The sequence below is a fragment of the Phasianus colchicus genome, chromosome 1 (genome assembly GCF_987193195.1).
Source record: "Phasianus colchicus chromosome 1, bPhaCol1.hap1.1, whole genome shotgun sequence".
Taxonomy (NCBI): domain Eukaryota; kingdom Metazoa; phylum Chordata; class Aves; order Galliformes; family Phasianidae; genus Phasianus; species Phasianus colchicus.
This window is the reverse complement of record NC_143436.1, coordinates 190373100-190443635: the sequence shown is the minus strand read 5'-3', so window position 1 is coordinate 190443635 and position 70536 is coordinate 190373100. Positions and strand designations below refer to the sequence as shown.

Sequence of the window (70536 nt, the reverse complement as noted above, 5' to 3'; positions counted from 1 at the left end):
CGGGATTCTAAACTAATGTGGAAATGAGGTTTCTAGTGAAATCTGAATAGATCAGACTCAGTCACCTGGAAGAAAACAGTCACAGCTTTTTCAGAAAAAGAAAAATCATGAAGATATCTATGTACAAAATCTCCACCACAACTCTGCTAGACAAAGCAGAAAAGACAAAACTAGACAAAGCTCCACATGCAGTTACAGATATGGCATTGGAAGTGTAACAGAGACTTTGTGAGATGCTCACACACCTGGAATGCTGCTACAGGTTATGAGATCTTCAGAAAGGATGTGTAGGTGCAGCGAGGATGGAGGTTGCCTACTAAGTGAAGGAGCAGCTCAGGGAGCTCCTTTACAGGATGGACAGCAGTTAGGTTGAAAGCCTATGAGTCAAATTCTTAAAAGAGGCCAGGACAAGCAGTGTTATAATGGATGGCAGGGAAATGGCAAATTCTGCACCTCTCTACAAAAAATAGGCCAGAAGAGTGATTCAGGGATCAACAGACCAGGTCAGCTCTCTGATCCCTGAGTAACTGATGTAGCAAATTTACTGGATCAACTCAGCTCAAACTCTTGAGGATAGAGCTACCATCCAGAAAGACATAGATAGGCTGGAGGAAGGGCCCTACAGGAACTTTATGAAATTAAAAATAAAAAAAAAAGAAAAAGCCACATATAAAAATACAAGATAATAAAAATACGTGATGGTCTGGTAACAAAGAGATCAACAGCTTTAGCCTCTTGGACCAAATGAACAGAACCAGAGTCAGAAGATCCAGGGAAGTGATCAGTGCCCTTCTGGATGGCACTTGTTGATCATATCTTGATCATAAAGTCCAGTTTTACAAAAATGCAGTAAATGAAAGACATTGATAAAGGAAAAGAAATGAAAGACACTGATAAAAGGAAAGGAAACGTCCCATGAGGACAACTGAGCCCTGGGGTAGGCTGCAAAGGGAAGTAATGTAGTCACTGCCCTTGGAGGTTTTCATGATCCAAATGAAGTCCTGAGAAACCTGGTTGGACAGCTGGGTTACCATGCTTTGAGCAGGAGGTTGAACCTTCCAAAGTCCCTTCCAACTTGATTTTGTGATTTGAAAGAGAGATAATCTCAAATGATGTCCATCACAAAGACAAATCCACTTGACAACAATAAATTTGTGCATATTATAATTATTTGTCTCAGCCTTTCTCAACCTATTGCCTGGAATACTCCTCCAGTAGGGAGCTGAACATCCCCTGTACCCATCAGCCCTCCTCAGACAAGGAGGAGGAGAATCCCACACAACAGCACTGAGGATGTGCTCTATGCTTCCAACTACAGTTCTAAATTCACAAGTGTGTCTTTTGTGTTTTGTTCTTGCTGCTAGATTTATTATTATTATTCCATATCTTTATTCTCTCCCTCAGTTTCAAATTGATCTTTAAAACATTAACATTTAGCCAAGAAAATTTGTTCCACATCTACAGACTTTTCCCAGAGTTGAGGCGTAAGTTTAATATTAATACAATGGTTACAAATCAGCAAATACAGTATTTGCCATTATGCCTGGATTTATACATGTAATGAGAATTTCAGTAATGATCCATGCAGCAACTGGAACTTGAACATTTTCTGTGTGTATATCAGCACATCAATGTAATGGTCTTTAGCAGAGATGCTTAACTCTTATGAGCAGTACACACATTTGCAAGGGGACAGTTAGAGCCCCAATTGAAGTTACTGCTGCTAGATGAACCATGGCTACTCATGCACTGAATTTCTCAACACAAAGTCTATTAGCAATATATATGAGTGGAGGTTGCAGGGAATACAACTTTCTCTCTTTTACTGGCATTTAATCAGCATTCCTGAGGCATATTTAAATAAGTCACAGTTACAAGTCATTCAGTGTCATAACATGAGAAAGAATATCAACGTTTTATACTGGAAAATAGAATATTATTTTATATTTTTCCCTCCAAAGGAGGAAGAAATCTTCAAGTCAGTGGTTACAAAGGCTGCTGAGCTGCTCCTGCTGCAAACTGCTGGGTGAGAAGATGAGAATATCAACTGATTAGAGTTGATACACAAAAGACCCTGCAATCACTACATAGGCATAAACTGTGTTTTACTCCACATTATCTAGCAGTGATGGCCACAAGCTAGCCCTTATACTAAATAACAGAAGTATGGAGCATGTTTTTGCACTTTCTCTGCAAGCTCAAAGAAGGGAGACACAGCTTGCATACTCAACCTTTAGCTTTATCCAAAGAGCACACAATGAGTATTGTATAAATGTCACTTCTGTAATCCTGCATATATAGAGCAGATGTGCACTCAGCTCATTCACTGAAGTCTGAAGTCTCCTATAAATTGCAGCATCCAGTAGTTCCAAAGAAACTAAATCAGAGGGGTGTGGTGGGACATGGGGAAGACAACCCTGCAGCAGAAGCTGGGCTGTTGTGCCAGGAGGTGTGAGGATGGCCAAATACAAGGCTTGTGAGGTCAAGACTTTTGAACAGAACATTGCAAAATGATTATGCCACATCAAAAAGTATGGTTTACTGTGGCCAGATCTATTCAGAGAAAAAGTTCAGATGTTCAATACATCCAGGTATTCATAGAATACCTATAATAAATTCATAGAATCATAGAATCATTTGAGTTGGAAGGCATTCTCAAAAGCCAACCAGTGCAATTATTCTGCCATGAACAGGAACAGCTACAGCTCCATCAGGTGCTCAGAGCCCTGTCCAGTCTGGCCCTGGGTGTCTCCAGGCACTGGGCATCCAACACCTCTTTGGGCAACCTGTGCCAGTGACTTACCACCCTTGTCATAAAAAACTTCTTATAGGCAGTCTAAATCTCCCCTGTTCTAGTTTGAAACCATTTCCCTTGTCCTGTCAAAACAGACCCTACTAAAGAGTCTGTTCCCTTTTTTCTCACAGTTCCCCTTTAGATACTGAAAGGCCGCACTCAGGTCTCCCTGCAGCCTTCTCTTCTCAAGGCTGAACAGCCCCAGCTCCCTCAGCCTATCCTTGTAGGAGAGGTGTTCCATCCCTTGGATCATTTTTGTGGCCCTCCTCTGGATGCTCCGTGCAGCTCCATGTCTCCAAGTGTCTCCTGTACTGAAGACTCCACATCTGGATGCAGTGCTCCAGGTGAGGTCTCACAGCACAGAGCAGAGGTGCAGGATCACCTCCCTCACCCTGCTGGCCACACTTCTTTTGGTGCAGCCCAGGATACAGTTGGCTTTCTGGGCTGCGAGGGCACATTGCTGGCTCATGTCCAGCTGCCATCCACCAGTACCCCCAAGTCCTTTTCAGCAGGGCTGTGCTCCATCCTTAAATCCCCCAGCTTGTACTGACAGCAGGGGCTGCCACAAGCCAGATGCAAGAACTTGCACTTGGATTTATTGAACCTCATGAGGTTCACCCAGGGCCCACAAGTCCCTGAGCCTTCCTGTCTCTTTTTGCACTGTTCATGAATTTTTGCAATTGCATTTAACCTAATAGATAGGAATTGTTCTTCTGTTCAAGGAGCATGATATTTTCTCTTCCCATAAATAGTAAAATCTGATTTGGAACGATTCATGAACAGACTTTACTGATTCTTTAAGAAATGCATTTGGCCCAAAGTGATGACTCTGGGAAAAAGACTCAACACATGTTCCCTTCTACACACTTTGGAAGCTGAACACTGTTATGCCATAATTTATCTCATCAAGTGTGAGCACAACTGCTGCTGAACTCCTTCATTATGCATGGCACCCATTTCAGTGCCAACTCAGAGCAGCTACACCCAATGCTCAGAGACCCCAGGAAAGAGCTGATTAGGAGGCACAGGAATATCTTCAGGGAAAAGGAATGGCATACTTGTGTCAGGCTGTTAAATTTAGTCAGTCTTCAGGCTTTTGAAACCACAATTCATTGCCTTTAATTGGTTCACTGGTTTAATGGAGTACTGTATCAAGTGAGTGAGGAGCAATGATTGCATTGTTGCTGGGTGCTGCACGGCTCTGCTCACATTCTGACTGGAGAAAACTGACTTTGAACCAAACATCCATCATGTTAGATTACCTTTTTCTTCCAAAGAGGATTTCTTAATTTGGATATTTTAACAGAACTCTGGCATTGTTTTACTTTCAATTAAAGCCCTTTAAAATTTTACATCTTTCGTTTCCAGTGCTGTATGTTCAAAGCTGGCAAAAATCTCATCTTTCCAGGCCTTCCTTGCTTAGCTAGTGGATTTTTTAAACATAAGATTTATTGATGCTGAGCTGTTGTTGGAGTGGAGCTTACTGATTAGTTTTCTCCTGAATTACACTTTTTTAGTAAAAGCTTCTTGATTTTGTGCCCACGAGAAACTTCTTTGCAACTAAAAGAACAAAAGGGAGAGGAAGAAACACCAGCACCTATTTCTTCATCTGCCTTCCCTCTTCCCCACTCCAGATAAGATTTGCTAACACAATTGCTTTGGGTACACTTTAAAATGTAAACTCAACTAATAGCAATGCCCTGTATGATGGTTTTGAGTTCTTTACAGAGAAAGCCCTCTCCTAACGTCTCTTGAGCTAAATCAGTGAATTAATCTGCAGAAGAGGCAGGTGGTTCAGCTGTTAAGAAAGCACACCTCATTCAGTTGGTCCCATCTCCTTCTTTGCAGGCAGATAGGGAGACACTGACGCCAAACAGCAAAAAACACTGGAAAACCCTACCTCGAAATGTCAAGGGAGATTAAAGAGACAAGGCTGAAGAAAAGTGGTGTGAATACTGCACTAGGTATCTTAACTGTGTCTTCTCTCTGCCCCTATCCTGCACCAGTCCTGGTGAGTTCTTTAGAGGTCATACACTTCGGGAAGAGACCTGATAATGACTCTACTGTGACCTACAAATGTGATAAAGGAAACTCCATTTACATTAGGCTAATACACTGGCATCTCTTATTATTCATTAGAAGAAGTTTTGGAAGCATTTTATATGCTTGAAATGCCTTTATGACAGTGACTGTGTCCTTCTGGGATAGGCTCTTCAATGAAGGGCAAAGATGCTCAAGTGTGCTGACAAGTCGTTAAGGACAACCTCCTCCAGACAGAATAAAAGTCCATCCAAAGTCAGAAAAATAAGCAGATGTATTTCAGGACCTGTCAGACTAATCAGGAACTCATGACTGAGCTTCACTGTAGAAGAAACATGTACTAGAGATAAATGTACGGGATAGCCCACAGAGGAAGAATACCATCAGTCTTTGGATGATATCTATGTATTGCATCCAGTTTGGGGATGGTACGAGAGAAGACAGGAAAGACATTTATAAAGTCGAGCAAGTTGAGGGGAGATGGTTGGTATTGGAGCCCTTGTCTTAGGAGAACGTTTGTTCAGGCTGGAAAAGAGAAGGTTTCAAGGCAGCCCTCAATGCTGAGTGGGAGGTTAAAAAGTAGACAGAGTCAAACCCTTCACAGCAGTGCATGGCAGGAGGATGGCAGACAATCAACATAAATTGAAGGAAGAGAAGTTCAGTTTCTGCAGTCAAAGAGTGGGACCAGCTGCCCAGTGGGACTGTACAGTCTCTATTCTGCCATTTTCAAGACTCAGTGGGATAACTGCCTGAGCAACCTGGCCTCACAGCTGACCAGGCTGTGAGCAGAATCTTCAACTGGAGACCTTCTGGTCTTCCTTCCAGTTCCCATCAACCTTTGATCGTGTACTAACATGATCAAATACAGCAGCCCCAGCACTCCCTGTCTATACTTAGGGTACATGAGTTATTACAGGAGGCTCAAAGGAATATCGGGAAGTCTCTTCTTCACAGACAGCCCAGACAGTTTAAGATAATTAACAGCAAAAGAATGCTCCTGTGCTGCAGTGTTCACAGGAACAAGAATACAGGAATTCAGCAGAAGAGTGGCTTTGGGCAGTCTCGCCCAATACAGGTGAAGACACAACTGCAAGCACACTTACAATTTTTCCTTTATTTATAAACACATAGCAGTTTGCTTTAAACATGAAAGCAAAACCTGGCGGCCCTGGCACAGACATGCACTTCTGTCCTGCCTACCTCTGCCAAGTGCCACTGCTTGACAACATCACAAGAAAATCCCTTTGTACTGCTGCCAGTGCATACTCATCTTTCAGAGTCTCCATTCTGCTAGAGCTTTCACTTTCATGCACATCATTCTTTTTCATTTGTGGGATGGAAGAATTGTTTTAATGTGTCTGTTCCATTTTGCTGTTGTTTTTTTTTTTTTTTTCTTTTGTTACTTTCAATCAAATCCAAATAAATTAATTTTAGTGTTTTCCATTCAGGTCATGGGTACAAAAAAAAAAAAAAAAAAGCAGTTCACATACTTTTGTCCCTCAGGACAACGAGAATAGTTTCCTCCTATAGCAAGGATTGACCACTAAATTTTCACGCTCCAGTTAATTCCTCCCAAAGTTAAATGAAAATCGATTTTCTCTTCTCCATGCTACTCTCCTGGGTTTGCTTGGTGGCATAAGGAAGCTGCTCAAGTTTTGCTGCTATTGGTGACTCAGCAAATTATCTTCTGATGAAACACTTAAAAGTCTGCCTACAGAATTACTCTGATTTTAGCTCGTAACCTTCCTGGTCTTCACATCTGCAAAGCTAGAACAAACATATTTAGACTCTGATATAAATTCAAATGACATTTCAATTTATATTTGTCAAGCAGAATCTTGGAAAGTGGCTCTGCTGGTGTACGGGTCCCAGAGCTTTGTCTCTCAAGATTTCCCAGGCTAGGAAAGACCTCAGAAGGTCACAGCACGGCAGTTGGAGCAGGCAGGGCGAGCAGGCAGGGCAGGGCACACTGCCATATAGGATGGGTTTTAACAGGTCACTTAACAGGTCGTTGCTTTCTTGACACACCGAGGTGCAACCATGGACATCACACGGTGGTGAGCTGCTGCTAGAAGGGACGTGGAGGAAGTAGAAAAGTTAAGAGCATCCAGGATTGTGAGAGGGGATTGATTGGTAGAGTCACACTCTGCCATCCCTACAGGAAGGGTGCGGGGAGATGCTCCTCAGGAACTGGGGATTCACCTGCCCTCTCACAGCCAGGTGGGAAGAGGTGACCTCAGAGACAGCGAGGGATGGAAACATGTCCCTGTTCGAGGCAGCAAGCGGACTGCCCCTCAGCCTGTCCCACCTTGCCTGGTGCCCCTACATAACAGGCTCTGGAGCTGGAGGGACGGTGGATGTGGATGTCAGTGAAGGTCCATCCACGCAGAAGAGGTTGCCCAAGGCTAGTCAGTCTGCTCCCTGTATGGCTACAACATCAGTCAGAAAAAAAAGAAGGGCTGTCGTCATAGGGGACTCCCTTCTGAGGGGAACCGAGGGCCCGATATGGCACTCACACCCATCCCACAGGGAAGTGTGTTAATCAAAAGGGACATCAGGGCTCTGGGAAAAGTGCTGAAGGGATCAGGAGTACAAGTTGTGTTCTCCTCTGTCTTCTGAGTTGGTAACTGGGATCCACACAAAAGGAGGAGGGTAGACTTGCTGAATGAATGGCTTTATAAATGGTGTCACACTCAGGGCTTTGGGTACTGTGGCTTGGGACGCAGCCTTGAGAAAGGTGGAGTCCTGACAGCAGATGGGAGCCGACTGACGAGAAGGGCCACAAATAGGGGAGTAAGTAGGGAGCAATCTGGCTGGGCTGGTTAGCAGGGCTTTAAACTAGATATGATGGGGGAAGGAGGTGGACTGGGTGACAGAGAAGAGTGTGGGAATGCTGTCAGCTTGGGAGGCGGTAGGGGAAAACCCCAGACTTGTCCTGGAGGTATTATGGAGGGCTCCTCGAAGAAGGCAATGAAGCCAGTAGCTAAGCTGAAGTGCCTCTATACCAATGTGCGCAGTATGGGAAATAAACAGGAGGAGCTAGAAACCGTGGAGCAATTGGGAAAGTATGACCTAATTGTTATCTCGGAAACATGTAGGATGAATCCCATGATTGGAATACTCTGATTGAGGGCTACAGGCTTTTCAGAAGGGATAGATAGGGTAGGAGGGGTTGACTTCTATGATAGGAAGTGGATCGATTGTGAAGAGCCGTGTCTGAGAAAGCTTGTGGGTAAAATCGAGTATCAGTCCAGTAAAGGGCATCTAGCAGCTGGAGTCTGCTACAGGCCACCTGATCAGGGGGAGCCTGCTGATGAGGCCTTCTTGCTTCAGCTGCAGGAGGTGTTGCACTCACAGACCCTGTTCTGATGGGGGATGCGACCACCTGGATATCTGCTGGGATAACGGCGTGGTGGGTGGCAGATGGAGCTGAACGTGCAAAGGGATGTGAAAGATAAGGGATTCTACAGGTACACAGGTAGGAGGAGACAGGCCAAGGAGAGTGTTCCCCCTCTGATGAAAAGTAGTAGAGAGCTGACTTCCTCAGACATAGAAGAAGCTGAGGTACTCAGTGAGTGCTTTGCCTCAGTCTTCACGGGTGGTCAGACTTCCCATGTCTGCCAGGACCCTGAACTCCTACAGGAGGGCATGAGGAACAGATTCTGTCCCACTGTAAAGGTGGAACAAGTCCAAGACCTCCTCACACAACTGAATGTGTATAAGTCCATGGGGCAGGATGATATCCATCCTAGGGTTTTGAGAAGGATGGCTAATGTGGTTGCTGAGCAGCTCTCCATCACATTTGAAAAACCATGACTGTCTGGTGAAGAACTGTTTATGAGGTAGACAGTGATAGAACAAGGGGGAATGGTTTTAAACCAAGTCAGGGGAGGTTTAGGTTAGATATTAGCAGGAAGTTTTTCACACAGAGGGTGATGATGCACTGGAACAGGTTGCCCAAGGAGGTTGTGGATGCCCCATCCCTGGAGGTGGTTGGTGACCCTGCTCATAGCAGGCATTTAAAACTGGATGATCACTGTGGTCCTTTTCAACCCAGGCCATTCTATGATACACATAAGCTGAACTTTCCAGTTTTCAATAGCTTGAAACTATGACTTTTTCCTTCCCTGGCATGGTATTGGCATAGTGATGGGAGGAAGCTTTGAGTATGGAGCTGATAAATTTACGTAGATCACTCTCCTGCCATACCACCAACACCCATCTCTGACATCATGGGCCAACATAATACAACAGGAGGCATTATTTTCAGAGCAGCCCTCATGGATCTACCACTGAATAATATGATGGGATAAAATCCCATTGACTCAAAGGAGAAAAGTGATCTTTGGTTAAAATATCAAGCCATAATTTATGGGATTTCAAATACAACCATCCTGGCTATGCCTAAGTGATAGCCTGAACGCATGCTCTCCTGGAATCCAAACACATCCAATGAAATACACTCACAGGTATCATTTTCTAGCACATTACAGAAATAAAGCATTTAGCCTGTTCTACTTGCTAATGAGAGCCCGTTCACATCCTCTCTCATCATGTGGATGCCCATCAGTGCCCCAGGAATGATGAGACCACAGCTGCCGAGTGCCGCTGTACAAAGCAGGCAGCACAGTGCATAGGCAAGGAGATACAGCAGTGTCTTCTCTTGCACTCCAGGTGTTTCTAAGGACAAAAAGAATTATTCAACTTTTCCATCTGTGTATGCTGTCTGTAAACCTCAGCTTAAATTCCTCCAGGGACAAAGCTGGCAGACAGGAGGGAAATATCCCATACGCTGCCAGCTGAGCACTAGTCTGATTTAGAACTTACATTTCTAGAGGTTCATTAACCTTTTCCTTGGTGTCTTGTCTAGATACTGAGTGAGATAATTTCATTTGGAACTTCTGTTATGCAAACAAGTAGCAACAAAATGCTATCTCTGTATCAGTAGCATAAGAATGGCCATTTAAAAGAGCTTTTCAGCTGAATCATCTGCATGCACATCTTTTTTCTCTTTTCCAAGGAAGCAATGTGTAAAAAAACTATATGTGTTTCAAAGGCATTTGAAATTAAAAAGATTGGCCTTGGTCAAAAACAGATTTATAGAACAGCGGCCAGAAATTCTTGGGAATTTAGGCCCTTTTTCTCTCCCTTGTAAATCTGAGTCACTCACATCAGCATTCAGGCTATGCTTCACTCCGGTCTCTCTTTCAAATCACTGTTCTATGACAGAAGAAGCCCACCTCCTCTCCAGAAGGATGATTTATGAGATTCAACTTACAACAGTGTTTGTTCTTCTTAACTGTTTTCTTCATCCTAAACTTCCCCAGTCTGCAAAAAGAGGAATCGTTTAAACTCCCAGACAGATATGAGGCACTCGATTATTTAATCCCTTCCTGTATCAAATTTCTGTGCAGTATATTTCCTAAGTGATTCAGTGTCAGGTTATGAGATATATTTGTCATGTTAGCTGAGTCTCTCCATCAAGAAATTTCTTTCCTATTGAAGTTTCATTTGGTATTCTTTAATTTAATCATATGACTCCCTAATCTAATCATATTGAAACTAGCTTGTTGCCGGTAGCCATGTCCACACATCAACACTGAAATGGAGAGTTACTCTGAAATATAAAAACACACATCATTTCATTACAACTCCCAGTGATGGTTCTTCTAATGCATGGAGGGGATGACACACTGATGCTCATTTACCTATTCCAGTTAATTGGTGTTCATTAAATAAGACTGTATGCAATTTTCCTGAGCACTGAGGAGAGAAGAGACCTAGCACAAAACATCTGCAACCACAACAAAATAAAGCAAAAATTCCTTTTTTGCACTCCTTCTGTATATTTCAGAAATTCCCCATGGGCCTGTCTTAGCTCTGAGGTATGCTCTTAGGTTAATAGTTTTGATTAAAGCAAAGGAGGAAAAGAAAATGAGAATGAGAATGAGAACAAAGTAATATCTCCAAACAAAACAATCCTTTCTTCAGCTTTATTTCAGTGTTCTGTGTAATTTGTTTCCACCTGCTAAAGTTGGCTGCTTCTCAACAGCAAAGCTTTAATACATACACTGTGTTTATAGAGAGACTCAGCACATGTATTTTATGCACACACTGTTAGAACTGTACACAAGTATCACAGTGCCAGATTTGAAGCTACCCATGCTCCTGTTGTGCATGTGTTATGACTCACTTGTAAATGACATGTTCACATACTATTCCCCCTAAGGCCTCTGTTCATTCAGCGCTGAAGTATGTACCCCTGTTGCTTATGGAAGAGCACTTGCAGACCTGCGATGAACATGCAGTACTTTCAAGTCCCTTCGGTATATAATACAGAGATAATGGAGACAACAAAGGCCTTAGCCCAGCCTGATCTCCTTGAGAGCAGCCCTGTGGAGAAGGACTCAGGGGTCCTGGTGGATGAGAAGCTGGACATGAGCCAGCAGTGTGTGCTTGCAGCTCAGAAGGCCAACTGTGTTCTGGGCTGCATTAAAAAAGGGGTGGCCAGCAGGGAGAGGGAGGTGATTGTCCCCCTCTACTCGGCTCTTGTGAGGCCCCATCTGCAGCACTGCATCCAGGCCTGGGGCCCCCAGTACAGCAAGGACGTGGAGCTCTTGGAACGGCTCCAGAGGAGGGCACTAAGATGATCAGAGGGCTGGAGCACCTCTCCTATGAGGAAAGGTTGAGGGAACTGGGTTTGTATAGCTTAGAGAAGAGAAGGCTCTGGGGAGACCTCATTGTAGCCTTCCAGTACTTGAAGGGAGCTTATGAACAGGAGGAAGAATGACTGTTTACAATGGTAGATTGTGATATTTTAAACCAAGTCAGGGGAGATTTAGGTTAGATGTTAGGAGGAAATTTTTCACACAGAGGGTGGTAATGCACTGGAACAGGTTGCCCAAGGAGGCTGTGGATGCCCCATCCCTGGAGGCATTCAAGGCCAGGCTGGATGTGGCTCTGGGCAGCCTGGTCTGCTGGTTGGCGACCCTGCACATAGCAGGGGGTTGAAACTAGATGATCGTTGTGGTCCTTTTCAACCCAGGCCATTCTATCATTCCATGATTCTCATGCCCTGCCAACATTCCCACGTTGCTTTGAGATGTGGGAGTACCAGCACTGCATGCTCAGAAAGACCTGAACCAACCTTCCTGAATTTTTTAAATTCAGCTTTTTTAGTACTCCAAATTTGGAACATTTCAGTCCAAATGACAGAACTGTAGAAAGGAAACAGATTTTACACCAGGAAGTGACTAGAGCCTGGGATCAGAGCCAGAGGGCTCTGTGCTACTCCTGCCTTTGCCACTGAGCAAGCACAGAGCTCTGAGCAGAGTCACAATGTGGTTTCCTCAGTTGCTCTCTCTGTACATGGCACCAGTAGGCAGTATTCACATTCTGCTCTGACACAACATTAAGGCAGAAAGAGGAGATAGATACATGAGTGCATAGCAGCTCCGAGCCTTCCTCCTTTCTGGTGCAGGTTATCTCCAGTGAAACTGGCTCCAATTCCAAAGCCAAAGGCTGTTGGTTGCCTGCAGCTTCTTGTCCACCTTCTGGCTCAACCTGCAGGCACACAATAGCGTGAGGCAGGGATGTTCATCTGCCCCAGAGAAAAGAGCTGGGAGACAGGACAGAGTGCTGAAACCCAGAGGAAATCGGGGGCTTTGCAGCCCAAGAGAAGAGTCAGGAAAACATCCTGCTTCCTGTTCTGTCCAAATGTCATGTCACGAGGGAGGTGGGATTTTCCGGTCCCCTCATTTTTGAACCTCATTTTTCCATTTGCCCCAAGTGTATCAAAATGACTTTCTGTGGACTCTGAAACACATCTGCAGTGCTTTGCACAGATAAAGCCATGCAGCCTCTGTGTCCCTGAGGTGAGTGGAAATGCTGAGCCGTATCCCTGCAGTCTGTTATCTCCAGAGCCTGCTGAGACTGTCAGTGCTGGCGCAGTTTTGGAGGTACATGCTGGGCTCTGCCTGCCCTCTCAGGGACGGCAGCATCTGCCATGTGTTGCTGGTGAAGCCGAGGCAGCAGCTGCCCAGGATGAGATGGGTTTTAGCCAATGGCTGCACTACTCTGTGTTGTTTCCTCCTGGGAGAGAGTGCCTGAGGTTTCCTTTCCTGAAGGCAGCAGCATTAGCTTACGGTGCTGGCCCCACTGCTCTCACACAGCCTCTGTCTTCATCCTCTGGGTGCTTTCGCATTGCTTCTTAGTGGCCTTCACCAATCTGAAAACTCTCAGATCCCGCTGGAAGCTACTGCTGAGCCCAGCAAGGCCAGCTTCAACATCTTCCTCTGAGTGCTGAGGAGCTGGGGGAGCCAGGAGCAAGCTGTTGGCCTTTGGGACTCATGGGTGACAGCGCCTGGATGGTAGAGAATGCAGGCAACGATAAAAGATCTCATCTGTTGAACAGAGCCATGCTCTGTCACAAGGTTCTAATTTTACTGTAAAGCAGTCTGAACTTCATGCCCTCCCCAAGCCAGCTTCCCCTTGGCATCCCCCTCATTTGATCTTTCTGCTCTTTTGATCTAGAGCACCATTTCTCTAACAGATTAAATTGGAGCTGATGAGCTACCATGGTTAGTTCAGAAGTGATTCTTCTACTGCATCAGATCTGGAAGGTTTATGTAAGTTTTAATTAGAATCATCTATTCTGGAAGGAGAGAGCTCAGTTTTGTATGTCGCCTATAGGTACTGAGAAGCATTTCATTTTTTGAGGAAGGGTAATAAAAAGAATTCAGGTATCTTAAGGGAGTCTGAAGCTCTGACTCAGCTCCAGCCTTGTGCTGGCAGCTGGGAAACCTGTTTCTGCATGACAGAGGAGTTCTTTCAGGTTGGATATTAGGATAAATTTCCTCTCAGAAAGAGTGGTCAAGCATTGGCACAGGTTGCCCCAGAAGGTGGTGGAGTCACCATCCCTGGAGGTGTTCAAGAAACATGCAGACCCAGGGACATGATTTAGTGGGAATAGTGGTGATGAGTCAGTGGTTAGATGAGATTATCTTAAAGGTCTTTCCCAACCTTAGTGATTCTGTGATTCTATGATTCTTCATGTCCTTGTGCATGCTTACGCGGTGTTGATACAGAATTTGTTATGTACCTCTTCCAAAGAAACAGCTTCATACAATTCAACAGTGTGCATATCTTCAAGCTCTTCTTCACAACTCTGAAAATCGTACTTTTTCATTTTAGAAGTTGATATGGTAAACACAAAACTCAGTTCCAAGAACTGGAAAGGGTAAATGACTGTACATCTGAATTTCCAGAACTATGATTTAATTTGTCCTGGAGAGGTATGCTGAAATAACTACAACCTGGTTATGAAAAAGACTTATCATTAGCTCCCATAAATCTTACACATTGTTGGAACAACCCTATTGGCCGTAACAAGCAAAACAGCAGAACAGCCTGGTCAGGCAGATGGCTTTCATTTTCTGCATCTGGGTTACCTAAAGTCTATAATGCCGTTGGAAAAGAACACTGTAATGTCAAATGGGATTGTTTGTTGGGGAGCCAGCATAACATTTGAGCAGTGAACTTCTGCTTCTTTAGTAGGATAACAAAAACTACGTCTGAACTATTTGCTTATTCATTCCCATTTACAATCACTGCAGCAAGCCAACCTGGAGGTCACCCACGCAAAATTCTTTGCTAGCTCTGCTTGAGTGCTCTTGGCCTTTAACAAAGACTATTCATGAATTTTAACAAAGCAGGGACTAAATTATGAGAACTTAAATGATACCAGCAAAGATTTTGTTTCATGAGCATCAGTAATGAATTTCAACTACCACAAAACACTTCTTAGATTGCCGCCAAATGAGTCTAATCATTCTGCAGTAAATCCACACTTGATTTATAGACATGCAACTGGGAACCAAATTGACCTCAATGTGTGCGTGTTTGCATCATAAAGTCCTGTAAGCCTGTAATTCGGTTACTAATTATTGCTACTAAGACTGGCTCCTGGGGACTGAACGTCTGGTATGGGATCTCTTAGTTTGGTGTTTTAGGTAGTTCATATATAATTAACGTTTGTGTAAGATGACAAAGCTCTGCTGTACCTGGAACAAGGGAGAAAAACTGCTTCGTTTAACTCTGTTATGCAAGTGTATATATGACTCTGCAGTCACTTCTGAAGGTCTGTGGCATTTTGCAATTGGTCGTGGAGTATCTCATCATCATGGCATTGCTGAGAAGATAAATGTCCTTAAAGGCAGATGTAGTTAACAGCACGATGGGCTGCGGGCAGACAGATGACATGAGCAACTAGAAATGAGTAGCTGCTGCAGTGACACATCCCCCCTGACACAGCCTTTCCAGCTCAGGATGAGTGTAGCCTCCCTGCACGTTCTAAATGGAGCTATCTCCACATCTCCACTTGTCTTGATGCAAGAAGTGTACGTTTTGGAAGCTAGTCTGCTAAATTTTTTAAGATCCCAGCTGGATTCACATTCACTTGCAAAGAAATATATTTGCCATGTTTCCAGGCTCATAAATAGTTGACCACTTTGTGAAAAGCTCTTAGTTTCACTATAATCTATTCAAGCAAAAAGATCTGCGAAAACAATGGTCTGCAAGCTGTTCCCATCACACAGAGCACTGTGGCTAAGTGGGTGCTGTTTGTGCTTACATGGAAATGTAGCAATCTCTGTGTGGTCTCAAAACAGTACAAGTGCATTGTGCAAGGCAAGGCAAAGTATTTCTGACTCCATTAGAATTTCTAGCAACTTTAGGAGCCATTAAAATCCATCTCCTTGGGAAATACTGGGAGCTGACATCTATTTCCATAATGGCTTGTAAATAAGAACACAACAACTTTTATGAACGTGTTTATAACTTCTGCCAGCAGCTCCAGTCCATCTGGGTTCTTTGGGATCTTGCTAGCCAGGTGTACTAGGCCTGGCTGGGAGGAACTTAACATTCTCCATAGCAGCCCATATGGTGCCATGCTTTAGATTTGTGGCTCAAAAATGCTGGTAACACATCAGAGTCTTGGCTGTTGCTGAGCAGGGATTACACAGCATCAAGGTTTCTTTCTTTCCTACTCTGCTCACCTCAGCCAGTGAGTCGGCTGTGGGCGGTGAGCAAGGGGCTGAGAGGGGACACAGCCAGGACAGCTGACTCCAGCTGTGTAGAGGGTATTCCATATAATACAGCATCATGTGCAGCAGGAAAAGGAAAAAGGGATGTTCATGATTATGACATTCGTCTTCCCAAGCAACTGTTCCCAAGCAACATGCTGAGGTCCTGCTTTCCAGGAAATGCCTGAACACCTTCCTAACAGTGGGAAGTAGTGAATAAACACATTTTATTTGCTTTGTCATTGCCTGTTGCTTTTCCTTTCTCTGTTAAGCTGTTGTTATCTTGATCCACAAGTCTCCTTACCTTCCTTGTGCTTTCTTCCACTCCCATGCCGAGGGGAGTGAGTGAGCAGATGGGTGGGAGCCAGCCCACATCAGTCCTTTTCCACACCCAGCATGGGGCTCAAGACAACAGTTTTAATTTGAGCATGCTATAGATGCTACAGTTGTTAACCAGCAGGCTCCTGTGCTGGAAACTTGCTGAAACTTGCTTGCTTTTCTCTGAATTAAAGGGCTTGTGAGTGTCTGCTTTGAGCTTTTGCTATTTACCGTGGTGCTAAACACTTTATTTTGTTGTGCCTGGGGACCTTTTGATAAAAGCAATGGCCATGTGCTGGGGCTGCCATATGGCCCTGGCACTGATGGTTTTCCTGTGCTGCGTAAGATACCTCATGGAGAAAATGAGAGATTACACCCCTCTTCTCCTTCAGGATGCTCTGTCGCATAGTCTCATGAGTTTCTTGTACACCTGACATACAGCTGTGGTTTAACAGGGCAGGTAGCTCGGCACCACACAGCTTTTCATTCACACCCTGCCCAACCCCAGTGGGAAAAATCAGGGAAACAAAAAAAATTAGAACTCCTAGGTTGAGATAAAGACTAAGACAGAAAAAGAATAAAGAAGTAATAGTAATGATAATTAAATATACATATATTTACAAAACAAGTGACGTAGAATGCAACTGCTCTCCACCTGCAGACCAATGCCCAACCAGTCCTCAAGCAGCAGCTGCCCACCAGCCAACTCCCCCTCAGTTGAATAGTTTTTTCATATGGTATGAAATACCCTTTTGACCAGTTCAGGCCCACCATTCTACTTTTGCTCCCTCCCAGCTCCTCATGCTCCCAGCTCCCTCACTGGCAGGATAGTATGAGAAGCTGAAAATCTGAAATGTTCTTGGCTCTGTACAGCTCTGCTCAGCAACAACTAAAACGCTGATGTGTTATCAACATTGTTTTTCCTCTAAAGCCGAAACATAGCATCAGATGAGACACTATGAAGAAAATCAACTCTGTCTCAGCTGAAACCAGGACAATGGTGCTTGATCAGAGCATCTAACACAGCTGGCTTGTTGCTGTGTGTGTGGAACTTGGCCTGGCCCTGGTGTAGGAATAAATAATTTGCTGGTGAGGTGACAAAGAATTGTGGACCAAGGCAGGCAGCATGTGATGTCAGGGTTGAGGTAAGTGCCTAGGGTAGTTATCACTTCTGATAGCATGCAATAACTGACACATGAACAAGCACATAATCCTGCTGAATTACCATACCACCTAAAAGAAAGATGGCTTGCCTAACCCAGTGAGACCCAGCAACTCCTATCAATGTTCTGGGGCTTGGTCTGTGCCTATCAAGCCTCTGTCCTGCACCATTAAAAGCAGGAGGGACAGAAGTCACTCAGGAGGGAAAAACCACTCAGGCCCTAAGTGTAAAGGAGCTGCAAGATATGTGGAAAGATTACAGTCACAAGCCAAGAGAGTGAACTGCTGCCTGGATGCTCCAGCGTTGGGATACTGGAGTCAACAGTCAAGAGTCAGACAGCAGGGAAGTTTGGGAGCTAGGATCCCTAAGTAGGGACACTGAGACTGACAAAGCAGTCGGGAAGTGGAACCCACATCCTTTGGATGTGTTTCCTGTTGACTGTGAAAGCTAGTTACCCTCTCAAGGAAGATATGGTACGCTGCTCAGGTAAGTAGACTGCCACTCGTGTGTCTCATGCTTGAGGGAATAAACTATGGCAGAAGTAGTCTGTAGTGCATTGGAAATAAGCAGGCTGCCAAAAACCTGGATGCTATCTGGTACACCCCATCCATATGTCAGAAAGTGATACATGATACAACAATTTAATATGCCAACATCTGGGGAATTATGCAGTAGCCAGACTGAGCCACTAACCATGCAACAACTGTCCTAATGGCAGTTCAAAGGGAGGGTGCAAAGAGGATGGAGCAAGGCTTCTTTCAGTAGCGCCCAGTGCCAGGACAGAAAGTACTGGGCACAAACTGGAACACAGGAGGTTCTGTCCGAACACCAGAAAACACTTATTTGCTATGCACTGGAACAGGCTGCAGAGAGAAGTTGTGGAGTTTCCTCCTTGGAGATCTAAACATGGTGCCAGGCACGCTGCTCTGTGTGTCCTTGCTGGAGCAGGGGTTGGACCAGATGGACCCAGAGGTTCTTTCCAGCCTCCATCATCCCAAGAAACTGTGAATCCAGCACTGAAGTTTTGTTCCCTAATTTCTATACCAGAATTGTACTGCCTTCAACCACAAGCAGAATCTACATATTGACTTTTCACAACAGAGAAATGTTAACACAGGATTTGGATTTCTGAGTACTACAGGAGTGCAAAGAAGCAGCAACAACAGCTCCTGTTGATACAGGTCAGCATGGCTATATAGACTGCAGCAACTCCACTGATCTAGGGTGATGCAGGGGAATGGGAAATGGGGGCTGTGGCCAGTCCATAACACTTCATCTCTTCTTGGTCTCTTTGCCCCTACTCCATGCAAGTCCTTGCCATGGGATGCCATCCATCCTTCCCCACCTGATCCTACATGGGCTTGCCACAGGCTGCAGCTGTCCAAGAACTGCTCCAACACAGGGCTCACCCTTCACGCACTGTTCTCCTTGGTGCCTGAGGGCTGTAAGGGGACAGCCTGTTCCACCATGGGCCTCTCCTGGGCCTCAGGGAACTGCTGCACTGCACCTGGAGTACCTCCTGCCCTCCTTCTGTGCTGACCTTGGGGGCTGCAGGGCTCTTTTTCTCCAGTTTCTAACCCCCCTCTCCCAGCTTAGTTGCTTGGCACTGTTTCTTTTCCTTCAGTGCTCTCCTAGAGGCACACCCAGCATCTTGGATCAGCTCTGCCCAGTGGTTGGTCCCTGTTGGAGCGACTGGAGCTGCTCTGCCCTGACATGAGGCAGTGCTGGGTTCTGCTCACAGAGTCCACTCCTGGAGCTCCCATGCTACCAAAACCTTGCCACATAAACCTAATGCAGTTTCCAACAACATTATTCCAGATACTGACAAGGAAGAAAGTCAAGAGAGTGTCTCTAATACCAACTAGAGCATTACAGGCTATCTGTCCATTGCCCACACTCCATCTACATAAATGAAATTTGGTAAGATTTATCTAAGTCCCATGTAACTAAATTAATCATGAAAAAGAGTAATTTATCGTACCACAGGCTCCTTTTGCTCCTCCTTGTGTATTTATTCCAGAGTAATCTCATTTGCTGGAAATTTGCTTGTCTAGCTGTAAAATAGACTGATCAGTACTCAAGAAGGAAGAAAGCTTTCCATACAGTATGGCTCTGTGAATTCCTTTATATGAGGAATATATACTCTATTTTGTTGTTAATGACAATTCTGCACTGCCATTATTCTGGCACTCTGCACTGAGATAAAATCTCAGTGTATTTCCAAATCATAATTTAGTTCATAAGCTCCAGTGAGTTCAAAACTGAGTGGAATGCACAAGCCCTTCCCTGTGGATTTTCAGAGGAGCTAAAGCTGCTCGGGAGAGCTGCTAGGTTTAAACAACTTGTCTGCAAAGTAACTTGGGCAGATGAGAATGAAATTCTGTCAGATGTTTGATAGCAAAATGCTGAAGCACAGCAGCCCATTTAGCAGTCAGCAGCAGTGCAGCTGCCTTTGCAACACAAGACAGAGCCAGAGCAAAACTTGTTGTCCTGAGCTGTGATTGGGAAGAGACTGATGCTGTGAAAATCTCATGTTCCTAAATATATGCAATACCAACCAGTGCTGGCTTGATTAGAGGACAAGACAATAGCAAGTGTCTTCTAGACTATTACCTTTGCCTCCTAAGCTGTGTCTTGCACATTGGTGTCGTTCCAGCAGCACGGCAAGGGAGACATCAGAGCCGGTTCTTCTTGTAGCCCAGCTCCTAGCAATACTCTCACCTCCGTTATGTGGTTTGGGCTGAGCGCACAGCCCCATCGCCAGCCCGTCTGGTTGTAGGTTGCTGCCCTCCTATGGCAAGATGCGACAGCTTCGCTTATCTCCAGAGCAGCTATGCATTACTAAACAGAACTGAGTTCAGTTACCAGTACCTGCTGTGAGAAATTACAGCTTCCAAATGCACAATTTGCAGGTTCACGGTCCGCCTGAAGTAGAAAGGTGGACTCAGCAGAAACACACTCAGCCTTTCTGTCCTGAGAGGAATCCCTCTGCAGCTGGAAAGCACTGGTTGCTGCTGAAGGAATTGCTGCCAGCTCAGGCTGCCAGTGTGAGCCTTGGTATGACACTGGTAGTGATATCCCAAGTGAGAGGTCACAGATTCAGGGCTCCTCTCCTTTAATGACAGCTTTTTGTTTTTCTTTCTCACATCTGTACCTTGGCAGCACAGAGTGTTGACTTGGAAACACACAGTCTTAAATCAGGCTAGGCTTGTTTGAGTATTTCTGCTGAATCCTGAATCTGTTACCATGGCAGAACTGCAGAGTTAAACCTCAGCACAGGTAGCACATGCTTGATTTCCTCCTTCAGAGAGTTCCTTGGCTGTTTGCCTTCTTTATTACCCTGCTTCTGACAAGTGCCACTGGTAACAGTGCTGCCTACTCCAACTATCCCATAGACATCTTATTTCCATCTTCATTCTCATCCTAAAAGTCCTCCGAATGAAAGTCACACACTGAAAGTGGAAACACCTCTGGATACATTAAGATTCTGCCATCTGGCTCTTACAAAAGAAACAAGGCAGGATCAAACTGCCACATAACAGTCCACTGAAATGACCCCTTTCACTGAACGGAGACAAACAGCTCATGAAGCCAGTTTAACAGCAGAAAGGACCTCTGAGTGGCTGGAAACCAAGAGGTCATTCATTTAAAATGGCTTATTATAACCAGAGAGATTTTTCTATCCTGACAGCCTAAATGCATATGTGCACTGCACTGGAACGTCTGTGAGAGCATCAGGCTTCTGGAAAAGCACAGAAGGAGAGTTCAGACATGCCAGAGTTGCTGATGGCTATTGAAAAATATATCTTTTTTTATCCAACTTATATCATGGTTCTCAAAGTTTACTATTTCAGATAGAACCTTTTATTCAAAGTACCATAAGCAATCTTCTTTTCTGGTCAGCATATTTATTTTAAGATGCACTTTCAGCATCCTTGGGCTTCTACAGTAAAACAGATGTCTGAGAGCATCTAAAGCATTTTACTGTGCCTAGTACAAACTGAAAGAATTCCATTTTGCAAATATATTCTGAGGCTGTGATATCTGGACTTTGCTCTGATAGGGAATAACATGAGAACAGGCTGCAACTTGAAAGCTTCAGAGTTCAAATGCACAAGGATCCTGAGTTGCAGTTTCATCTTTCAGAAGAAATGGAGCTGTGTCTTGTTTTACATGTGAAACTGGGGCTGTTTGGACATATGCAGAGCCTGGCTTACTGAGGCTGGCTGTGGCAGTGGTCTGAGTCTAGAGTAAGTGCAGGTTAGAGAGCAGAGAACACCAGACTAAGCTGAAGGTTGGACTAGATTATGTCCATGGGACCCTGCCAATCCCTACAATTCTGTGTTTCTGTAAAATCAGAAGCAGTTCATATCATCCAAATGCAGCTGGGAGAAAACAAGGGCATCTCAGCTTCTACACAGAGCTCTCCACCACAAGTCTTCATGCCGTACGTAGGCATTTAAGTCCATGTGTAAGAGACATTCTGGGCTGTTTTGTTTTCCCAGAGTCTGTCTTGTGATTGTGTATGAAGTCAATATTCAGCTTTCATGTCACTACATCCTGTATTTTTGGTAGATGGAAATGTAGCCTGCAGAGCCAGTCTTGGCCTCTTAACACTTCTTGTGCAGATGTTTCATGTCTGGATGTATGCAAATCTGAACTGCTCTGAATTCTGTTGTAGATAGCCCGTCTCTTCTCTGTGTTCTGCCTACCCACAAGTAATTCTGGGCTGAAGGAAGGCAATATGCAGGCAACACCAAACTGTGTGGTGCAATTGACATGTCTAAGGGACAGGATGCCATCCAGAGAGGCATCAGGCTCTCTGCAGGTTTCAGCAGTGGGCACAGGACAATCTCGCGAGGTTTTGTGAAGCTAAGTGCAAGGTCTTGCAACCCCCACTACCAGTACAATCTGATACAGCACTGCTAAAAAGACCTCAGGGGTACTGGAGGATGGCAAACTGGACATGAGCCATTCCAGAACAGGCTGGATGGGACTCTGAGCACCTGATGGAGCTGTAGGTGTCCCTGTTCCTTGCAGGGGAGTTCTACTAGATAATCTTTGAGGGTCTCTTCCAGCTCAAATGATTCTGTGAATACTAACGTTCTTACAGGGAAGGTCTTTGATAATCCCTCCTGTATGTTCTCATTACTGCTTGGCTTGGTAGAAGGTCTGCCTCACTGAAAATTCTGCCTAAGTGCTCTCTGGGGCACCAGCACTTTTAATTTTCTGAGCTCTTCCCCATCCAGTGTGCTGTGTGTATGCTGTAACTCTGGATGCTCATCCTGGTACTCAACAGACCAACACTGCTGGCCAGCCCTCACACCAGAAACCAGGCTGGGAAGGGGTACAGCAGTCCCAACCCCACTCAGAGCGAGTTGCTGCAACTGACAGCAAACTTCAGCCTCTCTAACGTTTGTGATGCAGTTGCTACCGCTAATTAGAAGTTCTAAACAAGGAGGAAAAGCCCAGCGGCCGTGCTTCGGGTGGTGCTTCCACAGGGCAATATGGCGGCCGAAGCGCTTTCCTGTGACAGCGAGAAGCCGCCGCGTGCGCATGCGCGGCCCCTCCTCTCTCTCTGCCTACGCGGCGCCACCGCCCACAAGCCGCGCCTCTCTCCGCCTCCATGAACTACGCTTCCCAGCATCCTTCGCGGGACCGGCCGGAAGAGCGTTCTGGCGGCGGTTGCGTAGTGGGTGAGGCGGGCTGGGTCGGACCGGAAGCGGGGTGCTCGCGGCGCGCTGAAGCGATGAGGGGTGGCGGGCACGGCGCCTCGCTCTTCGGGCGGGTCGGTCGCGCCTGGCCCGGCCTGTTCTCTGCTTGGGTCCCGCAGCCGCCTCGGGCGCTGCTGTCTCCGCTTCCTCGGAGAGGTGAGAGGCGCCGGAGGGCCCTGTGTGTCCTGCTGCGAACACGGCTAGATACAACCTCCTTGTTTAAGTGATAAGGAGTTTCCAAACAGCAGGTTAAGGGGGAGAGCAGCAGTGAGTGAGATGCTAAATGGCTTTTTGTTGCCCTGCAAGCTTTGCTGTGATGGAGAAGATAAAGGTTACCGTATGGCATGATAAACCATCCGGGTTAAGCTTAAAGAGCGTGTTGTCACTTCCAGGTCTTGCTGCCACACTCCCTAGGAATTCGTATGACGTGAGAAGGGTTGAAATCACTCCCCTGGAGCAGAGGAAGGTAACTTTTGACACTCATGCCTTAGTGCGGGATCTGGAAACCCACGGTAAGTCATAACTGTTAAATAGTCATAGAATCACTGAATCACAGAATGGCCTGGGTTTTAAAGGACCACAATGATCATACAGTTTCAACCCCCTGCTATGTGCAGGGTCACCAACCACCAGACCAGGCTGTCCAGAGCCACATCCAGCCTGGCCTTGAATGCCTGCAGGGATGGGGCATCCACAGCCTCCTTGGGCAACCTGTTCCAGTGCATCACCACCCTCTGAGTGAAAAACTTCTTCCTAATATCTAACCTAAACCTCCCCTGTCTCAATTTAAAACCATTCCTCCTTGTCCTATCACTATCCACCCTCGTAAATAATCCAGAGGAAATCTTTAAGTACTGTTGCTGTGAGTGTGATCAGTTATCCCCATAGCAGTACTTTGCGTTTTGGAAGCTTCTAGCAGAGGCTGGTGAGGGAGAAGCATGTAGTCTGTAACCATAACGGGCTATTACAGTAGATTTGCCTCATTTATAGCTGTAGGGTTTAGTTTATAGAGCATCTTCCCTTCAAAGAACATAATGCATTTAACATTGTTTCCTAAGTTAATGCAGTCCCTGAGCTACTGTGGGTTGGTCAGTTAGTACCAAAACCATCCTTTCTTACGGAGTTTTGGAAGTCCACTGATTGTGTAGAATATTTGTGTACACAGAACCTGACCTCAGCTCTTGGTTTGATGCCCCTTCAGTTCTTCTGTGGGAAGAAGGAATGAACATTTGATCTCTCATGTCACTTAACATTATGTAAACCTTTGTTGTATTCCCCCATCATTCCTTCTCAAACAGTTGAGTTCTAACTCAGTGAATTTTGCCAAGCAATTGTTTGACAGTGGATGTCCCACGGATTTGAATAGTGATGTGATGTTGAACCTATTTTGTTCTCTTTTTTTTTTTTTTTAAGTAATTCCTAAAGTTTGGTTTGCTGTACTGATCCCTTCTAAATATTGAGCTGATACCTTCAACAGACTATCAGTTCTCTGTTACAATTCCAAGATCTCTGTCTTAAATGGCAGCTGGAATTTTATCCAGTCAAGGTTAGGACTTTTTTCCCTGTGAAGTTCTAATAGTATACGTACACAGAAGACACCCAGTTGTCCACTAATAAGGGGTTTTTTTGTTGTTTTTTTGTGTTTTAATGCCTGTCAGACTTGTCAGCATGTAGTTCCCTCCATATGTTCTGGAACCTATTTCTAAAAACTGGTGTTGTATTTGCCATTTTCCTTTCCTCAGGCAGCCAAGACAGCTTGTTAGATGTTTCTTGTCCCAAGTACTCATTCAGCTATTTCTCCTTGGAGGTCCTTTAGAACTCAAGATGAAGTCTGATGCTGGTGCGCTGTTGTTACTGAGTTTGTTAATTTGTTCTGTAACTGCTACAAACACAACAGCATCACAGTGACAGGGCTCTGAAGGTTAAACCTGTACATACCACAAAACTGAGAGATGCTTTTGAAGTCTGTCAAACTTGCTGCAGGCAGTTCTCAGTCTCAGGTCTCTTACATACATGGATTTCTCCACATTTTCTAAACTTCCATGTAGGAGGGACAGTTCCTAACGAATGAAACAGCACAAGCCCAAGTAACCCTGAAAACGCAGGGAAGCTGAAGCAATGCTTTTACCTCAGTGGAAGGAAACTCATAAATTTTGCATAGTTTTTTTAGTAATGCAGTCTTGCAATGCTTGATAATTCCAATAATTCAGAAGGGATCAGATCATATTTCTCTAAATAGCTTAATTTGAAAGCAGTTTTCAATGAAAAGTTAATTGATCCCAATTTTATGAAATGGAGCAGTTGAAATATAATGCATCAGTGAGATTGCTGGAAATAAACCTTTAGCACAGAATCAGATTTGGTCAATTTGACAGCTGATTCTTTTCAGTTCTCTCCCTTTAAATGCTCCAAAATTGCACCAAGCTACCAACAAAGTGTAATTTTTATCTTCAGCAAGCAAAAATCATGCAGTCCGAATTCATTCTGCAAGCAATGGATGCAGCAGTCTTTAAATCACTTTTGCATGTGCTTATATCTCAGTACAAAAATTTCCGTATGTGCAGACTTGTCTTTCAGTTTTATTATTCTATAGGATGCATGCCTGGTAGCTCAAGTTAATTTGGATTTTTAACAGAATTTGCAGAAGTTCATTCTAGAGCAAAGTGGTGCTGAATTATTTTTAGAATGCATGAGGAGATATACGTACAGAAATTAGTTACTGCCATCAGCTGCATGCATCGGCTGTCTCAGTATATATAAAGCTGATGTCCTTCAGATTCGTGCAGCTTTAAATCTGCTGGTTTTTGCCTAATGACATCTCCCTATGACCTGCTCCTTGCTGCCAGTTCTCAGTAATTGTGTGACTTCCCATTTGCTGCTTTAGTTAGGAACAGCACTTTAGTGTCCTACTTGTTATGCACCTCTTGCTCTTCCCTTCACCCAGCTCTCTGACATTACCCAAACTTATCATCCTTCAACTGCTTTTCAGGCTTTGCCAAAGAGCAAGCAGAGACCATCGTGTCAGCATTAATAACCCTCTCAAATGTCAGCTTGGAGACAGTCTATAAGGACATGGTTACCCAGGCTCAGCAGGTAACATTTATTTATGGTATGTATACACACAGTGTTATATAAATATAGTAGCACATGTTTGCATATTTAAAAGACAAGAGAACGACTCTTCATAATGCCATCAATTCCTTTTTGAGATAGGTTTCTCTGGCTCTCAGGGTGATACTGAGAATGTAAATATCTCACAGAAGTGCTTTTTGGATGTGGCCACGTGGTACAGAAGTAATACAGAGACTGCTTCATTAGAGCTCTGATATGAAACCAAACTTCAAACTGTGCTTTTGCAGCAGTTGAGAGCAGAAGAGAAATGTAAGGAAAGCGTACTGTATTTGTCCTATTTCTCTATTCATTAAATTGAAAGCAATCATTGGAACTGCATCATGATTTTACTCCTGCATTTCAGTCTGTAAAGTTGCATCTACTGTAACAGCAGAAGGTGGCTGGGATGTGGGATTAGGCACCACCATGTGGTTATGCAGCGTTAAACAGCTACTGCAGCCCTCAGCAACTATCATTCTCCTTGCCCAGGCCTGACTTAAGTGAAAGGTTAAGCCCAGGAACCGTTCCCACAGAGCACAGTAGACAGAGGAAGAGATTTTAACCATCTGTCTATCACCTGTGGCATGTCACTTGCCCTCAGGGACAGCAAGCAGGCTGTGACTTGCTTGGTTGCTTGTCTACACCTGGCTGTTTGCTCTAACTGCTCAGTAGCTCAGCCTGTGCTCAAGCAAAGCGTCCAATTGTCTCCTCTGCTGAGAGTCAAGTGTGTGATTGTACCTGAAGGCAGTGAATCAGTTCAGAAGCATGGCTCTTCTTTCTCCCGAGGTGCTGACAAGTTCTGTTTTAATACACTGCCAAAAGAAAAAGAACTTCAGCTTCTTTCTCTAGGCATCTCAGCCAGCATCGTAAAGCTCTGGTGCACAGTAATGGTTTTAATAATTAGGAAGGCAGTGCAAGCTGAAATTATGTCCCATTCTTTTTCACTGAGTTAATGCAATTAAGTGTTCACTGCTGTTTTATTTAAACTGTGGACTCCTACTTCCACAGATTTTTACCTTACTGGCATTTATGCTTAATGGATTTTTTTTTTTCTGTGAGTCTCAAAAAGAAGACAAGAAGTTGTGTCTTTGTTTCTTCCACCAAAGCAAAAGCCTTCCTGTTTGGGCATCTGATTACACGTAAAAGAAAAAGCCAGTATCTAAGCTGTCATTTGTATGGAATTATATTAGGTAGAAACACCATTTTTATGGTGCATTCAGTGACCACGCTGAACATCTTTAGATGCGATGAAGAGAGTGAGCTCCGTGGTGTAAACGGCCCTGAAGTTCTTCTAGAAACAGTAAAAACTTCATTATGTTCAATGAAATACAGTCAGTGGAAGTAGGTGCAGAGGAATTTTGTTCAGCATAGGATCTGAGAAATACTCTTAGCTAGAAACAGACTCGCAGATTTATCATCTTCCATGCTAAACAGCAGGGAAACTTTCTTCTACCAGTTAACGAGTACTGCCTTCAAGATTCTAAACTATTCCATTTCTTTCTTAGTTTTCTTTTTTTTTTTTTAACTCTAGTTTATAAAAGCTGTTTCTTTTGGAGAGTCTCCCCATCTTTATGCTTTGCTGCAGTTTATTTCCTGATTTGAGTCCTAAAAATCCCTTCCTTTGCTTATCAGGCAGTTTGGAACTTAACCATTGACTTATTTTATTGTTTCCAAGGAAATAACTTTGCAGCAGATCATGGCACATTTGGACTCCATTCGAAAAGATATGGTCATCCTGGAAAAAAGTGAATTTGCAAACTTGAGAGCAGAAAATGAGGTACTAACAAATACTTTTAATTAAGCCATCAGTACCCTAAAATATACCAGGATTTCCTCAGTGTATGTTTTTGGTGGTACAGAATATTTGATGTCATCTTCTGTATTACTCAAGGGTGATTCTTGTAGTCTTGTTACCATTAACCATTCAATCCAGGGAGAGCAGTCAGGCATTTCTGTTAATTAAACTGGTGATTAAGATATGTTTTAGTTTTGCTGTACAGCATTTTGGTGTTTTTCTCCTGTCTTCAGTCTCAGAATAATCACTGTAAGTTTTATACAAAACAATGATTTTGAGCAAAATTCTGAGCAGATTATATCTGGCTGTTTAAATAGAGCACACTAGTTAAGGTATTTAGTTGGGAACACATTGCTCTGCTGGGAGAAAACTACAGAACAGTAATCACAGAAATGCAATAGTAACACTTACAGAGCTGATTTGTTTGGTCAGCTCTTTCTTGAAGTTATAAAATCTCTTTTTCTTCTCTGTTCCTAGAAAATGAAAATTGAACTAGATCAAGTTAAACAGCAGTTAATGGTAAGTAAACAACAAGTAGGTATACACTCATCCCTGGGGAAAAATATAGTTATTTTCATGATCTTTATTTGCTTTAAAGAATGAAACCAGTAAAATCCAAGCTGACAGCAAGCTAGACATAAACCTAGAAAGAAGCAGAGTGACAGATATGGTAAGCTGACCTATGAAGATACTCTTATGATTTTGGTGTCATCTTCCTTTGCTACAGTTATGATTTATCTTTTATCTGTAGTTTACGGATCAAGAGAGGAAATTGATGGAAGCAACTACAGAGTTTCATAAAAAAGTAAGGATTGAGTTCACTTTATATTGAGCAGAATACAGTTATATTCTGGATGTCATGTAAACACGAAACTGTGAAAGTTAATAGCTGTCTGCCTGTGAGAGAACCCACTGTGTTCTACATGTTTATGGGATTTGTGTGTGGGATTTGCACTAAACACCATCCAAGCAGATGACACACAAACCTCATCTCTCACTTCCAGAGTGCCTTTCTGCAGTCTGTTCTAGGTAAGCAACTGTAGCCAAGCAACAGTTTGGGGGGGCTGGGAGTCCTCAATGCCTCCTTGAAGGCACTGCAGCCTGATGCTGCTGAGGGACATTGCCCATTTTCAGCATCAGCTTCCTCTTCTTGGATAAAGCTGGTGATTTCTTAGACCTCTGTTTGGCAAAAATTTAGGGATGCTATGAAGACATTGTAGAATGTCCTCCTTAGGAGGCATGTGGCATATCGCAGATAAAATTCAGATCATACCTATTTTTCTGTTTTTCTGTCTTCATCTTTAATATACTTGTCTATGGTATTAAGTGTTGCTCTGTGACTTCTGAAATCATTTAGTAATTACATATCTTCACCAGTATGTTGGAAATTTCTCTTTGTTATTGCTCACAGCATGATATTCCTGTTTGGTTTTGCAAACTGGACAGAGCTTGAAAACATTGTCAAATTATATGCCTTCTTTTAATGTTTCAGGATTCGAATACCAACAGCATTATTTCAGAGATCAGTAATAAAATTGATACTGAAATAGCTTCCTTAAAAACTCTCATGGAATCAAATAAACTGGATACGATACGTTACTTGGCAGGTATGTGATGTAAGTACTGGGGGCTTAATCTGGACATGTGAAGTTCAAGAGTTATTCAACATTATGTGCAAAATGAATTCAAAATTTCAGCAGAGCAGCAGCAGATAACTGGAATTGGGTGTCACGTCTGATGTGTTAGCTTGTCATTTTGTTCAGTGGAAATCCTGTTTAATTACATTTAATCAAGACCCAATACAGCCATCTCTCCTGTAATACCATTTTTGATAGATGGGCAAGAGCAGTAAAAATTACTGCAGTCTGTTGTGCTCTGTGTTATCCAATTCAGTTCTTCAGAAGTATTTCTGATAAGATGGTTCTGCAGGCTGCTGAATTTGACCTCCCACCTTGCTGTGTAGGCAGTGCTAACTGTGGAGGATACCACATCTGAAACAAGTCATTGTTACCCATTCTGTTTGCAGTTAATTTCCTATATGCAGAACATGATACAATTTAACATTCATCTAATTACTGCTACTTTTGTTCTTTTAACAGCTTCGGTTTTCACTTGCTTAGCAATAGCACTGGGATTTTACAGGTTCTGGAAATAGTTCTAAACTGAATGACCTCGTTAAATACAGGTGGAGAAAAGTTCAGCCAGACTGCATCTGCCAAACCATCACATCTGTGCTGTAGATCACTGTGCTACCTCCAGTTTTGATATTCTTGTTCTGATTATTGTGAACAGTGTTTTCTGACTGTGTAACACTAACAACTGAAATAATATGAGGGAGAAGTTGGCAAATAATAGTAATATTTCATTCTCTCCTATTGAATAGTGTATATATTTCAAAAGACTTTGTATATTAAATCAGAAACTGTTTCCTAATGGGCTTCAGAATCAAGTTGTTGTCTTCTAGAACATTGCCAGTACTCTCATCTCTTCTCCAAATGGAAATACTGAACATTCAGCATGCCTGTGGAAATACTGGACTTCTGTTTCCAAATTAGTATTACCAATATGGGAGAATTGCAGCAGATTCCAAGAGATGTACTGTGATCCAGGCAGTGACCTTACATGTAGGAGCTGGGTGTTTGTTCCTCCCTTTTTGATGGGTTTGAAGCCTGGTTCTTTGGTTATATGTTTTCATAAATATGTATGAAAACATCAACGTATGTATATAAAATATACACTCCAAGGCCTTTTTTAAAGAATCCTTGTTTTTCTTGAAAAATGGTTTACATAAATTTAAAATTTTGTGTAGAACTAAAATGTTTCTACAGATTTATTTAATATCCCTTAAAATTTTTGTAAGCCCGGTCAACAGAGGTCAACAGAAAGGGAGAACTTCATTTCTCCAAGGGGAAGTGCTGTTGTTCTCGCTGACTGCAGACAACCCTGGGACAGATAAGTGCTCTTAACTCCTCCCTTCAAGCAGTGCTGAGTATTCTCAATAAACCTTTGTGTATTTTCTGGGTGTGGGATCTTGTGCCACAGAAGTGCTCCTTGAGAGCTGTGGGACTCTCAGCTTTAGGTGACGAGCTGTCTGCCTACAGCAAGGACTTCTCAGTGTAGTTGCAGAGATGTGATGGGTGGATGCTTTCCAAAACTGAAGCAGTCACATTAGGTACAAATGCCTATGCTTTTAATTTGATTCCTTTTATTTAAAAAAAATCTTCCTGGTTAAAGCTTTGTTCAGAATAAGCACTTTGTGGGCTACAGAGTTTATAGTTCTGGATAGTGACAGGTTTTCAATTCTATTCTGTTTTCAGTTGAACTTGCTGGTATCCTGCAAATTCTTGTATTCTGTGCATGAAATTATGTATTTAATGTGTACATTTAAGAAAATAAAATGGATTTCTTACATTTGCTATCTGTGAGACTTGAATACAGATGACAGGATTGTACAAGCATGGCTTTTATAATGAGCACCGCGCTGTTAGTGAGCTGAAGCTGCTTTTTCTGTTATGGATGTGTTAGTGGAATAGGTGTGGGGGTGCCAGCACAAGGACCTGAGGCAACTCCTTGGTCCATGTGATTGCTGCAGGGTCACACATCCATCCTCATACACACTGTAACCATTTCTGGAGTTCTGTGCAAGACATGGGCTGATCTTTGGCACCATTCCTACATTGGAACAGCACCAAGAGTGAGGGACCAAATCTCATTCTTGGCAGCTCTACATCACCCTCACACACTTTGAAGTCTATGATCCAGATTCTGGATTTCTCCTTATCTGGCACAGGCTTATGCTATTGCTTAGGATGTCTCCCATCTACTGCATATGAACGCAAAAACAGAGTTTTTCACTAACTTTGAAACAGCACAATTAAGCTTCTCTGAATAGCAAAGGAAAGGACAAATCAGGATTCAAGCACCAGGAAATTAACCTTTATAATACAAGGATTTTAATTGGAATCAAAACAGCCAAAGTATTATTCACGAGAGCCATTCTGTGGCCTGCACAGATTGGCTGGAGCTTATAAGTCAATAGCCTGACATCTAGCAGCTGTTCTGCAAGGACTTACCCCACATGCTGTTCTTTGTGTCTGTACCCTGCAGGTCCTGGCTGAAGTAAGGGGCTTTCTTCTTCTTCTTTTTTTTTTTTTTTTCTGCTTCAAGGCAGTAATACCAAGCAGACCAGGGGTGAGGATAGCTTTTTCGTAGGCTAGGGCCTATGACATCTCTGCAGTTGAATTTTGGAATGTTCCAATTTGCAAAGCTCTTGTTAAACTACCCTGGACATGAAGAGAAACCCTCTTTTTTTTTTTTTTTCTTTTTTTCTTTCTTTTTGTTTATTTGTTTGTTTTTGTTTCCCCTGCTGCGGTGATTTAGAAATATTTTCTGTCCCAGAAAACTGGGAAAGCAGTTTGATGAACCACAGCTCATCTGCAGAATTGGGCTCTACAAATGCTTTGCACTGTGGATACTGCCATTCTGCACCCTCAGTCTGCCAGCCCTGTGTCTGAGGCTCCTTCCTCAGCGCAGCCTCACAAACACTCCTCCGTGGCTGTAGGGATTCTTCTTCACTTTCTTTTTCTCTTTGCAGGGAGTGGAGATGGGTTCAGGTTCCTGAAACAAAGGACATCATTACAGCTATTAAGCAGCAATCACTTAAATCTGCTGCACCATAAGACAGGCTTTAAAAATATGATGATGTGGCTGGGAAAGGTCTGAGAAGCCAGCTCTCCTTGTCTCCAAACTTAGCATGTGAACTTCTAATCTACTGTCAGATTTGACTAAATATGTGTGTGTGTTTTCTGTTTTCTAAGTCAACCTATCTGCACCTGCTTTGCTGTCAGTGGACTTGATAATTATGATGACACAAGACTAATTGTTGAATTCAGCCATTGCACACAGCAACACTGTATTACATGCCTCCACCAACTCTATTTCAAATCTGAGGTAAAAGGGGGGAGAATAAACCCATTCTGAAGGAGAGTTCTGATGCAAAAGAGAGATCCTGCAACATGAGTGGTGGTAGCTGCTACGAGCTATGCCAGCTGGGAATGAGTGGACAGCTCCTGAAGTCCCCAATCCAGTCTGAACTGGGCACCAGCTACTCGGCAAGGTGAACAGCCAGTCACCATGGAAGCATTCAAGGAGCATTCCACTCCATTTTCTAAATACAGAGAATTCATATTCTCTTCCAGGGACAAAGAGAAACTGATAACCTCTCAGGTCAGGATGTAGCAAAGGCTGCTGCTCACTTGACTGTGCCAAGCTGAAAGCTGCTAACGTACTCACTCAAGTATCACCTCACAATCTTAGCGAGGACACCCAAGCAGCAGGGCTGCCTCCGTCCCACTAACCAGAGGCAGAGCAGCAGGGCTGCGGGTTCTCCCCCGGCTCTCCCTGAGGCGGCCGATCTCGGCGCGGCAGCCATCCAGCTGGCTCTCCAGCTTTTCCCTCCTGACTCGCTCAGACTCCAGCTGCGCTTCCAGCTCCCTCACGGCCCTGCCAAAAGCAAAGGAAACAAACAGCATCGAGCACAGCCAGTCGTGCCCAGGCCGCTCCACGCGTGTTTTAAGGAACAGAGAGCAGAAAACAACGCAAATGTAGCGTACTCCTAACTCGGGCCCATTTGTAAAAACTCCAGCGTCGGCTGCTTTGCCTACCATACAGCCAGCTGTGCTCGGCGCTTCTGACCGCGAGGTGGAGACGTCTGCCCGCACAGTGAGCCAGCGCCGGGCGGGACGAAACCCAGCTCGGCTCCCAGCAGCAACTGGCTCCTCTGCACACTTCCTAAAGTGATTGGGTAAGCACACGTGAGGAAGACCAAATGACAGCCTGCATGATACATACTAAAAGGAAGCTGAAGCATTGGTTGACCCAGTTGCACAGGTTCTCATCAGTCACAGTCACAATGGCTATTAAATTAACTGAAATTCCCGGAACTGGTTAGCTGAGAGTTAATTCTGATCTATCCCTATGTAACAGCAACTGAGTCATCTGGAAATGAGCTGGCTTTCCTCTGTGCTACAGCAAATTAGCAAAGCTACAAAGGGAGGAGAATTTTCAAAACCTGCTAGAAATCCTTCCCATGTGGCAATTCCTGCTGGTCATCAAGTGCAATGTTAGGGACAATAAACATGTTAAAATAATGGGACTTTCCAGCATACAATGTAAAAATCTTGGAGTTTACACACAGGTCTCTGTAGGTACCCTGAGAAGCACTACTTCAGTTTCAGAAGGTCACTGTGGATCTAGGGATGCTCTCTGGCCTCCATTAATGGCACACCATTTGTGACCTTGCTTTGAGGTGGCCCAACCATGTAATGGACATGCTCATCTACAGTGACTGAGAACAGTGCATAGCCAAATGTTTGACAGGCAGAGGTAGAGTCAGGGATGTCTTCTTGTGCAGGCTGTCATCCTGTACAAGCACAAGAAGTATGGAGCTATCAATCATTTGCATGTTGTACTGCAAGGTTGATCCTCATGGCAGGGGTCCACAAATGGCCAAATGGCTGAAGTCCTTTTCTTTTTAGCCTGGCTAAATTCACTAAGTGGAAAAGACAGAATGGCCAAAGCAATCTGAGTGTAAATTAGTCTTATAGAAGGCTTTAAAATGGGACACATTATAAAGTTGACCTTACTTCTCAACTTCCTTTTCATCTTTTTTCATCTTCCTCTCCTCCTCAGTTATTCCTCCCAGCTGTCTATAATTGCTGTAGGCAATCTCCAGAAGTCGCTGGAGTTCTTGAATCCTGCGATAGGCCCTTACTGTAAGACAGGGTTCACCAGGTAAGTAAAATGCATGGAAACAGCTGAAGACATCCATGCTGAAGTCCAGCAGTATGGGAGACAGCATCACACACAGAGCAGTAACTACACTGCTTAGCAGACACTGAGATACACCTGGTACAGAGATACTGCAGATAGACCCACACAGCACACTGCTCTCAGAAACAAAGAGCATTCCAATGTGGTTTCACTGCAGAGATTGTAACAGTGTAACAGTTCTGTTCTGACTGTCCTGTGCCATCCTTCCTAACCTTCCACAACAAGGCGAGTACTCAGTGTTACAGATATCCTAACAACAAACTCATCCTACAACAGAAAACAAATGTAGCAGTTGGCAGAAACCGTGCAACTAGAAATCCAACACTTTTAGACTGTTCAAATAAAGAGTGAAGTAAGACAATGCTTACTGCGCGCGTTCCTTTTCTCTGCTTTATCCAGGATTAAGTCTTCTTTGCTGTCTGTACTCCCTTCCACACCATGTCTTTCAAAAAATTTTATGTTGCTTGCATCCAGTTCTTCATCACTAGAGCTACTGTCTCCAGTTCTTTGGGTCAAAAGTTCCACAGCTGCTAGCTGGGCAAATCTGTACAGAGAACAGTTAACCTACACTGATATAATCCTGTAATCTAGAAACACACAGCCATGTCTTCCACATGAGATAGAAACTCTGAGACACATCCTGTTCCCATTTAGAGGACAATTTCAGGATTTGAGGAAGCACTGGTACACAAACTATGAGCAGCAATCTCCTTTCCACAGTACTCTGCCTCAGTGAAATCTTATTACGACAACTCCCACTTCAGAAATACATTTTTTGCTTCGTAGGATTTCTTAACTGAATCTCATCAGCAACTACATTATTTTTATTAAATCAAAAATCAACCAGCCTTCTCTAGCTCCCATTTACTTTGTACAGCTGAAGCACACAGGCTCACGAATTTCCTTTTGCAGATCCGTTAGTTTTCATCTTTTATACCTGACTTTGTTCCAAAAAAAAGAAAAGAAAAGAAAAGGAATTTACAATCCTTTACAGCAACAATGTGGCTTTGCTTATCACTCAGAGCTGTAATTCAAGGGCTTGATTAGTTCTTGCTTCATCACCAAAAATCAAGAGTAATTACAACAAAGCTGACTAGATATTTAAATAGTAAAATAAATGTTAAAAAAAGACAGAACTACATGGCATGTAGTGCTACCTCTTGGCTACATCCTTTGGAGTCTCTCCAGCATCATCTGTAATGTCACAGTCAGCTCCCATTTCAATCAACCACTGTAAGCAATGGATGTGCCCTTGTCCTGCAGCTGGGGGAAGGAAGGTGCATGCAAGTCAGCCATCTACAAATGCAGCATTTTAAACTTCCTACATCCCCCTTCTGCTATGGTTTAACATGCAAGATGTTGGGTTCACCAAGACCACAAAGGAGAGATACTACTTCAGAGAAGGATATATTTCAAGATGCTCAAGTCATTTGGGTACACCCAATTTTAGAGAAGATCGTGTAGAGCGGGTTTGTGGCTTTTTCTGGTCCCTGAAATGTATGTGCAACTCCTTCTGTACATGAGCTGAACTAAATGTTCTCAGTCCCAGGCATCAGCAGGGCTACTGCCCACACTGCATGGCCCCCAGTAATGATGTCTCACATATGGAAGATGCTCCTTGGCAGTGCTGGCTGAAACTTGCAAGCCTTTTTCTTAAGTAAATCTGCCTCTGACAGCACCCCATTTGGAAATGTGTCAGACTGAAATAAGGAAATGTACTGACAATCAGCCCAAAATTTCCCCATAACAGAAACACTGGAGGTAAAGACTGGGGATGAAACAATAGTTGGCTAGGAACTATCCAAGAAAAGGTAACGGGAAGAAATGTGAAGGAATGTAAAGTTGTTCTCTATGTGTTTTTAAAAATTCTGCCTTTTTTCTCTAAGCAAAAAGAACTGTGGGAAATAGTGTTAAAAGTGTATTACAAGAATATCTCCCCCTATCTTTTCTTTGCCATTTCTTCTCTCAAACACTACTAAGAAACCCTCAAGCATAAGAGGACTGATGTCCCGTAATGCTAGCACTCTATTACAAATCAAGGTGTTAGATACCAGGAATCCTGCTGCCTGCAGAGTGGGCTACCAAATTACTTTGTTGTGGTTTTCATAACACATCATCACAGTACCAATATGTTCAGTAAATAAAGGCTCAAACCACAATGCAGATCACTGCCATGTCTAGCAAATCCACATCTCTGGAAGTAACGTCCCACACAACAAAAAAAAAAATCAATGTGGATGTTGTTTTCTTTTTAAAACAAACTGTTCTATCTAGACTTCAGCTTGGTTATTTTGTTTTTAAAGTGACCCCCTACACATGCATACAGCATAAAATATTTTTCAACGTTGCTCCTTTGAGCCCTCAGGAAATGAGATTTTCATTAAGTTTATCTAATGAGCAGCCATTTGAAAATATCAGTAAAGAAGCCAGCAATAAACAGGAAAAAGCTCAAACATTGATCATAATTACTGACCTTTGTGCATGAGAGTGGATCCCTTATCATCCCGCTCATTAATATTGATTACTCCACATCTCACTAATCTTCTGAGTACTAACAAGTCCCCTCTGAAAGCAGCATCATGGGCTGGGAAAGCTAAAACTGAAAATGAAATACGCATTTCTGAACAGATGCCAGTAATTCCACTAAACGTGCTCATATTTGTCTCAAACAACTCGCCTCTATGATAACAACTCACTCACAGACATTCCATAGCTGTATCTAGCAAAGTTAATGCACCTTTAATTAGCTAAAATGCAGCTGCATATCTAGGATTGTTCATCACAGACTTGACTAAACCTCTCTTGGTCATGGCTACGGGCATCTTATAGTTAAGTGATTAATTTCGTAAGTCTGAAATAACAAGTATACCTTTGTTTTACAGTTAATGTTCTATTACTAGTGGTAATAGTAGTCATCTGCCTACCCAGATTTCCATAGTATAACCAAATGTATAAACTATATTACTTCTCCCCCTCTACTCAGCTCTTGTGAGGCCCCATCTGTAGCACTGCATCCAGGCCTGGGGCCCCCAGTACAGCAAGGACATGGAGCTCTTGGAACGGCTCCAGAGGAGGGCACTAAGATGATCAGAGGGCTGGAGCACCTCTCCTATGAGGAAAGGGTGAGGGAACTGGGATTGTTTAGCTTGGAGAAGAGAAGGCTCCGGGGAGACCTCACTGTGGCCTTCCAGTACTTGAAAGGAGCTTATACACAAGAGGAAGAATGACTGTTTACAATGGTAGGTAGTGATAGGACAAGAGGGAATGGTTTTAAACCAAGTCAGGGGAGGTTTAGGTTAGATATTAGGAGGAAGTTTTTAACTCAGAGGGTGGTGATGCACTGGAACAGGTTGCCCAAGGAGGTTGTAGATGCCCCATCCCTGGAGGCGTTCAAGGCCAGGCTGGATGTGGCTGTGGGCAGCCTGGTCTGCTGGTTGGCAACCCTGCACATAGCAGGGGGTTGAAACTGGATGATCACTGTGGTCCTTTTCAACCCAAGCCATTCTATGATTCTAGCTTAAAAACTATTCATGCAGGCCATTTGATTTTTCTGGTTATTTTTTTTATAGGTGGAGAGCATTAGTATTTATACCTGTAAGCACCATGACAAAAGACCAGCAGACAGGGAAAGTGTGTGCCTGGGAATACCAGAGAAATGAAGGTGCAGTGCTCATATCCTTGCTCTGTTGAATGTCCTCCTTAGAAACCTTGCTACCCTTGTGTCCTTTGCTGTGCTGACTGCAGTAGTATTCCTGGTTAGCAAGTAACCTTAGTTTCAGTGGGATCTTTCCAGGTTAAGCAGTTATTCAGGATCATGAGCAGGCAAATCTGCAAACTCAGCAATTCTGGATCTCTGCTGGAGTCTAGGCAGAGCATGGGCAACTTGGTATTCATAGTGCAACACAATGTGAAAAGCCTTATTCTGATTACTGAAAATGATATTTATAAAGTTGTGCTGAGTATCCCAGTCTAGCTATCAGTAGGTGCCACAAATATCCTAAGCAACAGTTGTACCTTACAATGGCAATACAAGGGTCATAGTTCTGCTCATACAGATTTCAGAATCCAGTGCTTCATAGAATTACTATGTCTGTTTTAACAGTACAAACTGTAATCAACTTTTAACATTTCATCCCTACTCACCTTCCTGTGTCTCTGGATGCTCCCCCTCTTTTTCCACGCTGTCAATATATTGCAGAATATTGTCTTTATAGAACCGCTCAGCCAAGTCCCTTGGAGTCTCTCCATGGTCATTCCTGGCTTTCAGCGCGCACATGACACTGGCCATTTTACTGACCAGGAACTTAAAGCAATGCAGATGTCCTTCCACTGCTGCCAAATGAGCTACAGCACAAGGGGAAACCAAATATGTTAGAGCAGGGCATTGCTGACAATCAGGAAGGCAGTGTTTCCACTACCAATTACATCTAGCTCCTCTACCAGCACTTGAGACATCCAAACCTGCATAGGAGGGAGCAGGCAGCTGCACAGGGAATGCTCAGCTCCTATCCAGGACAGAGTCCAGCTATAGGCAAAGGAGGTAAAAGAAAGCTGTTAAGGACAGGATCTGCAAAGAAAATGCCCTGGCAGAGCTGACTGCAGCCAACACAGCATGACACTGCCAAAAGACCCCAGAGCAACAACTAGGGGTGTACTGGTGGGGTCTCCTGTTCCCCATGGAATGTTCACTCCTTAGCAGCTGTGATCTAGCCTCACTCTCCTAGATAAAACTACAGAGGGCCTGCAAGGGGAGGCTTTGGTTAGGAGTTAGGGCACCTGTTTCAGTCCCAGATCCACTGCACCACCCCCAACAGGCTGCATTACACCTCTGCAGTTCCATTACTTCACCTGTAAAATGACAGTGACATTCATTTTACTGGATAGAGGTTTGGAGGTACATCCCCTGATATTCCCATTAATACACAGATGTATTCACTGTGCTTCTATGACATTTTTTAATGTTTACAGTTGTGGAGAGTTGTGTGGGCAGGAGCTGCTCTGACCCAGCACAGCAGTGACTGCTTCCCTGCAGAGCAGAAGTGCTTCCTCCCCTGCCCTTTAGGCTACACTAAACTTTAGTTTTTCAACACCAGCAGAGTGCTGGGCCTGTAACAAAGTAAGAGGTACAAAATACATGTCCGTTATTATGAAATAGTCTCTAGTCCATTAATGGGAAGAAGTAGAAAAATGCAAGTAAGATTGCCTTTATTATGCAACATATTATCACTCCATGTATTAATTCAATGTGGATTATCACTCCTCATATTAATTCAGTATGCATTATCACTCCATCAAAATGCTCTGGCTGACATTCTGCAAGAAAAAGGGTTCCATGTTTGTGATTATCTTCATAGCTGCTAAACAATGTATCCAGGACAAAAAAAATAAAAATCACTTAAGTCACTTAAGCTAACTTCTGGCACACTGGAGATCTCTATTGCAAACCATTCTCATAGTCAGTGAGTTAGGAAGAAGTGAAATGAAGAGACACATTCCAGAAGTTGAGTACTGATAACTGGTCAGCTGGTGAAAAACAGTCTCAATCCATATGAATCCACTTTCAAATAACTAACAATCTCAGGGATAAAACTTCACCTTTTGAGATAATGCGTTATGAAGTGCCTGTCCTATGCAGAAAGCAGTCAGAGAAGCTCAAGGTTTTCTGCAAAAACAGCAAAGGAAAAAGACACTGCAGAGCTCTATTCTGCCTGTGTCTTTTTGCAGATTTGCAGTGAGACTCTGTGGAAGACAAAAAGGAAATTTTCATATGCTTTTAACATGTGCTTCTTAGCAGCCAGTTCCCAACATGGAACAGTGCCAGACAAGCTCATGCTGAGTACTTGTTCTTGAAACCAAAGCCAAAGAGTTTTGTGATGTTAACATAAAATATGTTGCTTAGTACTGAGAACTTTGAAAATCTTTATCTTGGGCATCACGGTTGGTGTTGGGATCCCAACTTCTCCATCTTTCACCTCACCTCCCATAAAATTGTGCTAAAGTTATTCACTGCTATCTAAATAGAGAGTGAAAGAACCATGTATGTGAAAAATTCAGGTGTTGCACTACAATTAAATTAATACTATATTTAGAACAGGCTTAACTAGTAAGACATAAGTGAAGCATGGCTAAAAAAAGAGAATATAGAAAGAAAACCAAATGTTGAAATAATAAACACAGCCCACTTACGGCACTGAATGAGCCACAGTTCCTCCAAAACAAATTAACATACTGTAGGTAATTAAAGCCTCTGCCATAACAAACATACAAAAGGTGCAGTCTTACAATTCTTAAGTTTTAGGAGCATGGATTTGCAATCTCAGTAAATTCCTGTCAGTACTTTCAGGTTAAATTATAGCACTGGCCAGCTAATCTTGAAGCTGAATTATAGAAAGATGAATTAAATTGACACTGGTATGTAAAGCACAGCACTTCTGTTAATTTTTTACTAGCAGTGTTACAAAGCATTTTCTTTCTTCTAGATGATAACAGATGCAAATGAAACATAACAAAGACTGAACAAAGCAGCTTCAGAAGAAAAACAATTCTTGACCAAGGAGTACACACAGTGCATTTCAGTGGAACTGTGCTGGTATTCACCATCTCTCCATAAAAATAAGTGTTCCCAAATGCAAACAGAGCTACCTTCTGTGTTGTCACCAGAGTGCCTAACATCACAATCCTTTATTGCCTGAGCCACTAAACCAGATGTCCTTCTGGGATGTAAGAGCCTCATGCCTTTTAACAAAGCCTGGGTTTGCAGAACAGAACACAGACTTCAGTTTTCTGGATAAATGGTGCTCAGCAGAGGATAAAACAATTTTAAATGGATTTTAAAAGATAAATCTAAACCTCTAAACTAGTTATAAAGGGATGAAAATATACTATTTGGAACAAATAATATGACAGACCATAAGAAGGCAAAGGTTAAAGGGGAAATGATGTAACAAGAACAAAGGGTTGAATGACAACATTCAAATTACAGAGTAATTTGAGGCAGTAGTGTGATAAGCAAAGGGATGGTGGAAAAACTATGAAGAAACAGTGTTCATTTTTCATGCTAAAGTGGCTACACATAGGATTTTGAAGAGAGTACAGGCTACAGATAATACAGAAATACTGGTATGTCATAAATCAAAATGGAGAAATCAGAGGTAAATGAGAACAAGGGTTTTACCAATCCAGTTAAGAAATAGTTGGATGCAAAAGCTTGCATATGAACATGCCAGAATCTGATCACACAGGCACACCTGTTCAAGCTTGGTATACATTCAAAAAGGAGCAGATAGCAGCAGGGCCTGCCTGCTGCCCCACCTGCCCTTCTCCTTCTGTGATCTCTATAGGCATAGGCACAGAGGTTGCCCACCTACACAGCACTCAGGCTGAGCCTGCTCCTGATGTGAGCCTTGCCAGCAGCAACAGGAGCTGAACAGGATACTGCTGCCAACCAACAAGTGCTTTGGATTTATATATTCCCCCATCATTATAAAAATGGAATAATCAGGCTGATAACATGGAACAAATCACACAGTCATCAGTTGGTTTGATTTGGAAGGGACTTTAGAGACCAGCCATGGATGGGGAGGCAGGGACACTTCCCACTAGACCAGGCTGCCCAAAGTGACATCCAACCTGGCCTTGAACACCTCCAGAGACATGGAATAACTTGGGACCTCAAAGATCATCCAGTTCCACCCCCCTGCCTTGGGTTGGTTGCCCCTCACCAGTTCAGGCTGCCCAAGGCCCATCCAAGCTGGCCTTGAGCACCTCTACGGATGGGGCACCACAGCTCTCTGGGCAGCAGTGCCAGGGCCTCGCTGCCCTCTGAGTAAAGAATTTCCTCCTAACATCTTATCTCCCCTTTTAGTTTTAAATGACTCCCTTTTGTCCTACCAAGTCATTATCTATTGTCTTATCAATGCTCCTGGTGTGTTTTATTTATGATGTGCTAGAGTTATCACATATACAACAAGGGCTGAAAAAACAAATGATTATTCCTGACATACCTGGAAGGTTTCCATCAGTATCCACATCATCTACGCATGCTCCCCATCTAACAAGAAGCTGCAAACAGCCCAAGCGACCATGAAAAGCAGCATAATGAACAGGCTTCCAGTCATTCTTGTCTGCAACGTCTGCATTCTAAAATGAAAGCACCAGGTTAATTTGTTTATGAAGCTTAAACACAAGACATTTTTTAAATAAGAATCAACAGTTCATTGTGCTACATTATTTAAACAAAATGAAATCTTTTTCCAAATTCAAGCCATGAAAGTAGCATAAGAGGTATTTCTCACAGGTTCTTGGCTTTATTGGAATAAAACAGACACAAAAGGTGTGTTTTCAGTCATACTTCTATCACCATGTTAGTCATTATTCTTAAATATACAACTGGATTTTTTTAACATCTATTACTGTAGAAGATTTGTACAACTGGAAAAAAATCACAGCCACCTGATCTTCTTTTAATGATTTCCCTGTTCAAATGCTGTTCCAAGTTACTGATTCTCTCTAGATTTTTGGATCTAGAGACCTAACATCTCTTACAATTAAAAAATGGAAATCTACACTACAAATAAAATCCCAACAAGAATATACCAACAGAGATCAATCCATGGTCCCAAACCTCAGTTAGTGAGTGCTTGGTATGGAAAAAGATAGCAGACTCTGGCTCTGCACTAGGGAACAGCAGGTAGAAGTCTCTCACCGCTCCACTTCGCAGCATGGTTTGCAATGTGTACGACTGCCCATGGGCTGCAGCCAGGTGTGATGGAGTGCACCCACGATCATCTCGAGCTTCTAGGTTTGCTCCATTTATTAACAAAGCCTACAAGAAATGCAAAGTCTGAACTCAGTTCACAGGCTAAAAGAGCAAACACTGCCTGGCAGGATGACTTGAGATGATCAGCTTGGTACCTCTGGGGTCATCACACAAAATAAATGTAAGCACAGAGGGAACAAACAAGTGCACTCATTTTACCAGTGACTTGGTTTCAGCTGTAAAGACACAGAGATGAGATCCAGCTCCAGTAGGAGCACTTTCAGCTGATTTTCATAAAGAAGTGTCCAAATCAAAGGCCTGCCTTCCTTTTGCTGGACAGTGAATATCCCTACTTACCTGCATGCAAGCATCCTGCCCGCGGATCGCCGCAAGGTGAGCTGCTGTCCAGCCTCTGACTGTCACACATGTCACATCAGCACCATGCCAGAGCAACCAGTGAAGGCACTGCTCAACCAAAAACAAGCTTGTTTTATTTAATAAGCTCTTCTTTAACAATTCTTATAACTTATCTGGAGCAAATGTTAACTATAAATTAACAGTAGATGTTACATTTCAAACAGCTTTAGCTACGAGAAGCCTAGAAACGAGATAGTTTCAAGGCTTCATCTAAGGGTACAGAAAGCACAACCAACCTTCTAATCGCAATGATTTTACAACGTGGCTTCTTGATTTTTCTATTCCAGATTTAAAATGCAGCCTGCGAGAGCATTCATGTGACATGAGGTAAAAACATTAGGAAAAACGATGCAAACATGCTCACTTGAAGTCCAGCTAAAATGAACAGTAGGAAAAATGCCATGAATCAAATATAAAGCCTCAATTCAGTTATTAGGCTTCTTGGGTATACGAAATCCCATCTCTCCTCTCACCTACCACACATTATTTTAGCTTTATTCACCTTTTTCAGCAGGTGCTATTGCTTTCCATGGAAAGCTTAAAGAATTATTAAAACGATAATAAACTACAAAATTAGTTAAAGCTTTTTGTTATACATCATTATTATTTCCTGTCTTCTTTTAGGCTAGGCCCTACTTCCTGCCCTGTTTCCACCAAGGAGTTTAGTAACAAAAAAGTGACAGATAATTCAATAAACCCAAATACACTGATTGCAAAGTAGGAGACTTAAATGAAAATTTAAGGTAGAAATGGTATATGGTAGAATTGGTAGAATTTATAGAGGCAGATAAGGGTGGGCAAGCAATCAATTTTTAGGGTCAACAACAAAATCATCAGCATTTTCTTGACAGTTTCTGTACCTTACAGTAATAGCACTGCACTTATTGCTCTCAAATTTTGAGAAAATTTTACATTCTTTCCTTTGGGACTTCATTCTCTACATGGTTATTTACAGCCTTGCTGTTTCAAAGTAAGATCGCTATAAACATTGTGCAAGGAGGCTGTAACAAGAAGGTGAATGCTGTGCTGAATGCAGCTCAGTCCTTCTGGAAATCAAATCATTTGTGCAGCAAGTACCTGCTTGCAATTTCTGCATTGGTAGTCAGTGTTCTTGCTTATTAAAATGAACTGTATTTGAAGTATTTCTGTAGGGAATGAGGCATGAGACAGAACACTGGTAGCTGAACAAATATTTCTGTGTCACTTCTCACTTGGTTCAGTCACTTTCAAAACATTATACACATCTTTATGGATTTTCCAATGCTCTGAGTGAATGGGAAAACATAAGAGGGATAAAAGAAGGTAATGAGGCTAGAAGGGAAGCCATAAGGCACACCTTGCTTGGAGTAAGAAAAACTCTGATTTCGTAAAATCTGAGGACGTTGATTACATAAACTGCCTGGGGCTTCAGAAAGGCAAAATGAAGTCCTAAAAAACTGCACTTCTTTCCTTAGTGAATACATTTAATCAGAAACAAAACAAAACAAAACAAAACAAAAAACAGGCAGAGATTATAGATCTAACTTTATCAAAGCTAGCACTGTTGTGTACAGCCTCCCCCCAAAGAGGAAAACATTAACCCATAAAATCTTGCTGTTCGAACACTAACTTAGACAGGAGGGGGAACGGCTGTTAACAAGGGTGGATAGTGACAGGACAAGGGGGAATGGTTTTAAACTGAGACAGGGGAGATTTAGGTTGGATACTGGGGGGAAGTTTTTCACTCAGAGGGTGGTTTCACTCAACTGGAACAGGTTGCCCAAGGAGGCTGTGGATGCCCCATCCTTGGAGGCATTCAAGGCCAGGCTGGATGTGACTCTGGGCAGCCTGGTCTGCTGGTTGGTGACTCTGCACACAGCAGGGGGTTGAAACTGGATGATCATTGTGGTCCTTTTCAACCCAGGCCATTCTATGATTCTAAGATTTTACCTCCAAGCTTCCAGAGTGTGCAGCACAGTGCAACGGTGTGAACTTGTGGACTAAATCCACCTCGTCAATAGAGGCTCCGCGTTTTACCATTAATGCAAGCCGTTCTACATCACCAGCTTTCACTGCCTCGTGTACACTGGTGTAAGTTTGCTTCTTCCTCACATCTAGGAAAGAATAATAATAGCATTAGCCAGTTCAGTCACATTTTACAGAGATGAAAGAAGTGATGAATCAAAGAACAGTTTATAAGAATCAGCCAAAAGTGTAACCTATGAGAGTGTAACGTATCAGCGGGGGTCCTTACCCACTTGTGATTCCCAGAAGCAAAGCAATATTCAAAAACCTGAAAGAGCCATGCCCCCTCCAGCCCCAGGAAAAGGACAGGACAGCAAAGCAACTCCATCTATGCATGCAAATGCTGGATCAAGCCCACCCCCAACGCTGGCTCACTTCCAAAGCTGTGGGCATCACAAACTCTTTCATCAATCACGCTTTCAGGTGCTCAGCCATTGATCCTCAGGGATCCACATGGCCATGCTCCTTGCTGCCACCCAAGAACGTGGCACACCAAGGCATGCTGTGCTGGGGGCACCGGGCCAGAGCACTGCTCTGGCACAGGTTACTTTGCTAGAAGGCCAGTATTTTACTCCCATCAAAGTCAATAACGTTTTCATGGATTTCAGTGGCTCAGAATCAAACTCTAAACATAGCTGCAACGTGGTCCAAAAAAACTCATCACCAGGACATGGAATCAAATAGCCCATGTTTTCCTTCAGGCCTTGTTACTGTTTGACAGTGTAACTGTAAACAATGGGAATTAGTTATCTAAATCCTCTTGCAACATTTTGGCATTTTGCCTACATTTGCCAACAAAAATAAGTGATGTAAGTAGATCTAATGGCTGAGATGGCTAACTTCAGATAGCTAAGCATATGAGTAACCCAAAACAAATAGTAATCACCTTCTGGAGTAGTCACCATTCTGGAACCAAAATGCACCAACAATCTTTGATTAAATTTCACGCTCTAAGAAGTCTTGAAGAAGCAGACTGCTGTTCTGCAAGTCAAGCATGCACATAAATGTTGGTCTTAAGGTATTAGTGCCTCGGTTTTCCTGCCCATGGAGAAGAAATTGAGGCAATAGTTTGAATTATTAAAAATGTGAGATCAAAAATGTTAAAGCATATCAATGAGTTGTTGCTCAAAGGTTCCTGGCATACATAAAAGCACTAAACATGACGAAAAGCAGCTGACACTATTTACCAGTACCTATTCCCATAAAATCTATAGCATGACAGTAGTGCTTGGCCAGATTCAGCATTACCACAGAGAGGAAAAGAGGGGCTTCAACTGTTTCAGTAAGCCAGGCTGAGTGTTGTAACGCACCCCTGGTGCATCATCACTTCACTCCCATTTCCTCTCCCCACCCCAAGCCACTCTGTACCACTGTCCTGCAGAAAGACAGTAAAATGCTGCATGACCCAGCACCAGCAGCAACTCAGAACAGCTCAGGTTGGAAGGGACCTCTGGGGGTCATCCAGTTCATGTTTCTAAATAAAACCTAAGTACATGCAGCGTTTTGGTGTTGTGTTTTTTAAACAGAGAATATCACTAGGACCTAATTTTCCCACAAGGAAGCAACTTCTCATGATGCCAGGTAAGGGTTACAGACTTCAGCGCAATGATGCAGACTTACATCAGAGGCAGACCTAGCTAACTACACTGCTTGCCAAAGCACTAATGCGCTTAACACCACGTTCCAGTGCTGTGGGTTCAAGGTAATATTTATTATTTCTTAATCCAGAAGATTCTTGCCCTCTTTCTACCTCTGGAAGAGGCAATGACCTATGCCTGTGTGTTATGGGTGCCAAGTTGCAGCCCCGTGGCTCAGGCACCACAAGCACGGCTGGGACTGAAGTTTAATGAACAGCTGTTAACACAAACCCTGTACAAAACACACTGCTTTTGAGAGAGAGTGATATTTTCCATAACTTCAGTGTGATCTGTTATCAAATGCTTGTTTCCTAGGAAAAAAATTACCCTGTAGAAAGAAGTAGGTAAGAGGGTAAGCATTACAATTGTACTTGACTAAAATTCACCCAAGAAATCACTCAGCCTGAGGGAAAGGGACAATGTTCCATAACACACAGAAATAAGCCAGTGCAGTGCTTCTTGGCAGCACTTGAAGGGGACGAGGCACAAAGCCACAAAGTGGGCAAAGACCGAGGTCCTGAGTTCTGTGTGGGGTTATGACCCCATCCCAGCAGTGTCCATGGGGGTTATGCCACCTTTCCGCACGCGTTCGGCAAATATCAAATAGATTGGGGTATTTTAGGTGGGCCCAATAACGAACAGACGGGTAAAACAACTGAGGAGGGCCGAACAGCGCGGGCACAGCCGCCCTGCGGGGCGCCCCCCTCACGGCCGAGGCGGGAACGGCGCCGCTGGGAGCACCGCTCCGGAGCGCGGGGCAGCGCGGCCCGGCCCTCAGGGGAGGACGCGGGGAGAAGGCCGCGGGCGGAGCGGTCTCACCGGCCGAAATAGGGCTGGCGCCGCGCTCTTCTCGTCTTCTTTCACTCCTTCCCCCACGCCGCGGCGGGTTGCTATGGGCGCGGCGCCCGCTGTCCTCGCGGGAGGAAAATGGCGGGCGGCGCTTGGCGGGAGTGGCGGCCATGGCGGCCAGGCGGGACGGGCGCAGCCCCGCCGTGCGGCTGCTGCTGGGCAGCGCGCTTGGCTGTTTCTTGAGGGCCTTTCCCAGGAAAAAAAAACAGCAAATCGCTGCTTGTTTCCAACCCGCGCAGGTGTTTGCCAGGCGTTTCACCTGCCCGCGCTCTGTGGGATGCTCTGACTCAAGTCACAGCTGTGCGTTTAACCCGAGGCGTTCTCAGGTGTTTTTGTTAGGTGACACAGCCTCGGCTCTTCAGCCCCTTGCCTCAGCACCCAACGGCCTGGAAGGAAACTGACGACCTTCGAGCACTCTGCAAATCTGAGTGGATTTTTTCTAATATGCAACTTATTGCAACTTACACAAAGATGCGGGTCATTGCTTGCAGTATGGTTGTGAAGATGGGAAACATTGCAACCAACAGCAGCATCAGGTTCACAGCTGATACTTACAGCACTCACTGGGGTGAATTTGCAATGTCAGGTACTCAAAAAATCCAAAGAGCCATATCCTAGGACAGTGGTATTTCCTCTGATTTTCAGAAGAAATCCACCCTACACCTGGCAAATGCACGTTTACCCCAAGACAAACACTGTATGGGAGCTTACTGCCCATCCCACAAACATGCCCAACCACACAAACCCATTATTGAAAGAAAGAGATTGACACAGATATATGCTTAATTTTATTTATTACATTTAAGAAATATTAACATCTCAGGATAGCTGGTTTATCACCTAAATCCAGTCATAAGCAACAAAAAAAAAAATTCAAATGAGCATTCTTAGATTCATTCCCCCCTGTAAAGAAAAGTTTGTTCAGCTGTATTAAACTCTTATGTGTGACTAAAGGAAAAAAAAAAATCATTAAAATGTCTCAACTACCAGGCATCCTGGTTTGTTAATTGTCTGTTGGCACTTGTGTTCACAATCAAGCACTCTGGTTGCTTTGTTATGTTCTGTCATTCTACCCAGAACGGTCTTTTGGTTACTTTTAATTTCTGGATATGTCAGTTTGTTCAAGTAAATTTAAGAAGAAATCTAGGATTTTGTCTTGAGAAGTTCCAGCATTGCTTCCCTTGATCACCCACTTATGAGATAACTGAAGGAAGTGGCTCGCTTTCACTTTTCTGAATCTTATTCAGTAAGAGGTTTAAAACTGAGGTCTTTTTAACTCTGTTTAAACTGAAAAAAGTACAGAAACACTGTCTTCATTTGATGGTGTGCATAAACATTACACTCCATATATAGCAAAAATATGTTTTATTTATAATTTACATTTCCACAAGTGAAAATTGTACATTTTTACATATACAATTTCATTCCATTAAATTTTCACGCATCTACAGAATTTTCACACAATGACACCTGAAACAGTGCAGGCAATAAGAAATTTAAATACAAAAATGTATTTATTAACGAAACAGTAGCTGAGGCCCTGCCTCAATTGAATGTTTTTATTTCCTATAAAAAGTATCTGCTTTCCAGAATTAACACAGGAGCTCTTCTGTAAAAAAAATCAAACCTCAATCTAAACAGACTCATCTGGTTCTGTTTTAACATCTATAGAGGCAGGTGTGCTCTCTTCTGCACAGGCAGCAGGGGTGTCATCAGGTTCTTCTTTCACTTGAGGTGAGTCACAGGACTCATCTGTTTCCTGTTTAACAATGTTCAACATAATATTTAGGGGATTTTCTACAGGGGTCTTGCTGGGAGAGGGTGTGCAATCAAATGATGATGTCTATAAAACAAACATTCACACAGCATTAACACAGTGTTCAAACAACCATTTTTACCTTCTCTCCCTCTCTGTCTCTTTCAAAATGCAAACAGATGGGCAGTAGAGCACTTAAATTCCAAACTTCTACTTTATATATTACTTTCTACTTTATCTAATAACAAAATGTACTATATAATAGCATTACTTTTCCATAATTACTGTCAAATATCATTTCATCACTGTGAGAATAATACTATGTTACTGTAAAATATTCCCAACTATCCCCCCCAAAAAGAACTGTTAGCTCCCAAGTCTTAACAAATTTAACATATACTAACATTCATTTTCTCAGTTTCTTAAAATTCTTAAGATTATGCACGTTACTCAACAATAAATTCATAATGGCTTCACTTTAGTTTCACTTATATGACACAAAAACTGTCATGGATACATCGTAACTAACTCTAATTACGCATTACAAACTTGCCATTCCCAAGGCCTCTCATTCTTTGCCTAGGCACATGCAAGAGGAACTGATTCTGAAGACCTGCTCTACATAAAGACAGTGATCAAGCAAACAAACTGAAAGCAAAACAATTAAAAAATATGAAAGTAAAGGTTTTCTTACGTTTTGGTAATCTTCGTAACAGGATGGATGGTAAATCTGGAAAATAATTGTTACCCATTTAAATACATTACAAATACAGCAGAAGCACTGGTCAGACATAAACAGATCACACTATTCCTCCAGGACAACAACGTGTAAATCAAGTATGGTGTCAAATGCAACTGGGAAAATATCTGCTGTATGTTTATTTAGGAAAAGCCATCACACAAAAATCTTGTAAGCATAAGGAATTATTTCTGTATAGCTAAGTACAGAAATAATTGGACCACAACCAACACCCACACTCACAGGAACATTCACAGAATCACAGAATGGATGGAAGGGACATGTGGAGCCAAGTTGCCAAGGACCACATCCTTTGGCTTTTGAAGACCTCCAAAGAGGAACAGGCTCCACCACTGGGCTCTTTCCAGCACGGTCTCTCTTGTAATGAGCAGCCCAGAAGTGGACCCAGTAATCCAGGCAGACTCAACAATGCTAAGTAGAGAAGATAACCTTCATTTATCTTTTAGCAATACAGTACGAGGGAAGCCTAGCGAGTGTTTACAAATAACACCAGGACTTCAAGCACATCCAAAGGTTGAGATATTTATGCACTTGAAAGCCGGAAAACTAAAAGGGGAGTCCTTCAGAAAAGACAGGTCACTGTGGCCGATTTCTATTATTCTTGTTATGTTTTTGTTTTGCTTTTCAATATAAACGAGTACCACATATATAAAAATTGGATTACCTTCTCATGCATTCTGATAGCATTCTTTAGATGCCACTCTTCCTCTTCCTCATCCCAGTACTGCTCAAATTGCTCCCGGCAGATTTCACACCTCTGAGAAGTTATTGAAGTAACATGATACACGGTGTTATTAAAACTATTACTGAACACCAACTTCAGGAACTTGGCTGATAACAGTTGTATGTATACATACATTAAGATAACAATATTAAGACTACAACATTTTACCTCCACACTTCAAAAATTTAATAGAAATTATATGAGTACAGTTGGTAGAATGAACAACAATATTTGTCACTTGAAAAAGTTAAACTTTGCCCCCTCAACGAAGAAGTCCCTGCAAGACACTCTGTAAAAATCTAATGTTGTTTTACTTCAGTTAAGAAAATCTGGTGCAGGGATTTAGTTTATGGCATCTCCCAAACCTCAACTTTGAGTTAGAGAACTGCACAAGAAGTATTAAAACCCTTAACACTTGTCTGCAAAATAAAGTCACCTCTAAGAACAAGGCACAAAATTTTTAAAGACTGAAACAAAAGCCTTTATGGCTTTGTTACCTAGTTTCTTGCAGGCTTAGCATATAAGAACATTTGTATTTAACTGCTATATTCACTGGCTACCAAAACACAGATCTGCTGATTATTTTCAAATCAGAAGATTATGACAGCTCTTCCAAATGCCCATCTTGTAAAGAACCATCTTTTTGCATGTGTGTGTGTAAAGGTAACAAAAATTCAGTTAAGATTATCATTTATTGAATCCCAAGCAGCCATTTCCTACTTGGAAATCCAACAAGCTTCCTTTATTTATGCTACCTATGGAAAAACTCTAACATGCTTCTCCCTTTCAACCATGGAACGCCTACAAGCATAGAAGCTGTTGAACACTGGTTATTTATACTGCTACTGCCACAAGGAAACAAACGTTACACACATGTAAATGCAAAACCTAGGAAGTGACTGCACAAAAACAAGAATTCAGTCTACTTACAGACCACATGGGTTAAGGCAGGCAAGCTGAAACTCACCTCAACTGCTCCAGCTGGTCCAGCAGGGACACTCTGAAACTCCTTTTCTTTTGCAGCTTCCTGTGTCTTCAGTACAACTTCTTCATGAGCTTTCTCAAAAAATTGGCTTTTTGCACGCTCCTCTAAGTCGGCTATTTCTTCAAACTCAATCCAATCCTAGGGACAAGTATTCATTCACAATTACAAATAGCCAGAAAAGGTTAAACTAAATACATTTGAAAAAAAAAAGAAAAATGAAATCCCAGAAGTAACAAATGTAATCTATCTTAGTTCACTAAAACTGAAACAGTCCTAGGAAAGGCCTTTATCCTTCAACTTTCACTCCATTCTCAGTCCAACCAAAGCAGTACGAATAATTCCAAGCTGCTTATTGTTCACCTTATAACTCCTTTTGTTTTGGCAGGTATGTATAAGAACTACTTGAAATATCAGACATCACTGATCACCAAACTCCAGTGATACGCAACTTCAGCTGCAATCCCACAGCATGTATGTAGAACACCAAACCCAGCCCTTAATTAACAAGGCACACATATTGCATTACTCACCGTTACACTGTAGTACCACCTTCTGTGTGTAATTTTTCTGCTAACATCTTTTTCTGAACGGTTCTGACGATAATGCCAATCTAAATGGTCTGCATAAACGTCTGTCTGTGAAGTAGTAAATCTCATTCCACACGAGTAGCACTGAATTCCAGTGTACAGTCGATTTATAACACTGTCATAACGCCTACAAAAACAAAAAGAAGTTAACATTTCTTTGGAAAGAAATGGGAAGTTTCTCAGTAAGTTGTTTCAAGCGACCTCAGGAGTAGAAGAAAAGCATTTTCTCCTATAAAGTTAAAGCATATGACACAGTCAACTGAAAGCATTCAAGTAAGTAAATTTAAAGCATTCAAATAATCATTAACTACTCACAAGGAACACGCTAGTATTGTTATATCACACCTACTCAACTGTCTTGGATTAACTATCTAGATACCACCATGCCATTATTCCTAGTGCAGTGTAAGCTCATGCCACAATACGCACTGTCTGAGTTCTTCAACTTTAAAGTTTGTGAGGTCTGGGACATCGTGATCACCCTGGTCATCATCCTCCTCTTCAGCAGCTGGCTGCGCCGATGATTCATTCGCTTCTTTAAAACAAAGAATTTCATCAAAATTTCAGTTCATTTTCAGAACAAAATAAGGTGCTTCTGAGCATTACATTGATTCAAATATTAATAAATATTATCTGAATATGCTAACCTGAACGTGCGTAAGAGTTGAGTCAGTCTCATAGTTTGAAAAGCACACAGACACTATGCTACTCAGAATGACAATTTAAGATGATGCTATTTTATCTAAGCCTCTGGCACTAAAATTCAGTATTCAAAAAGGCACAAATATTTCAGAAACTGACAAGAATCTGGTTAAAATCCAGAACAAGTTACTGAGGCAGGGTGCCAAAAACAAAACCAGAGACTCTAAGTAGCTTAAGTATATAAGATATTTTTAGAAAGTTAATAATTCACTTTATCACATGCACCGAATAGCTGCCCACAAAGATCCACTCAAGCACAAAGAACACAAGAGTTCACAAAGTTCTCACACTTCACTTTACACGTCAACTATGCATAAACTGGAGAGTTGGAATGTAATTAAATTTACATACGTGCTGAAGTGGAATCTGTTTTTGACAGTTTGAGGATTCCTGTTGACAATAGTTTAGCAAACAATTCATTGACATCAAGCTGACCAAGGTGGTTATCAGGATATGAATGTGGGAGGGCTCCTCCTAGAAGAGGGGACAAAAAAAATGTCACAACACTCAAAGACACCAAAAGTTAGCATCAAAAAAAAATCACTTCTATCAGCATATTTCACAACACTCTTTTCCTTACATCCCTTTTTACTTCCACTTTTAATTTTGAAGTATTTATCCATTTCGGTTTGCCTCATACCTAGCTTTTGCCTTATTTCCTCCCCTACAACTTCCTTCGTAATGTAAGTACTCTGAAATGCCAACTATCTGTCCTGTACTGAGATTTCCATGGAAAACAGTATTTTCTTGTTTTATGCTTAAAGATCTCACAAGAATCCATCTACTTACATCGTTTACAACTTGTTACTGCTTTTATTACTAACAGCTAATATATTGGGAATGTTAATTCAGTCTGGCCAATTGAGGTGCCCTTCTGCGATCCAAAAAGCAAACCAGAAATTGGTATGTAGCTAGACTTCAAAACAAAGAAAAACACACCAAAACCACTTGGTTAATGAAAGCTCTCACTGCTTGAGGGAAACCCCTGGAGAGATGACAATACTCTCAAAACCACACCTATTGCCATCTCACAGAAGGCAGCCCTTAGCGCATGGACATGGACCCACCACATCACCTCAGTACAGCACTCATTTTTGTGGTCATGAACAGAGAACAGTCCAAAGAAAACAGAAGGAAATTAACTATTACAGTACCTGCAGGGTTCTGAACAAAGCTTCCAGGATTTGGTAAATACTGTTGACCTTGGCCATATGGTCCTGGCTGAGCAGACATGTGCGAAACCTGTAAAATTAAGCATTTAAGTATTCTTGGCAAGGCAATGTTGTTTTTTTTTTAGTTATTCTATCATTAACCTCTATACATTTCTCAGTTCCAAGTATATTTAAGTGCTCCTATTACTTTACTTTGTCAGTTCCATAGTGAAGGATCCACCAGTTACCAAACCTTGGCATCATATTCATTCCCCATCAGAAAAATATCAGAAAGCAGACTCATTTTGCCTAACAGTTAGCCAAACAAACTTTTCTTCTACTCGCTCATCATTCAAGCACATTTTCTACACACAGTATTTCAAACTGATCCTTTCCACCAAAAAAGAGCTAACAAAAAAAGAAACTGGTAAACATTCACCAACAAAAGTGTCACAATGAGGTTTTATCTAATAATTGAGACAGTACCCATAATATGAAACTCATCCTGAAAGATGGATTTCCAGCAAGCCAGCTGCAGGAATCTTCAGATAGAAAAATAGTTTTTACAGCATGCTTGTAGTACACGTCCTCTACAATCTCCAATCTACTGGGAGAATGGACATCATTTTCACAGATTTACAATTATTTTCTCTTTCAGAAGAGAGCACTTCCAACAAGCAATAGCAAGGACAATTGAAACCATAAAGCCTGCTGGTGCCATGATTATTCTTCAGGAGCTATAGCTTAAAAGCCTGCAGGCATCTTTCTCAACTGCCCCCAAGTTATGGATGTCTTCCAAAAGATTAACAATTATTTTGGTCCATTTTAATTCTAAACCTCTCAGAAAAAGTGATTAAGTATATTCACTTCAAGAATCTGTCATGATTCGCAGAGAACTTGCGTTGTGTAAGTGAAACCACCAGTGTCTTCCAGTTACCTAATTCATTTTCAAAAGACACTAATTTCAGTGCTGTATTTTCAACTACAAAATGGTTGCAAAGAACAGGTTTTTAATTTCTAAAAAAAAAAAAAAAAGACTCAAAAAATAGCAATGCATGCCCTTGAATCATATAGATACTACTTAAGGATATTTTTAGTCTGCAAAAAAAAATATCATAAATGTTTTTAGAGGAAGAACTGCTAATTGTCTACACAAAAATACTTCTGGAAGTAAATTATTTACTAGAATCAATTCTTACCTGATGACCTCCCATTGACATACTATTGAAGTTCCCGTATTGAGGACCCTGAAGTTTGTCATCAAAATAATGTCCAGATGCTCTCAATGAAAAATTCTGTGCTCCTGGGCCACCTGGCCCACTGAAATTTGGTCCTAGTGAACTGTCAAATATTTCAGGCCTTTGGAACTGCATCCCATGAGCTGGTCCGCTGTAGCCCTGTCCGGGATGGTCAACAAAAGGACCACTTTGTCCATATGGCGACATCTCTAATCGTGAGGCAGGATGGCTGGCCATATTTTCGAAACGTGCACCATGAAGGCCAAGAGGCAGGTCAAATCTTGAGGCTGGCTGGTGAGGACCATCAAATCTTTGAGGTATGGCTGCATCAAATCGTGGTTGTGCGGGTTGGCCAGGAGCCCTTTCAAATCTTGGGCCAGGCTGTCCATGAATTCCATCAAATCTTTGCAAAAGAGACAGCTGTCCAGGTTGACCATCAAACCCAGCATGGCAGCCATCAAATCTTGGACCAGTCCGTCCCAGAGGACCATCAAATCTAAGTCCACCAACTCCCTGGTGCACTGGTCCATCAATCAACCTGGGCCCTACACCTGGAGGCCCATGTGGCCCCTCAAATCTGAGCCCACCTCCGGACGGTCCATGTGGCCCCATAGGCTGCCCATGTGGCCCCTCAAATCTGAGACCACTTCCAGGTTGACCGTGGGGCCCCAGTGGCTGTAAATGTGGACCCTCAAACCTGAGACCGCTTCCTGGTTGACCGTGAGGCCCCAGGGGCTGACCGTGCGGTCCCTCAAACCTGAGCCCACCCCCTGGCTGACCTCGAGGCCCCAGAGGTTGACCATGAGGTCCCTCAAACCTGAGACCACCTGAAGGTTGACCACGGGGTCCCTCAAACCTGAGACCAACTCCAGGTCCTTCAAATCTAGGACCACCCACAGGCTGGCCTGCAGGCCCCTCAAACCGCAACGGCCCACCTATTTGCCCAAGAGGTCCCTCAAACCTCAGAGGACCTCCCCCACCAACCTGTCCCTGTGGTCCTTCAAACCTGAGAGCCCCTGCCAGCTGCCCTGGTGGCCCATCAAATCTTAGGGCTCCAGCTCCCCCTGCTCCTGCTAGGGGTCCATCAAATTGAGAAGCACCTGCCCCCACCAAAGGCCCCTCAAATCTCAGAGCAGCTTGTCCAGGTGGCCCATCAATTCTAGAACTTGAACCAGCAGTAGGACTATCAATAAAAGGGCTTCCTTGTCCATCTGCCCCAACTCTTGCAGCAGATGGTCTAGATGAGCCATCAAATAAAGGTCTGTCTTCCATTAGTGCACTTATTCTTGGCTTTGCTTCTATGCCTCCAAATCTTGACCCTGGACTGTCTGGAAATGGTTCTTTATCTGGGTCTTCATATCTAGCTCTTTTGAAACGTTCATTGAATGGTGATCTTGGTTCATCTCGAACACCTGAAAAAAGAAAATACAGGAAGATAAGGTGCTGTGCAGAGAAGGACCCAGGTGTCCTGGTGGACAAAAGGCTGACCACGGATCAACAGTAGGCCTTTGTGGACAACAAGACCAACATCAAACCCAGGATGCATTAAAAAGAGCATGGCCAGCAGCAGGTCAAGGGGATAATAGATGGGGTCAGGCTCTTTGGTCAGGCTCTTTCCAGCAGTGCCCAGTGACAGAATAAGGCACAACGGGAACAAACTGGAACATAGAAAGTTTCACAGAAAAATGAGGAAAAAAAATACTTTGAGGGTTAAAGAGCACTGAAACTGAAAGGTACCCAGTAAAAGTTCTCTTTCTCTGGAGATAATCATAATCTGTTCAGACACTTTCCTACTCTAAGGTACTTGCTTTAGCACAGGGGGTTGGACTATGCATCTCCTACAACTCCATGATAACCACTCTCCAGAAGACTGCAAATTATTTGACATCTGTAAAATAAGACAAAAATACATACCAGCTTTCCCAAGCAGCTGTCTTTCTTCACGGTTATCAAACCTACAGACTGCATCACCATCTATCTTCTGGAACTCGGCTGTACCTTTTCCCTGCTGTCTGAGAGCATCTCTGAATTCATCTGATTCTCCCCAGTTGTCATAAGGATCGAAATTTTTTGAACCCCTGCCTCCTTTAGTGGCATTCTGTTCCTCAAGCCTTCGTCGACCCTCAAGTGGCGAAAGGTTTTCAGCAAAGGGTCTGCTTGTGCCACTTACAGGGGAGTGCCGTCTTGACCTTTCTCCAAAAGGTTCTTTTCTTTCAAACTGTACTCCACGCTTTGCTTTTGCTTGCTCACAGTCCACTCCAGAAAGCAACGCATCTGGTACATGATAATCCAAAATATCATCAGGATCCAAGAGATCAAGTCTTGACAATGAATGCTGAACTTGTGTTCTTTTCAGTTTAGCTTTATGCTCATAGTATGTTAACTCCGCATCAGATAGAAGAGGCTTCCTTTTCAAAGAGCCTTTTTCCTCTGTCGGGCTATCCCACACATTACATCTGTGCTTTCCTTCTTGGTACTGGAACAGCTGTCGAATCTGATGAGCCACCACGAGAAACTCATCTTGTGTTATTTCACCAGATGCTAAGCGGTCATTGGCCTGTAACATATAGTTTGGATTTTTAAGAAGAAAAGCAAAGCACAACTATATCCAAAACATCTCGACAAACAGGATCAATCAGTATTACCTTTTTAAGTAATTCTCTCTTGCTTGCAGACGTCAGCTCCTTGGGAATCTGTAAATTGGCATCCACACTTAACCGGTGCTGCTGTTTTGGTGCTCGGGGTGATAGAATTCCTTTAGCAGCAGGCCAGTTTTCTCGGTGTCTTTGGTGAGGAGATTTACCAACTGCTTGGTGTTCTTCAGTCTGCTGCGAGCTGAGAATAGGAACACGTTTAAAACTATATTAGTTCTTTATTCATGACAGATTACATCTCTATCAGAACTGATAATGGTAAAACATCACTATCAATTTAGAAAATATGCATATTTGCCATTTTTTACTACAAGCAAGTTATGAACCGTCATCAAGAACTTCTGTCAACACGGACAGTCTGAATCTTTCCACCCAAACCTGACCGTACTTTAGCCAAGAGCAGAATTTCCACTTACTTCAGAGAGAATCTGTTTAAAATATGGTAACTTACTTTTTATTTTCCTCCCAACCGGATTTCCACCTCTTGCCTGCTTTGGATCCCTGCCAATTCTCTGCATTCTCCTTTGGATCAGGAGAAGCTTTTGTAGAATGCTGGCTCGCTATTTCTTGGGGCCTGTCTTCTTGGCTTTTTTTCACTCTCCTTGGATCTCGCACCTCTTGTTTAACATTTCGCTTATTAGAATTCCTTTCATCTCTTGCCCCTTGTGAGGCTTCTTCTGCATGAGACTGCTTAGGACCTATCTGACGTATCTTTCCAATTTTAGGAGTTGAAGAAGTGGGAGATAAACTCCTGAGTCTTCTTTTGGGCGATCTCCTCTCTCTTCGTTTTGGAGAATGTGTAGATGGTGACCGTGACTTAGGAGAGCGGGATCGTGACCGTTTTCTATTACTGGATCTCCCTTGTTTTCCACCCTGCTTTTCTGATTCTTCTGTAGTCACGTCTTGTTTCTGAACAACACCATTAACTGTTTTATTTCTGCTGCCTACTGGTCTATGTTCACCTGTCTTATGTTCATCTTTTTCTTTTTTCTCTGTATTTCTCCTCTTTTCTTTCACCTCATCCCCTTTGCTCTCTGGCTTTTCTTGAAGATGTTTTTTCAGTCTTGGGTCCCGTTTACTCATTTCAGATACTTTTGTGCTTTCAGATTCTTGGGTTTTATTATCTTTAGTGTTGGGAAGCTTGTTTTTCAAAGGAGATGGCGATTTAGACTTTGTTTCCACCTGATCGGGTTCTTTCTTTTGTGTTTTTTCACCTGCTTTCAATTTCTCTTGTTTTGTTGAGCTTTGTTTTTCAGACTGAGATGTTTTGCTCGCCTTGGTATCAGACTGACCAGTTGTGTTTGGTGGAAATTCTTTCCTATGCGACTGATCTTTAGCATGAGAAGAATGTTGTGACATTCTATTAAGTCGAGGATCCCTATTTACTATTTTGACATCATGAAGTGGAGGACTTGGGGATGGTTTGATCTTTTCAGATTGCAATGAAGCCTGAGTAGGTGTTTTAACTGTCATGTGAGGTGTCTGGGACACATGTGGCTTGGAAGGTGTTGGAACTGAAGGCATAGAAGATGATCCTTGCTGAACGCTAAGAGAAACAGCCTGAAATAAGGTGAAAAGAAAAAAACAGCATTAATCTGCATGATACAACATCTGCACAGAGATGTTCGTGTTCTGTTTTGAAAACAAAGCTGTAAACAGAAATGTTTTGAAATAGTTATGAGATTCATCCATTTAACTGAAAATGACCCATTAATTCCTAATCACATGTATTCAGATAACACAGTACCATCACAGAAGATGAAGTTCAAGTACAATATAAAGTCAGTACTACAAGGTCAATGCTGCAAGAAATGCAACATAAGTACGCCTCATTACAGCTTTCCTATACCATCCACATTTCCAAGACAACTAAATGGCCAAGTATATTTATTTATTTTTATTTCTGGGCTTCTAAGATGTTTCACTTAGTATCACCAACATTCAACACAACATGACTTTCAATCGTGAATACAAAACCAAAACATCTCAACTGCAACCACCTTCAGATGGTGATATCAAACCAACCTGACCCACTGAGGACAGAAGCTGCCTTGACATTTCTTACAATCAGGATTCCACATTCTTTATGGAAATACTCAATTTTCTAAGAGCAAATATATTCGAAAAAGCCTCCTTTATGGAGAGCCATGAAAAGATGTGGAAGAGCATCACAGGCAGAGGTGATTTTTGAGAGAAGAACAAAAGACCACAAACCTTTTTTAAGCTGTTCTGAATGTACTTCTTAAGATTTTTACATGACAATTACTGGTCTAAAGCACCAGATCAACTTGCACTGCTCTAGCCCTAAAATAGCTACTCTTGTCTAAACTTAACTGCAGTTACCAGGGTAGCAGCTAAGGAAGTATCAAACGAAGTGAGACCAAACCATGGACCATTCACCAACTATTCTACTCACCAGCTGTGCTTTAGTCTGTTCCAACTCCAGCTCTAACTTTTTTTGCTGAAGTTCTAACAACTGTTTTTGCTTCGCAAGCAATTGTTGTCTTATCAGTTGCTCCTGTGTCAAATTCTTTTGTATTTCAGGAACAGCTGGAGGAGTAGAGGCACCAGAAGTGACAGCAGAGGTAGATGCAGTAGATTCCTCTGGCTAAAAATAAAACATAAGGTTACATTCAACATCTTAATGGAACCAGCTCCATCTCCCTTAACTGCTAGCACGATACAAAACTGGGACATAGTTTGTACAAGTTATGAACTGCAATTTTTATGCAAAATACAAACAAAACACTGAAAAATTTCTGTTCCTCTAGAATTTACCTGCTGTCATAGGATTAACTATGCCACCATGATAGAATTAAATATGCCACTTAATATAAATAAATCAATGTTTAGAAATCTAGAATTCAGTTTTAAAACAAAAACTAAGCCCCTTAAATATTTCGAATCCACAAATTCCTCTTACCTGTCTCCAGCGATCAGATGCTTTATTCTTATCATAGTACATTAGTCAAAAAGCAGCATACAAACAACAAAAACAACACGTACTGCCATCTGTTCATACAGTAGGTATAAAGACTTACCGATTTATTTAAAAACTTAGGATTCACATGGATGCTAGAAGTATTCACATTTGGGGGCAGAGGTTTAATTGGCCAAGCAGGATCTAATGAGTTGACTCTGACATCAAGTGCATAAAGTTTCTTCAAAGGGAAAATATCGTCCCATGTGGAGCGTAATTTAAATAAACTTTTCCTAGTATTTTCATCCACCTAAAACAATAAAACAATTCTATGGCTTGTTAAGTTAATATAAAACAACTTAAACTTTTCTGTAGAACTTAAGATCTCATATGCTTTATATTCTTACCAAATTTATCATTTTAACACAAAGAACTGGCTACAAAGAACTTGTAAGTGGTGCAGATTGATACGTCTACACCATCAGAATGGGTAACAGAAGTTCAAATGTGGAATTGTCATTTCAAGGCTATCTGAAGGTTTTATTGTGTATTACCATTCTCTGAGAACTGTGTCAGCTTTTCCATTACCAAAATTCTCATTTTACTTGGCCAATTTCTGTCAAAAAAGATACAGCAACAAAAATATCCAAAGAAAAAACCTCTGAAACAATACAGTAATTCAAATGTTTGTGCTGAGTGGCATACAGCAACAACAAACAAATCAGAGAACAACAAACTTTCTGAACAGAAAAACTGTTTTGTTTAGCTGTTTAATCACCGAAGATTTTTTTTCCCCCCTAACAAATCCAACAAAAGTTGTATGAGTCAAAACAAACTCAAATACATTTCAGTTCAATTGCAAAATCTGACCCATTTATGAGCCATAAATCAAGTGTACTAGTAGCACTAGCACCCATTTTCTCTTTGCAATCAGACTGGATCATTTTATGACAGTTAAGTTCAAGACTCACTCAAGTAGTTCATTTAAATGAATGGGAAACATCTGCTGACAAAACACACGTAGCTGCCCTACTGTGAATGTGCTAACTCAGTCATTACACATTGACCCTGTAAAGACCTTTTTTTGGCTGCAGTTTTATTTTAGGTGTCACAGCAAGACATGCTGTCCAGAAAGTTCAGAAGTTCTTTGAAAGAGAGGGCAGGAACTTCAATAATTCATACTTAGCTAGTGGGGAGTGGGAGGGTGCCTCTACACAACTTTCAGTATCAAGTTCACTGCAAAAGCTGCTGCCATGACTGAGCCAGTTTCTGACTTCACTAAGTGTTTAAAGATACCTTTAGTGATCATTTACTGATAAAACAGAATGTCTAACAATGTCGGTGTGAGAATTTCATCTTGCAATATCATTAGTTATCTAAAGTGACTGATACTTTGCATAAATTTAATGGTTCTATTTAGCTTAGTAGACAGTTAACTACAAAGCTCAGCAAATGAATTACCCAGAGTTTCAGCTGCAACTGAATGCAACTCAGTGAAAGAACACAAACCAATACTGGAAAAATAAGCAAATGCCTACTTATCTACTCTACACACAGAAGTTCAATATTTCTGAGCTCATTATGACAATCTATCCCTTATTTGGTCATTCATTTGGTACAGCTGAAAAACAGATATAAAACATTCTGAGACTGCAGATCCCCACTGGTATGTAGTAATAAATACAGCAAAGCTCCACTCATCTCATTCAGGTGTGGTGCCACTTTCTTAGGGCATACAGGAAACCACAGAAGTTAACTCTCCATTTCAGATTCAACTTAAACCCATTCAAGCCCAGTCTTTCAAAAGCTGGACTTGGATTTGCCATTCTCACTGAGGAATAAGCACAATTACTTCACTGGGTTTAAAGACTTTGAAAAAAGTGAGTATATTTGGCAGCAGTTTTCAATACTGAATGAAATTAAAACACGTATTTTTGATGTAACAAAGCAATAATAAACTCTCATGACCTTCCCCCCCTCACCCATCATATATGTTTTTTAATCACAGACCACTTAAGGAATAACAGGTGCCAGTGGTATTTGTCACAGTTTAAGTGCTCATTTTTCACATCAAAAATTAAATGAATCAGACAAATCTAACTACAATAGAGCTCAGAAAAATCTCTAAGAAACTAATTCTGAGTATATTCCTGACATAAAGACTAACCACTACCTTAAAAAATAAATCAGCAAGTCATAATTAACTGTTCTATACATTACAAAGTCTGTCCAGGTCAGCAACCAGCAATCAAAAAAAAATTAGTGAAGCCTTGCCTGGATAGAAGAACTACACAAGTTAATCAAGACACTGCATCTTTTGGCTAACTTAACTCACAGGCTTGACAACAGCAGGATTGCCCTTCCACATTATAGATACAGTATTGCCATTTATAAAAAACAATTCATTTTTCTCATTCAGCACCCAAGAAAACCCAAAGCTGAGAGCATGTATTTATTTTACCAGGAACAACTTTGCTTAAATACAGAACTTTTCTGAAAGTGTATATACCTTTTCAAATACACAAATAAATGTTGCAACTAGGTTTTTAGTAAATGCAGTAAGATACTCTCTTCCAACATTCTTGACAATGGAATCCATAAGGTACATAACAGGGAGCTTCTCTGACGCAGGAGCCTGGAGTAATAAGAAGAAACTGAGAAGTTTAGTACAACAAAAACATACGTTAAGCTATTTAAATAAAGGGATTACCAATCCCAGAAATACAGACCTCTCTTTTTGGTTGCCACTATAAACACCAAGGGATTTGCTTGGGATTTTTTGTTTATACAAAAACTTAAAAACTTAAATCTGGAAAATCAATACGCAGTTCAAAGTATAATGCGGTGGGTCTACCACAGAGAAAAGGAACACCTTGGGTTATTCTGTTTGTCTCAAAGCTTTGGGGTGGAAAAAAAGGGAAAAAAAGAAAAAAAAAGAAGCCCACAAGACAGTATTACTGCTAGTGTACCGAGTGCAGCCTTTCAAAACCCACTGGAGAAAATAACTTGAAATTAGCAGGAAGCCATCGCTAGCACTTCAAGGAACTTCTAAAAAATAGTTTATCACTTGGACCTCATGAATGCTTGCTTTTCTCCATTTCACAGAACACAAATCAGACTTCCTGTGAACAGCCCAGGTTAGAGCACTCCAGCAGTCGTAGATTATACGTCGAACATCACAGTCCTTTCACAAAATACACGCAGAAAAGGTCACAACTATATCACTGTAATCCAAGGGAATGGAGCAAGGAGTCCCAGTCTCTGTTGGCACTTGTCAGCGGTAACAGTCAGGTTTTAGATGGATGTGAAGACAGAGCAAAGTTCTAAATCCAGACCAAACCCAATCACCAAGCCGACTGGGCACAGACAGGAAAGCTCAGGAATCACAATCACAGTTTTCACAGCCTGGAGTCTTCACACTCAGGATACATCTTTGCCACAAGAGACGGCTTGAGGGATCTTTTTTGTTGGTTTTAAATCCACATTCAGAACTTGTAGCAAGTCTGTGAAACAGAAGCATGGATGGTGGACAGCTACAACTTCCAATGCAGGAAAAGCACTACTGGCCCCAATCAAGGTGCTTTTAATGCTCACCACTGGCTTTCACCAGCAGAAGACACAGCAAAGTTCCAGAAAGCATCAGTGAGCAAACAGCTGAAGAGGACAACGAGAAAGACACCACCACAAGCTCCACGCTGACCATCATCATCTCCTTAGACAGGAGCATCCACTCTTTAATACTTTTAAGTCCCATTCACCATCCGGTAACTCAGTATAAAACCAGAGTAACTTCATTGTTCTTTTTAAACAGGACAGGCTCCTATGATGATCAGCAACCTTACTTCACAGCCCCATTGTCCAGATAAGTGTGTGGAAGTGCTCTTGCTTTACAATTTGAGATTTAAATCCTTCCCTATTAAAGTGGTTCACAGAAGGGCACCGCGTCAACAAAACTTTTATATGGGTAAATCATATTTCCTCACTTTTAAGTGTATATTAATTAACCATGACCCAAAACTCAACACTGAAAAGGACAGTTTCTTGTTAATGGGGAGGGGAGGGTGTCACTGCCTCCTATAAAAAAAATGCAGGCAGCTGATGTATTTTGTATATGAAAAGACAGAAAAGAGCACAGCTAAGCAGCACGTTAAGAGCATGGTTTGTACCACTTGTACTATGTAATCTGAGTGCTGAACTTATGACTAATAATGGGCTGTAAAGAAGCTAATATGCAAGTGTTAGAATAGGGGCATCTCTCCAGCTCAGAAAAAAATGCATGTGAAGCTGCTTAATATTAACTCGTCCATGAAATATTGGTTAGTTCTTTAATGCAGCCTACACAATGACACATTAAAAATGCTACTCTAAGTTGTGAATGCTTTCTTTTATAAAAAATGACAGTGTACAGTTTCTGACTTTCTAAGTCACCTTTCAGGGAAAGAAAGAGCTGTCTCAGCAGCACAAATGCTCAAGAGCTATTAGCAGAGCACGCTACACTCTTCCATTTCACCAAGGTATGGAAGTAGCTCACTACACATAGCTAAGATTCAAGTTGGAGATGCCAGAGTATCCATTTAATAGCAAAGGCACTGTAACAAGTTTAACAGCTTCATGTGCTTGGGAGCAGTTAGAAGTAATCACACAGCAAAGCACTGCAATGTAGTAAGGAAGCCTACTTCAAAATGTGACAGCATTAGTTTAGCAGCGTGCCCTCCTTCAAATATCAGCTACTCAGCTGGCACAATCTAAGAACCATGACTTAAAAACAGTTGGGTTAAGTTTTCATTTCTGGAAATGTTTATTATGTTATCTAGCCCACGTTCCAATAACCACACAAGGGAATCCCAGATTTGAACGTCTTGTTTTCAGGCGATCTATACAGCACCCCCTAGCAAGAGAGAGACCCACACAGTGCTAACCAACAGCAGGGAGGCTCCGCATACCACCAGAACACACAGAATGCTAACGCTGAGCTCATCACCACAGAATTCCCACTCTTCTTTCAAATAATGTATGAAAGCTACTGTTGGAAATGTGTGGCTTTTTTTTTTATTAGTTTCCTAAAAAAAAAAGTTTCAATTAAAAAAAAAAATTGAATCATAATCAAACCCCGAGTCACAAACTTGCAAAAAACTTTGTTTAAAAAACAACTTTGTACACAAAATGGGTCTCAGAAACAAATTCTGCACTATACAATGGTAAATAAAAAGACAAATACATATTTCACACTTTTTATTTACATATTTTATAATACCAGTCACACATTTCAGAGCCATTTATTAAATCGTAAAGCAGACCACTCAAGTTTTTACACTAAACAAACTGTCTCCAGGCAACACTTTTTAAAAGTGGCTTAGCAAAGGAGAGCACTTTCCCAAAAACAACTAAGAACTTGCCTTGAATAAACCACAGTCACAAATAGTAACTAAGGCAAAACTAACCATTGATACAAGATTTAAGACATCTTTAAGAAGAAAAAAAAACACACTTCAGGGCAGGCTCTAAAACACCCAGAAATGAAGAAATTTGACAGCATTGATATTTATCACAAATTATATACATCCACTGCCCTTTAGGAGATATAATGGTGAGATCTATTCGTTTATGAGGTCACCTCCCCAAAGAATGGCAAAAGTTGGCCACTGGTAGCATTTAAAACTAGACTGGAAGAGGTCTGTGGAACACTAAAGAGCCATCCTGCATTGGTAGAAAGACAGATTAAATAATGTAAAAGATCTTTCCCTCCCCAGCATTAGACAGTACAATTCTCACCATTATAAACTGCGAATTTAAAGCCAAAGGAAAAAAAAGGCCTGTATTAGAGGGAACCTGGTATTAGAGGGAGCAAGGGAGACAACGGGGGAGGGGTGACTGGCAGGAACACGGTGAATTGAAGGAATAACCCTTTTCTTACAGAAAGCTGCTGTTAGAAAGGTACAGTAACCCCCCCTGCCCCCATCCGTGTGCTGTGGCTGACTGATGTCAGCAACTGCCTGGGTTGGGCTCAGAGGGAGCCTCCTCTTTCCCTTCCTTTTACATCACGTGCCTTTCAGACGCCATGTTAGGATCCTACAGGCTGCTGCAGTTTCTACAGTCAGGGAGAATTTCTTCTTCCCATCCTCACCAAATAAACCTCTCTAGCCAAGACACGTGAAGATACACAGCACTAGCTTCACTTAGGGCACAGCCACCTGAAAGCCAAACGGGTTACCCCAAGCCCACGTCGCTTTCTCTAAGCAGACAGCACAGAACCACCAGCAGCACACGCACACTTCCCTACACAGAGCAGATAATCGCCTTTCACCTGAAAACTTTCCTGGAAGATAAGCCCCCCGCCCTTGCTCCTCCAGTTAATATCTCACGGGGAAAATAACCTTATCTTTCAAGCTAGAAGCGGCAGTTAAAAAATCATTATATTTAGCCTTTCTAAAGCAGACGATTTCCATGCTATAAACTCAACCTTTTCATTCCTTCGCACTACCCGGGTATAAATTAAAAAAAAAACACAAACCTCCACAAGCTCAGGCTCTCGCTAACGACACTTAAACAATCGTTATCTACGGAAGAAATCGCTAAATGCAACGGTTTCGACACCAGCTTCGAGGGGGAAAACCCAGCTCCAAGGGCGAGGCGCTGCCCAGTCACGGCCGGGCCGCCATGTTGTGTCTGTTACCCACACGGGGCGGCGAGCCGCGCTGCCCCGGCCGGACCCCAACCCGCCTGCCCTCGGTCCCCTGCTCCCTACGGGGTGCGGGCGGGAGAAGGGGCGGCCCTCAGCCTGGCCAGGGAAGGGGGGGGGTGGAATGGTGGGAAGGGCAGGGCCGCGCTCCCTGCTGAGCCACGCTGTCCTCCGCTTGCTCCCAACGGCGACCCCGTGGGTCCCCGCTCCCCGTGCTGCCCCCGCCCCCCGGCTCTCCCTGCTCCCCCCGTGGCCACCTGTGACCTGGTCGCGCCTCGCCTCGAGGCCCCGAGCCCTGCTCCCCTCCCCCGCCCGGCCGCCAGCCTCGGGCCCGCTGCCTCCCTCTGTCGCCCCGTTCCCCCTCTCTCGGGCCCTCCTTCGCTCCCTGCCTCCTCCGTCCCTCAGCCCTTTCTCCTGGCCCCGGCCGGTCCCCCCAGCAGTATAGGTAGGAGTAGTAGGCGGTGGAATATAAAAACCTTGGCGATTTGCGCCTCGATCAGGGAGACGATGTCCTTGGCGAAGGGCACGTTCTCCTCGGCCAGGATGGTCAGCATGTTGATGTGCGGCTTGCTGTTGAACGTCAGGTCCTCCAGCGACGACTGGTAATCGCGGCACGCGTCCTCCCGGGCCTCGCTGCTACCAGCGCTGCTCTCCGGGGCCGACATGTTCCTCCGACCGGGGCCCGCACCAGGACCCGACCCACCGACCGACGGCCCCCTCCCCGCGATTCCCCTGCCGCCGCCGAGCGACGCCGCCCCCCCGCCGCTGCCGCTGGGCTCCTCTACCGCATCCTCCGGGCTGCGGCTCCGCTGCGAGTGGCGCTGCCGTCCGTGCCGCCGCTGCGCTTCCGACCGCCGCCGGCTCAGTCTCAACGCTCACAAAATGGCGGCGGCGGCTACGGCTCGCGAACCGCTTCCTCCAACCGTTGCGTCATGTGAAATTGGGCTGAGGAAAAGGGCCGGTGGCTTGGAATGCCCCTTTTGTTCCCTCATCGCGCCCCCATTGGCTGACGCTCCTCCGCTCCGCCCGTGATTGGCTCGACCCGAAGAAGGCGAACGTGATTCGCTGGAACCGCCCCCTCTCCCGCTGATTGGTTGCTGCGACGAAACCTCGCCCTCGCCCCCGCGTCCCGACTCGCGATTGGTTGCTCTTCCCTACTCCCCTGCCGCTAACTCGCTGGGCATAACCCTCCCGCCTTCCCGTTCCGTCGTCAGCTCTGATTGGTGCCCTGGTGCAATCCCGCCTTTCCTCCTCACCCTGAATTGCGGTTGTTACGCTCTCGCCGCCCCGCCCCGCCCAGCCGTTGGCGTGGCAACGCGGCTTTCCGGCTGATGTCGTCGTAGTAACAAAGCCTGCTCACGATATTCGCCCACAGATAATAATAAAGCTCTGTTCCTTGTGGAAATAAACTTGTTGGCGAAGTGTTTTCTCCACAGCCCTTCCAAAACGCTGCGTGCTGTACCCAACACTTCTCCTTTGCCTTTGTGAGGAAACGAAACTGAACTTTCTGTGAGCTGAGGGGGGGAAATGTGGGGAAATGTGGCTCCTTCCCAAACTGCTGCAGTTGTGAGTTAGAATCCTTGCTCGTGCTAATTACTGGAGTAAAACCAATAAAATGAGCAGAACTGCCTTGCTGAGGGCATCACGGGATCCAAAGGCACCCTCAAATCAGATCTGCAGTTTGTAAATCAGCAAAGGACAGGCTGGTGTGAGGCGAAGTTCATGGCTGAGTTCATCCAGTGTTTGGTGCTTTACCTTCTTGTCTGCATGGGCTTTGTATGAAGCCACTTGCACCTCCACAACAACTACAGCAAGAAGTTAACCTTGAGGTCCCTGTGTTAACGAGCTGTGGGAACACTCCTTTCTTTA

General features: G+C 43.0%; 3 protein-coding genes across 11 annotated transcripts; 1 reads left to right on the top strand and 2 right to left on the bottom strand.

Annotated features, from left to right (window-relative positions):
- The first annotated feature begins 23080 nt into the window (after positions 1–23080).
- Positions 23081–33356, top strand: CCDC90B (coiled-coil domain containing 90B). Of its 3 annotated transcripts, none has more exons than XM_090134084.1 (9): positions 23081–23265; positions 23502–23621; positions 26099–26202; positions 27896–27997; positions 28493–28534; positions 28614–28685; positions 28767–28820; positions 29508–29622; positions 32610–33356. In XM_090134084.1, exons 1-9 carry the CDS (start codon positions 23145–23147, stop codon positions 32735–32737), a joined length of 858 nt encoding a protein of 285 aa, XP_089990210.1. In that variant the 5' UTR covers positions 23081–23144; the 3' UTR covers positions 32738–33356. The 3 variants fall into 3 exon arrangements, with proteins under 3 accessions (XP_089990210.1, XP_031468306.2, XP_031468307.2); XM_031612446.2 differs by lacking the exon at positions 32610–33356 and adding an exon at positions 30115–31431 and having other exon boundaries at positions 23082–23265; XM_031612447.2 differs by lacking the exon at positions 32610–33356 and adding an exon at positions 30115–31431 and having other exon boundaries at positions 23082–23265; positions 29508–29631.
- On the bottom strand, positions 28006–49207 carry ANKRD42 (ankyrin repeat domain 42). 5 transcript variants are annotated; one of them, XR_016463467.1, is made up of 14 exons: positions 48482–49207; positions 46912–47063; positions 45951–46114; positions 43962–44069; positions 43551–43670; positions 42850–42985; positions 38990–39190; positions 37320–37445; positions 36004–36109; positions 35215–35390; positions 34660–34786; positions 33373–33517; positions 32089–32632; positions 28006–28488 (listed from the first exon to the last, which is right to left on the bottom strand). XR_016463467.1 is itself a non-coding variant. In XM_031612445.2 (13 exons), the coding sequence occupies exons 2-13, from the start codon at positions 46928–46930 to the stop codon at positions 32540–32542; spliced, it is 1521 nt and encodes a 506-aa protein (XP_031468305.2). In that variant the 5' UTR covers positions 46931–47063; positions 48482–49207; the 3' UTR covers positions 31946–32539. The 5 variants fall into 5 exon arrangements, 4 of the variants coding, with proteins under 4 accessions (XP_031468305.2, XP_089990207.1, XP_089990209.1 ...); XM_031612445.2 differs by lacking the exon at positions 28006–28488 and having other exon boundaries at positions 31946–32632; XM_090134081.1 differs by lacking the exons at positions 28006–28488; positions 43551–43670 and having other exon boundaries at positions 31946–32632.
- Positions 49208–49288: 81 nt separating this feature from the next.
- Positions 49289–70107, bottom strand: PCF11 (PCF11 cleavage and polyadenylation factor subunit). 3 transcript variants are annotated; one of them, XM_031612444.2, is made up of 16 exons: positions 69144–70107; positions 64498–64623; positions 62110–62298; positions 61485–61676; positions 59520–60628; positions 59060–59249; positions 58329–58971; positions 56376–57826; positions 55180–55267; positions 54377–54499; positions 53753–53858; positions 53267–53450; positions 52719–52874; positions 51692–51784; positions 50962–50997; positions 49289–50270 (listed from the first exon to the last, which is right to left on the bottom strand). In XM_031612444.2, exons 1-16 carry the CDS (start codon positions 69330–69332, stop codon positions 50145–50147), a joined length of 5001 nt encoding a protein of 1666 aa, XP_031468304.1. In that variant the 5' UTR covers positions 69333–70107; the 3' UTR covers positions 49289–50144. The 3 variants fall into 3 exon arrangements, with proteins under 3 accessions (XP_031468304.1, XP_031468303.1, XP_031468302.1); XM_031612443.2 differs by having other exon boundaries at positions 49289–50354; positions 53753–53855; XM_031612442.2 differs by having other exon boundaries at positions 49289–50354; positions 69144–70106.
- Between the last annotated feature and the right edge of the window lie 429 nt (positions 70108–70536).

What these genes read in the sequence shown, in the direction of transcription:
- CCDC90B (XM_090134084.1), top strand. Translation starts at nt 23,145, where the DNA reads ATGAGGGGTGGCGGGCACGGCGCCTCGCTCTTCGGGCGGGTCGGTCGC. An exon ending in GTCTCCGCTTCCTCGGAGAG is followed by an intron (nt 23,266 to 23,501) that starts GTGAGAGGCGCC and finishes TGTCACTTCCAG; the next exon opens with GTCTTGCTGCCACACTCCCT. An exon ending in GAAGCAGAGTGACAGATATG is followed by an intron (nt 28,686 to 28,766) that starts GTAAGCTGACCT and finishes TTTTATCTGTAG; the next exon opens with TTTACGGATCAAGAGAGGAA.
- ANKRD42 (XM_031612445.2), bottom strand. An exon ending in GGCAGGATGCTTGCATGCAG is followed by an intron (nt 43,671 to 43,961) that starts GTAAGTAGGGAT and finishes CATTTCTTGTAG; the next exon opens with GCTTTGTTAATAAATGGAGC. An exon ending in GCATCCAGAGACACAGGAAG is followed by an intron (nt 37,446 to 38,989) that starts GTGAGTAGGGAT and finishes TTTCATTTTCAG; the next exon opens with TTTTAGCTTTCCCAGCCCAT.
- PCF11 (XM_031612442.2), bottom strand. Translation starts at nt 69,332, where the DNA reads ATGTCGGCCCCGGAGAGCAGCGCTGGTAGCAGCGAGGCCCGGGAGGAC. An exon ending in AGAGAGAATTACTTAAAAAG is followed by an intron (nt 58,972 to 59,059) that starts GTAATACTGATT and finishes TATATGTTACAG; the next exon opens with GCCAATGACCGCTTAGCATC. An exon ending in CTTTGTTCAGAACCCTGCAG is followed by an intron (nt 54,500 to 55,179) that starts GTACTGTAATAG and finishes CCCCTCTTCTAG; the next exon opens with GAGGAGCCCTCCCACATTCA.